The sequence below is a fragment of the Haemaphysalis longicornis genome, unplaced genomic scaffold (genome assembly GCF_048455015.1).
Source record: "Haemaphysalis longicornis isolate Haplotype H1 unplaced genomic scaffold, Haemaphysalis longicornis Haplotype H1 scaffold_174, whole genome shotgun sequence".
In the NCBI taxonomy this organism is placed as follows: domain Eukaryota; kingdom Metazoa; phylum Arthropoda; class Arachnida; order Ixodida; family Ixodidae; genus Haemaphysalis; species Haemaphysalis longicornis.
The window spans coordinates 186879-258967 of NW_027526279.1; the positions used below are offsets into that span (position 1 = coordinate 186879).

The 72089-nt window shown below is 48.1% G+C and overlaps 1 protein-coding gene across 1 annotated transcript; it reads right to left on the reverse strand.

Annotated features, from left to right (window-relative positions):
- Positions 1 to 16232: 16232 nt before the first annotated feature.
- Positions 16233 to 51730, reverse strand: LOC144166516 (cytochrome P450 2C3-like). The gene is made up of 7 exons (XM_077696024.1): positions 51623 to 51730; positions 43978 to 44282; positions 42689 to 42804; positions 37158 to 37276; positions 23805 to 23944; positions 21249 to 21439; positions 16233 to 16466 (listed from the first exon to the last, which is right to left on the reverse strand). The coding sequence occupies exons 1-7, from the start codon at positions 51653 to 51655 to the stop codon at positions 16279 to 16281; spliced, it is 1092 nt and encodes a 363-aa protein (XP_077552150.1). The 5' UTR covers positions 51656 to 51730; the 3' UTR covers positions 16233 to 16278.
- Between the last annotated feature and the right edge of the window lie 20359 nt (positions 51731 to 72089).

Here is a 72089-nt window from a genome sequence, read left to right on the forward strand (position 1 = left end):
CGTGAAAAAGCCGTCCAATAGCAGGATGTCTAGCTGATGACGAATATATGAGAATCGATTATGTAGACATGTGAAGATGGCGGCGTCCGAAAAACACGAAGGAAGGGTGAGAAAAAAGCGACAAACTTTGCAACAAAAGTGTGAACTTTCCGCTGCGCGTAAAAGAATAATACTTGGCACAGATGACGTTGACGACCCAATTTAACGATTGCGCTACTTCATTTAGTGTGCTCAAAACGCCTTTCAGGGCCCCTTTATTTGCAAATTACAAACACACGTGTTTTATTTCATGCACTGCTTGCACTGCGCACAGCTTCGCTGGTCATCCTTCTTCACAGAGGAAGGGCACTGATTTTAACATCAAAGCTTTCTACCTCCCAACGCTCCGGAGGGGGCGGCGGGGGGAGGGAGGGGGCGGAGGGTTTCATTCAAAGACTAGAGATGGTGCAGTGAATTTACCTAGTGTTCCCCGCGAGGAGGTGCCTGCTCGCCGGCGGGCGTGTCGGCGGTACGGCTCCGTCGTCTGCTTTAGCGACGGTTGTTTTGGGACTGTTTTGGCGCAGCTTCGCATCTATTGCGCGCTTCCTTCGCATGGCTTGATTAACTTGTTCGATAGCACCTCCTGGGTAACCCGGACCCGATGGAAATAAATAGTCGTACGGCAAAGATAGGTTAAGGATTGGTTTGCAGGGTGGGAAAACAAAATGTAGAGACCACATACCGGCATCTGGCCGCTAGAGAAACGCTACCTTTTGCGCGCTGCTTGCCACGAATGGGGCTGTGTTTTCTAAACTGGTGAACACCAATTCGGTTGTGTTTTAAGAAGTATTTTAAAAGGCGAAAGAAGCAACTGGATCTGATAAAAAGCCATTATAAAAGTTCTCTCAGCTTTCTCGCAAGTCTCAAACTTACTAAAGTAACTAGTTTAAATTGGTAAAAATGGGAATCACTAAGCTCACATGCCAATTGTTTTGGTGTCTACGCTTGTGTCACGCGGTGCTGTAGCCCCTAACTAGCACATCACGATGGCTAGGTTTCGCTGTCTCACCCTTCGAAAGGCGGTCCTCTCACTTTTCTGCCGACGCACGGCCGGGCTACAGAGGCGGCGTGGTCCGCCGCTTTAGCCCGACCGTGGCCAACGCTCCTGCGGTCGGTACGCCGTCCCTGCGAATTCCAGGAAACCGCTTGCAGAATCTCTGCTTTCACTCTTTGTAGAGCCAGGTGTGTGAATTCAAGTGACGTCGCATGGGCACTTGATGGGGTGTCGTTTAAAGCTTTGCCTTCCAACCACCTTCACAGCGTGGATTGAAGCCAATTTTTTTCGTGGTATTTTTTTATGGGACGGCGAAACTAAAAGCTTAAACAGCTCTGCTTTTAAAATACACAAATGGAAAATGCAGATAACGCTAATGAAGGAGCACACTCGACGATTGGACATAAATGTTTTTGGATTTTCTACATCGTAGGGGGTGCATACGTGATCTGGCCTCGCATCTTTAGAGCGGACTTGTTCACGTCTAGCCTCGGTGTGCACGCATCTCAGCACGCAGTGCCAGTATAGGGGGAGGGGGGGGGGCTTGTACACTGTGTGGCTTACGTCCGCATCGACGACGTGGTTCGTGGAAAAGTCTTATGGCTACGGAGGGGGTATTCTGGGTGGCTTACGTTCTTTCAAGGGGCACGGTGCTACACTGGCACAGGTAAAGAGAGACTGGCGCCAGTGCTGCACTGGGGACCCGAAAAGGGAGAGATGTGCATGGCTGGCACCTGTGCACGTGTCCTGCACTTGTGTGGCTAGGACGTCACGCGACTCGAAGGGGCCAGCGGAGCTGCAGCAAGGGAAGCGGCAGATAGATGAGAGCTGCGGTGATTGTGGCGGCGCCTGCGTCCGCATTGTGAGGTGGTGCTGGTGCAGTAAGAAGCCGCTGTAGTACGACGCTGTTGTACGACGCCTCGAGTTGGGCTTGGCGGTTAAACAAATGCTTAAGTTTCATAGGGCCTAAATGTGTGCCCTATAATTTGCTCCTTAAGTGGTGTGGTTCCACTGCAAAATAACGGCGCGGTTTTAGCACTGTGCGGCCGCCGTCACCGCCATTTTCGATGGACAAAACTAGCAGCAAAAGACCGCGTGTCACTCTGCCTCAAGTTAATAGTTAGGAGCCGGTGACATGACCTTCTCATGCGGATATACGAGTAATTGTGGTTACGTTAAATTGAAAAAAGCAACAATGGTTATAACAATCACCGATAGTTGTGCGACATTTTGATATGGAAGAGAATGTATGGCCCGCCGCCGGTGCTTGAGCTGGTAGGGATATTTGGCCGACACGGTCTCCTGATTATTTCTACAGGCTTACTTCTTTGTGGCTAGTATTTTTGAGTCTTCAGATAGCCAAGTTGCGCGTAACAGCGTGGTACAGTTTTTGCGCCTCGCTGTTTCGACCGCACCTCCTTTCGCCCTCCTTTCCATTTGTATTAACTTGGTTCCTTGTGCTTTTCTTCGCCTAATAAATGCTGCATTAAATTCAGACACTCATTGATGCGTGCATAATACAGATCTCCTAGGATGTGTTGCGACATTGCGTTTCTATAAAATAGGGTGAGTTAGGTTAAGTTTTTGTTTAAAAACAGTGCCTAACAGCTGCTGTGTCGTCTGTTTTTTCCTCAGTCCCGTCTTCCACGCTGCTTTTAAGGGCTAAAGATGTACCAAAAAGCCCTTCAGTACACCCATTGGCACGTTAGGTTAGTTTTGGACCTGCCCTTGTCGGTTGGGTTCCATTAGGTTTGGTTGAGTTAGATGTTGGCTTAAAATACATACGAATAAAGCATGCACGCTAAAGAACGCCGCAAATCGTCAGATTGTAAAATACCGACTGCCGGCAAAATATGCCGGTAAGATCGTCTCATGGTCGTGGACAGTCTACTTTTACGGCTTCCGGCACAACAGACGGTTCATTTCTGTGTGAGCTCTGGCCAATTAATATCAATTAAAATGTATGCAGCTGCACAACTCGCCCCCGAAACACCTGCAAATACTACAGATTTATCTTACAGTAGTATACAGATGGTATGCTAACAGGCTGATCACTGAAAATTTAGTATTTATTGTGGCATATATTTAATATACCAGGGTTGTGATAACATTGAGACCCTTTATAATTGCACAGAGAAAATTTAGCGTATGCCCAAAAAGCCCAGAAGGAAGTGTAATTTTAAGTGTTGCAAGATTTTGTAGGGTAACGTATACCATCATCGGTCAGGTAAGTTTCTCATAGGGGACCTCGTGAAGGTTCCCCGTAGCTAAAGCGGACGCCATGCCCACTATTTTCACAGACCACGGAAGCCCCAAAATGGAATAGGCTCGGGTTCAGGCTGCACCTTGGCTGTAATTTATGTCTTGCGCTGATGCGAACCTGCTTCTTCAGCCTTCGAAGGCGGTTACGATAGTGGTTCTCTCGATGAGATTACTACGTACCTACAAGCAATAGCTGGCCAGAGCTAGAAGGCAGAGTCTCAGTGCAGGTCGTCCCCTCGCATCAGGTTCTTTAAATTAATTAAAATGAAGAAACGTCTGGTTAGGTCTGAGTAGGTTAGGTTAAGTTATATTTAAGGTAAGGTTGAGTCCAGTATAGGCTTACTTGCGTTATGCTATGTTACGTGAAACCAGACTTTTTAGTTATGTGATGCGACAGAACGACGTGCAAACAGACTCTATCGAGATATAATGTCGGCTGTAGTTCGGTTTATACTTACAGTCGAAATTTTTATTTTCAGAAAACATAATAACGGGCGAAACGAATGAACAGAGAGAAAAGGTACAGAAAATACTTTCTGAACCACTAATAATAAACCGTATTATTGTGAAGTGAAGGCATCCTTCAGTAACTCTTTTGGGACTGCTGGCATTTGTTTTTATATGCTTTGACATAATTAAAACTTGATGGAGTTGCGGAAGTTTTTGAGTTTCGTCACTTTCCTTTTTTGCATTTTTTACATGTAACGTTGTTCGCAAGGGAAACGTAGTCTCGGTGCAAATATGCCCCTAATGCAGCTGACGGTAACTGTGTTTTTATGAATGCGTGGTGCCTTTGGTGAGATCGTAGTGTACCCGATATCCGTGACTGGCATGGCATCCTGTTACGGGAGGTACATAAAACTAAAGCTAAAAACAAAAAAAAAAAATACTCCGGGCACTCAAGTATGCACACGTGCATTCAAGGAGGAAGCCTGGAAATACTTGTAAACGTCTTCTTTACTGGTACATCTTACTTGCGTCGGTTTCTTCGCTTTCGTTCGTTTTTGTCGTTTGGCGCTAATTGCTTCGACCTAGTTCTTTTCAGCTGCATCATGCTTGCATCTCTTCCCTTTCGTTTCCTCGCCTTACAGCGCGAGGCCGGCACCCTTACGCAACCTTTATGCAGGGTGTCGAACCGCAACCGAACCGAACGGAAAACCGGAACTTAACCAGCATTGTTGCCGGAACTGAACCCGAACCCGAACCGTTATTTTTTGAGCACGCTGAACCCGAACCGGACTGAACCAAAAAAAGAAATAACGGTTACCGGTTCATGCCGAAACGGTTCGACCCACCGTTGTTGATATTGCACAGTCAATGCAATTCAGGACTTTTTTTCTTTCACGTTCCATCAACTTCGCACCCGCTCGCGCACTTTCCCCTCCAGACAATTGAGCACTATAACGCTCTATGTAACAACAGGGGAAATGAATGAGCACCAATGTAGCAATGGTTTGTTGCTGCTAGAAGCGCGAGCGTGGTGCAAGCTGACCAAACGAAATGTCATTCTCGGCAGCTTGCAGGGGATATAAAACGACTTTGCCCTTCTCTAGATGCGACTTCTTTGCAGCAATCAGGCTGCAGGAGAGCTCCACTGCGCAACAGCGAAATCTCACACCGGATGTGTGCAAACGTTTTGCATTTCATAATTTGTTTACAAGGTCCTACACCTGCAAATTGTTAATACTTGACAAGTGTTACCGTAGGAGCTGCTCAGTGGCTAAGCCGTTTGCTGCTGACCATAAGTGACCTCGATATCCCTTCCCCACGACCGTTTCTCTGAAGTAGATGGAAATCGAGAACGTCCATGTATCGAGATTTTGATCCATGTTTAATATTGTGACGGGGCAATCCCTGTTCGCGCCAAACATGCGGTGGGCGCTGCGCCGCTGATGGAAGACGACGAAAACGACAACGCTTGGCTCCGGGACTCACGCTGCTGCCTTATCCAGTGCTTTCCAGTTTATTATGATTTATAAATAGCTCCAATTTACGTGTCTTTGCCACGTAACATCCTTGGTGGAGGTTGCGGAGTTCGAGTCAACACCTCATCCCGTACCCTAACCCGGGCGTGCTCCACCATCTCCACCCACGACGGAGCTTCGTAGTGGACACTCCGTTCCCCGTGTCACCATGCCGAGCGATGGAGCGACCGCGTCGACGACACCCCTCGTCATTGTGTCTCATCCCCGGGATCCTGGCCTGTTTACCGGAACAGACGACGTTGATGTCGACGACTGGCTCAGCCTCTTTGAGCGTGTCAGCGCTCACATCAGGTGGGACCCTACCATCATGCTCGCGAATGCAGTCTTCTACCTGAAAGAGGAAAGTTCCGCACGCAAGTGGTTTGAGACGCACGAGACCGAAATGACCAGTTGGGAGGTGTTCAAAACGAACCTGCGAGCGGTACTCGGAAAGCCTCTTGGCCGTCAGCTTGCTGCCCGAAAGGAGCTCGCATCGCGCGCCCAGACGTCGACCGAATCTTACGTCGCCTATATCCAGGACGTCTTGGCCCTTTGCTCGAAGGCTGGCAGTACCATGGCGGAGTCCGATAAAATAGGCCACATACTGAAGGGCATTGCGGATGACGCATTCCACCTTCTTATGTGCAAAGGCTGTGCTACAGTGGAGTCCATCATTACGGAATGTCGCTGATTCGAAGAGGCCAAAGCACGCCGTATCGCCCACAACTTCACAAGGCTTCCGCACACAGCAGTCACATCTTCATGTGAAGATGGAAGTCCACTAGCCCGTATTTCAGGCCTACAAGGACCCGCTCCGCTGTCGGCAGATACAACAAAAATCGTGCGCCGAGAACTAGAGGCTATGGCCCCTACTACTGCGGTGCTATACGGGCCGGATCGGAACGAGCTCCACACCGTTTCCACCATCCAAGACATTGTACGCGACGAAATAGCCCACCTCGGCCTTCACTCTGTGTGCGCGATTGGGTCTACGTTCTAACGCAACGGTTATACCACACAACGGCTACGCCAACTACAGCCCTCGACCACCCTTTGGCTACTCCAATCACCGGCAAAACTGCTTCTCTTCCCGCACTGACTTCAACCCGCCCAACTCTACCAGTCCCAACACCAGATTGAACCGATCGCCGCCGCCGCAACGCCGCCAGTCCCGATCACCCCAGCCTCGCCACACCTCCCCCATTGCCGACTACTCTCGACCCCCTCCTGAAAACTAAGTCATGCAGCTCAAGGAGGTGACGCTGCATCAATGAACCGGCCTGTAAATCCTCTACTGACTTTGCCGAACATACACAAGGTACTTGAAGTCCTTGTCGATGGAGTTGTAGTGCGAGTTTTTATTGACACCGGTGCCCAGATTTCCGTTATGAGTTCGAGCCTTCGTCGCCGTCTCCACAAAGTTATTACGCCGCCAACGTCCCGTGTAGTTCGAGCCGCCGACGGCAGCACGCCTCCGGTAGTCGGAATGTGCACAGCTCGCATACGCATCGCTGACCAAGAAACAGCCGTTCTGTTTACCGTACTTTAACACTGTCCTCACGATGTCATTCTGGGCCTTGATTTTCTCTCCGAGCATGCCGCTCTCATCGATTGTTCTACTTGACTCCTCCGCGTCCGATTTCCTCTCCCTCTTTCTTCCGACGCACCCCAGCTTCGCTGTTGCAACACCGAACACGTTCGTTTGCCCCCAAACGCTGTTTGCTACATCTCCTTATCCCCGTCCTCCCCTGTTGCAAACGGCGACTACGTCGTTTCACCTATTCTGGATGTGCTTTGACACGCAATGTTACTATGCCGCATACTATAGTAACTATTGTTCACAACAAGACCTGTCCCCCGTTCCTCAACTTCGGTTCCTTCCCTCAAGTTTTACCGAAAGGAATGACACTTTCATCACTGTGCCCTTTGGAAGGCTTATACCGCCACTACCCCGTTGGAGCCCGGGACACCTTGTTTGGGTCCCACCGTGCAGTTATCACTCCCAGCGAATGAAGTCGCAGCGATGATCGCACCCGATCTTTCGAAAATGGACGCCGACGGTCTTCGCTATCTCTTGACGTCCTATAAAGACATCTTTGATCTAGGCAGCCGTCCCCTGAGTACGACACAAGCTGTGACGCAACGCATTATCGCTGGGGATGCAGCACCGGTGCGAAGACGGCCATATCGCGTATCTCATTCTGAACGCCTCGTGATCCAATAAAAGGTAGAGAAAATGCTCAGAAAGGACATAATTGAACCGTCTTCTAGTCCGTGGGCATCCCCTGTCGTTTTAGTCAAGAAGAAAGACGGCACCTGGCGTTTTTGCGTGAATTATCGGCATTTGAACAAGATCACGAGAAAAGGTGTCTATCCCCTACCGCGCATTGACGACGCTCTCGACTGCCTGCATGGTGCCAGATACTTTTCATCGGTTGACCTCAGATCTGGTTACTGGCAGATAGCCGTTGATGAGCAAGACCGCGAAAAGACTGCATTCGTGGCCCCTGATGGCCTTTACCAATTCCGGGTTGTGCCATTTGGTCTGTGCAATGTCCGGGCCACATTCGAGAGAATGATGGACTCCCTTTTGCGCGGTTTTAAGTGGACCACGTGCCTATGTTATCTGGACGACGTCATCGTCTTCTCACCCACATCTGAGACACACCTGGAGCGCCTGTCAGATATCCTTGAACTATTTCGACGCGCTGGTCTTCAACTAAATTCCAAGAAGTGTAGCTTTGGCCACCGCCAGATAACTTTTCTTGGGTACCTGGTCGACGCCTCTGGAGTTCAGCCCGACCCCGACAAAGTTCGAGCCGCCACCGATTTCCCCGTGCCGCGCTCGACTCACGATGTCCGCAGCTTTGTCGGACCTTGCTCCTATTTTCGCCGTTTTGTAGAAAATTTTGCCCACGTCGCTCGTCCTCTCACGGATGTTTTGAAGAACAGAGCCACTTAAACATGGGGTCCCGATTAAGTCCAAGCATTCAGCACTTTGATTTCCGTTCTAACATCATCGCCAATTTTGTGACACTTCGACGCTTCCGCTCCCACCGAAGTGCGTACCGGCGCAAGCGGCCACGGGATCGGCGCCATATTGGCCTAGTCGCAAGCCGGTCAAAACCACGTGATTGCGTACGCCAGCCATTTGCTGTCCAAGTCCGAGCACAACTATTCAATTACAGAGCGCGAGTGCCTTGCTGTTGTCTGGGCTCTCGCAATATGTCGTCCCTACTTGTACGGCAGACATTTTACAGTATCACAGATCACCATGCGCTGTGCTAGTTTACCAACTTGAGAGATAACACTGGATGGCTCGGTCGCTGAGCTTTTACGTCTGCAGGAATATACGTTTTCCGTCACCTATAAGTCGGGTCGCTTGCATAAAGACGCTGACACCCTTTCACGTCACCCTGTTGAGCCCCCTGAGACCACATCACCTGCTGATGTCGCTTGCGTGTTCGCAATATCTGACATTCTTCACATCGGTGACTAGCAGCGCCGTGACCCGTCGCTCCGTTCCCTCATTCAACACCTGACCTCTTCATCACCCGATCCTTGAAAGCGCAACTTCAACCTACGAAATGGCGTCTTATACCACCATAACTTCCGTTTTGACGGTCCGGACCTCCTCCTCGTTGTGCCCAGCCACCTGCGTTCGACCGTCCTGTACCAGCTACTCGACGGACCCACCGCAGGCCACCTACGAATAACTAGAACTTATGATCGAGTGCGGCGTAGGTTCTTCCGGCCTGGTTTTTACCGATCTGTACGCCGCTACGTTGCCTCGTGTGACGGCTGCCAGCGTCGAAAAAAGCCTTCCACAGTTCCTTCTGGAGAACTTTAACCCATCGACATTCCCCATGAGCCGTTCTTCCGGGTGGGTCTCGATTTACTTGGTCCCTCCCCACTGTCGTCAGCGGGAAACCGGTGGGTCGCCGTTGCGACAGGTTACACGACGCGGTACGCCATCACCCGCGCCCTTACAATAACCTGCGCGACTGACGTCACTGACTTTCTTCTCTACAACATCCTTCTGCACCACGGCGCTCCACGCCAGCTTCTAACTGACCGCGGAAAAAACTTTCTGTCCAAAGTTCTCGACAACATCCTCCGCTCTTGCTCGACAAAACACAAGCTTGCCACGGCCTATCACCCGCAAAGTAATGACCTCACCGAACGCTTGAACCGGACGCTGACCGACATGCTGTCTATGTACGTGTTCTCTGACCACCGAGACTGGGACCTTGCATTACCATTCGTAACTTTCGCGTACAATACTTCCCGCCATGACACGTCCGGTTTCTCCCCATTTTATCTATTGTTTGGCCGTGAACCGGCTTTGCTTTTGGACTCGCTCCTTCCCGCCAGCTCCTCTGAATACGCTCGCGATGCTATCACTCACGCCCACCAAGCGCGTGAACTGGCTAGCGACCACCTCGTTGCTTCGCAAGTCTTACAAAAGACGCGGCACGACGAATGTCACCGCACGGTCCACTTTACTCCGGGCTCCCTCGTCCTGCTCTGGTCCCACACTCGTCGTGTTGGCCTGTCCGAAAAACTGCTCCAACCCTATTCTGGTCCATACAAAGTGTTGCGTCGCGTCACAGATGTGACGTGTGAGGTTGCTCCTACCGTCTCTACAGGGGACTCGTCCTCTACTGTTCCGCCTACCCGCATTGTACATGTCGCCCGCCTCAAGCCATATCAGCCCCCGCCGACCGGATCTCCTTAGACAGCACCCAGACGGTGCCTCTTCCGTCGGGGGTCATGTGACGGGGCAATCCCTGTTCGCGCCAAACATGCGGTGGGCGCTGCGCCGCCGATGGAAGACGCGAAAACGACAGCGCTTGGCCCCGGGACTCAGGCTGCTGCCTTATCCAGTGCTTCCCAGTTTTTTTAAACGCGGAGCGTTTCTTAGTCGCACGATGTCCCTCGACCGTCGGCGGCGGCGTCCACACGTCGCGGCGAGGCGCAGGTGCGCGTCTCTCCCCCGTACCCTCCTCGCTCTCAACAACAGGTGCAGCGTTGTTGTCCGTCCGCAGCCCTCCCCCTACACTACAAAAAAAAATAATAGTTATCGGCGCCTGGTTTCGATCCCACGACCCTGTGGGCTGAACGCGAGGTACATGGTGTTCTTCCCACTGCGCCACAAAAGCGACACAGAATCAAAGGCTACGAACGCGCCTTATATCCTTGACTCATTCAAACTACGCCAAGAAGCTGCTGATACACGGCAGCAGTTGCATCGATCTCGTCTTCACCAGTTGTTGCAACGCACGACCACTGCTTAAAGACCCCTTAACAGTACACTTTAGCGACCACAATGCCGTCGTTCTCAGCGTCCAATACAACGACAACAGCAACAAATAAATAAATAACGACTTACAACAACCTACTCCTTGCCTTCACTTCTTGCGTCACAAAAAAAAAAGAAAAACTGGGCCCATCTCTCCACGAGGGGGGACTCGAGTCGCAAAATCACGAAAGTAATAATTAATATATAAAAGAAATAATAATAGTAATAAGCAATAATACTTAACACATTCACTACCACCCCACCACCACCCCCCAAACACTAACGTTAACGCAATACACCCACCCCCTACGCGACGCATTTACTCGAGTCCCCCCTCGTGGGGAGATGGGCCCAATTTTTTCTGATTTAGAAATTGTTGCAACTTTGCCACGTAACAATATCACCAGCTCATTAAAATCGGTCTGCCGGCCTGCAACATAAGCTGCGCCTCGGAGCAGAGATATTGCACGGGGCATCAAATGCTCTAGTTTTAAAAAGTTATGTTGACACGGAAAACAACAAAAAAGAAAAGGCGAAACACGTTGTTTTAAAATATTACGCAAAAGGTAAGTAAAACCTAGAAGTAAAAAAAGCACCAAAAAGTGGATATTGTATACTTTTTTTTGCCCTTCCTTTCACAACCAAACGTGTCATCAATACGAAGACGTGAATTCCGTGGTCTGTTTTTGGGGACAGTGCAGTGGACACGCTGCGTTTTTAGAGATACAAATAACAACAGATATGTCAGGGAAAACAGTTAAGGTGCGCATTTAATCCCCTGGCAAGAAACTGCAGCCCTCTCCCTTGTCTCGGAAGCAGAAACAGTTAAAAAGCAAATGACACGTGCAGAAAGGCAGGCCGGTACCACACACTGCCCTATTCGCCCAGCGATCATCTTTTCTGCTTGTTCTGCAGTTGTGGATCTTTCAGATCTGCTTTTTTCGAAGGTGCACTTGTACTGACTGCCCAACGTGATACATTACTTCTACTGCTACTCGTTCCGGAGCGGAGTACTGCTGTCTACGAGTTAAAGAGCGTCTACACAAAAAAGTCCCATCTCATGCTCCGAGCGTCAAATTTCCCTTTAATTTTGTAAGAGCATAATCGGTTACAAGATTCCGCAATGTAGCACACAGAACGATGGCCGGGGGTCAGGCGGTACGATGACATACTGATTGTAATGCACACACCCGGTATAGCTATCGCAAAAGGAATTGCAGCGGTCAGAGCATTCATGCAGTGACTAAGCGTTAACTAATGCTGACTTTTAACAAAAGTGTGGCTAGCACATTCGATAAGGTGACAGCAAACAAATTATTCAGGGTGACCAACTAATCTAATTCATTGGTGCTATTTATGTGCCTTTTGTAGGATTTTTGTCTTTTGTTACAAATATAAAAAAATGTGCGCCATGTATATTAAGCGCTGGTATTTGAACGTGCCAGTACGCAGGCCTAAATTTATGGCTTAAAGGTTAGCGCGATGGGCGATTCCATAGCGACGATTGCGATTTTCACAAAAAAGGAAAGGGCAGAAAATATATCCCACCGACATATCTCTTGGCGGTGGCTTTATGAATAGTCGCTAGTACAACATAAAGTCTTGGCGAGAAAGTATGTCGTAAATCGTCGCCACGTCATCTGTTTGTCTGTCTCGGAATTATTTAAATTTTGCTTTGCAATTGCGCCACTGCCCTTGCGGAATAGCAGCATTACGAATTTTTGTTTGTATTTTGATTTCACTGCCGTTTTAAACTACCAAATGTTTTTCTAATTGCAGTGATAATTCAACTTATCGAACCTGTTCGCGAACCGGTTCTAGCTCCCGAACCGGTTCGCGAACCGGTTCGGTACACGATTTTGTCGAACAGGAACTGAAATGGAACGAAATGATTTTGTCTGAACCAGAATCGTAACCGAACCGCTATTTTTTTCGGTTCGACACACCGCTTTTATGTTTTGAATTAGCAGGAGCGTCGATTTTGCGAAGCAGGTTCCGGATGCCATTTAAGTTTCCGATTTCGCGTCATTGCCCTAAGTTGGGTACGCGGCACGAAGTATTTGAAGGAAGGTCGCAGGTGTACGCTATAAGCCAGAGGGAAACCCGGCCAAAAACTTTGAGGGCATCATCATCATCATCGTCACTCGGGAGCTCCGCGTCTCCAGTTTGCGGAGTTGTGGGAGACCTGTTTGCTTATCTCCGACCCCGAAATACAGGTCAAGATCGTAGAACTGGCCGAAGATGCCTTTCGCACCCAAGGGCTGCCGGCGGCCATCTGATGCGGAGGAATTCAAAAAGGCTACAACTCTCTTTTCCTCCTTTCACCCAGTTTTGGGCAAAATAAATTTATTATCATCGTCATTACCATCATCACCAGTTTAATCTAAGAGCGAACAGTTCTAGAAATCTCTGGCAGTGCCAGTTCACGCCAATTGCCTGCAATGTTGCCGTGGATGCCACTCGACATTAAAGGTTAACCATGCAAGACCTCCCTCCGAAATGAACGAGCGAGGAAGTTCAGGCGGTGTACTTCTCCGGCTGAATGACACAGCGGCTACAGTGGCTATGGCTATGTGATGCATCTTGACATCTCGATACCCCTTCCTCCCTAGTGGTTCCATCTTGCAGTGAAGCTCCGTGTGCTTCATGATTTGACCCATGCTCAGCTTGAGGGAGAGGAATAAGGTGGGTTCGATTTCTACGCACAAATTCATCTTTCGTGTCGAACTGGAACTGGAAGAATTTCTAGGTCTTCGGGCGCAAGTCGCTTCTAGGTGGGCATTGTTTGCTGCAAAACCTCCTTAGTTGTATGCACAAACTGTCTTACTGTTGACTGTCCTTCAGGCAATGCAGGCATGGCGCTTTAATCGGCGTGCTCGATGTCACGGAACGTACGAAGGTCTCGACTTCTTCCGTTAGATCTCAGGGATCGGTAGCTGTGAGCCGTGCATGTGACATTGCGTCTGCAGCCAGAAGTTCTTTCCCTGGCACGAATGTTATGTCGTAGGAGTGGGCATCCGCAGACGGTGCAGCCTTGGCGTGAGACCATCCAATGCTTTGGAGGTGAATATTGGAATGAGCGGCTTGTGACCGCTTTCCATACAGAACTGCTTACCGACGAGGTAGTCTGAGAACTTCTTGCAAGCCCAGACAAGCTTTACAGCTTTTTTCTCAATCTGCGCGTAGCGTCTATCTGTGTCAGTCAACAGGCGAAAAGCGTGGGCCATGAATGCACACTTCCCTTTGCCTTGTCGTTGATGAAGAACGGCTCCAAGTCCAAATAAAGAAGCACTTTTTCCTAGGTATGGCCATAGACAGCGAGATAGGCTTGTTGTGAGAAGTTGCGTCCGCTTTCCAAAAGCGGTTTGTCGATAATAATCCCACACAAACTCTTGTTTATTAGACAGGAGCAGAGTGGGAGGCTGTAACACCTCCGTCAGGTTGGGAACAAACCGAGCTAGGTACATTGCCATACCTAGTACTCTCTGCAACTTTGTTCTGTTCGTCGGGGCTTTCATCTCTGTGATTGCCTTGATTTTGTCTTCATCCGGTCGGATGCCTTCCTGCCCAATCTTGTACCCCAAGTATATGAGCTCTCGAACATTGAATACGCATTTGGCGTCGTTGAGTGTGACTCCCACTCGGGCGAGGTGCCTCCATGATGTACAGCAAGGCGCTTACTTGCTATCACTACTTGCTATCTATCGCTACCGCCGCGACACACCGGCGGTCGCCGTACTCTGCGGCGTCGACGAATCTGGTACCCGGAACGTTCAGGTGATGTTCCAACACAGCTTTCGCTCTGGCCGCTCTCCTGTAGGCGTCGTGGGTCGGATCCATGCTCTTGGGTAACGGGCACACTCGGACGGCGTTTCGGACTGCCGCCGGGACTTCGCGCTCTTCCTGCTTGCCGAGGCTCTGAGGGTCGGCCACCGTCTCCATTCCGAGCCGGGCGAGAATAGTCCTCCCCGTTCGCGAACCTTTGAGCCGCTCTATCTGGCCGACCCGCTGGGCTTCCATGATCTCCTCCAGCGTATTATGTATTCCAAGCTGGAAGAGCTTCTCCGTGCACGCACTGTCGAGTACGCCTATGGCTGCCTTGTACGCCTTCCTCATGGCCACGTTCAGGTGGTTGCGCACCTGAAGCAACCAGTTGTGGAAGGACGCCGCGTAGGCGACGTGACTTATTGCGAAGGACTGGATAAGTCTGAGCAGGCTGTCCTCCCTCATCCCGGATCTTCTGTTCGCCATTCGCTTGATCAGCTGCGTTGCGGCCGCTGCCTTGCCTACCAGTCGGGTGGCCGTGTCGTTGTTCCAGCGTTTGCGCTCGATCAGGAACCCCAGCGCCCTGATCTTGGCTACCTTTGGGATCGCCTGCCCGTTGCTTTTGCGCAGGCTGATGTCGCTCTCCTGCTTGGGTCTGGATTTCGGCGGGATTATCAGTAACTCCGACTTGTTCGGGGAACTGATCAGGCCCGTGCCCCTCAACTGGTCTTCTATGGCGTCCACCGCCTGTTGCAGGGAAGACTCAACGTGTCCGCCGCATCCACCCGGCACCCACAGCGTGATGTCGTCCGCGTATATGGTGTGTCGAACCTCGGGTATGGCTTCCAAGCGCCTCGCTACTCTGATCATAACAAGGTGTAATAGCAGCGGCGATATCACCGAGGCCTGGGGCGTGCCCACGCTTCTTATCTTCCGCTCGCCCAGAGAGTGGTCTCCCGCTTGAATCTTGGCCGTGCGTCCAGAGGGGAAGTCACGCACGTAATTGTACGTACGCTCCCCCATCCGCAGGGAGCCGACTTGGGACAGGAGGCAGAGGTCATAGACAACACGACGAAGGACAACCAGGCGATAGTGGGACTGGACCTGCAGAGTGCTTTCGACAAAGTGAAGCACTCGGCCATCCTGGCCGCGGAAGCAAGTCGAGGATGTCAGAAAATATAAAGGGCCATGTGAACTCAAATCACCCTCATCAATTTGTCGCTGCTTTTCGTACGTCGCAGGCTCGCAGTTAAAGGACCAGTGTTCAACGAGCTCCTCATCGCCATTCGGGATGGCCAAGATTTTACTGTATAATCCCACGTCGTCTTTCGTGCTCACCAAAATCGCCTACCTACTGAGGATTCCGGTGGGAAATGTCACAAGATGGATATAGCGCGGACAGTGTCTCATAATGTTTGCCCCTTCCTGCGACGAAGACAAATGGGTGTGCGTCACTCAGCCCGGCTGGAGCTGCCGTGTCCATTCGTACATAGTTCGCGTCGATTTAAAAATACATCTTCCATTCCCCATCTCTCACATTTCTTGTCCCCTTCATCTTGCCGCCACGTAACAATATCAACTGGTCTATGCCAGTTCAGGGCAGGAGCGTCGGGGCTGGTAAACATACTTCTGTGGTTTATAGTCTTTAGAAGTGCAGTCGGGAGGGGTCTGCTTCAGGTGATAACGTTCATCAAGAGGACCCCTCACAGAATACTGGGAAGGGAAGGGGACAGAGAAAATGAGGAAAACACCGTGGCGAAAAAGTGAGTAAAAAATAAATGGCTAAATGTGCTCTATGGGGATTCCGGATGTGAGCAGCGTTAGTAAATGTTCTCAGGGTCTCCCGTAAGAAACTGTATTGCTTTAATTTCCGGTTCCAGTTCAAAGTAATAGAATTAGGAAAGAATGGCCATCAGTTTGTTGCAAAGGAGGGCAGCTCGCTGACGTGGCTTCTAGTCGGCCAATGGTCGAGGCAGGAATTTCAGTTTAAGGCATGCGACATGCCGCGTCAATATTTTCGGGTCATCGAGGTCGAAAGGAATTTCTCCCTCAGGTATCACGCGGAACCGCTGAAGGAATGATGTCACTGCGAGGAAAACCTCCATGGTGGCGAGTATTTCGCCTGGGCAAGAGCGCTTTCCTGCGAGAAACAAAAAAAAAACACATTAAAAACCGATAAGCGACTTTTAACGAATACAGTTTTTAAATCGCAAGCGCCACGAAATACAGGACGGGAAATCGTCACCGCTTCTTCACTTTCTTTCAATTTTTCAGGTAAGAGAGCTGGACGTCATGGTTACGTTATATCATAAAATTAATGCATGCCTGGCTCAAACCTACATTGACAGTGAATTTTGCGTCAGGTAAGTGTGAAAGCAATTCCAAGCAGGCTAGCAGACCAAAATGACAAGGACAAGGAAATAACAAAGGCTGACGATTACTATACTCCCTAATGTAAAATGTTGTGCTCAGCGTGAACTGCAGTCTTTTCAGTCACGGCGGATAGCTGCTGCGTCTCAGGAAGTAATCGTGTGATCAGCAAAAGCACGGCGGCCGCGCTACTCCGCTGTCATCTCACGGCGCATCACCGCCGCCGAGCATGTTGTTGTAAATCGTGTTTGAACCATGTAGGGGAGAGTGGCGGCTGCTGCGTCGCTCAACTTGCACTGATCTGTTTAGGTATGTAGGGGGCCCCCGGCTGAAGTCTGGCAACGATTGTGGCGGCTCGGTCAACCAGATATAGCTGCCCTGCCGGTTGCGACCTGCCCAGAACGTCCTCCCAGGGATACCGCTGGAGATGGGGGGAGAGAGGTTAATAGGAAAGTCCCACATGGTGTGAGTTTGGGTGTCCAGGCAGTCACGGAGGGGAGATTTGGGAGAAAAGAAAGAGGGCGTTAAAAATATTACACGAAGAGGTAGCTCGGCAGCTGCCTCCTACTCTCACCATCATTGTAGAATTCCATCCGCCATTAAAGATTCCCCCAGTTCCCGCGGTCCTCGCCTCGGTTCTTTAACAAAGTGGTGCCGTGACCAGGATGGGAAGATCTACACAATTGAAGAACGGAGTGTGCAGACCGCCATCAACGATGACGTGAGTGACAAGGTTGCGATGGCACTGGACTCCTGCTCTTGACCATTGGCCACAAGCATCTGCGAAGAAAACCCAAGGAATTGAGGACGCACCAAACGTGTACCGGAAACCACGCCCTCAACGACTTTTACCGATTGTTGGCGGACGCCTCGCGGAAACCAGGGAAAGTCAAGGACAACATCTTCGACCTTCCACCGACCGTGATCCTTCTTGACGACCACGTAGACATTAACGACGTCGAGAATAGACCTGGAAGCCCTTTGCCACAGATGAAGCCTCATCCGCAATAACGTAACCACACTGAATAAAGACATCAGAACTGAGATGAGCGCCGATTCACCATCAATCTGTAAGCTCATTTTCCTAAAGACAAGCTGACTCCAAGCACATGATATTTTAAAGAAGCTTGACGGCGATATTGAAGAACTTGTTGATTTGTTCATTTCACCGAAAAATATGAAATCGCATACGAATTCGAAAATTCTATCGTGTTAACGAAATTTAGAATGAACAGATTGTTTCCAGAGTTGCAAGCCCATTCCAACAATCAGATTGTAACGATAGCACCGGAAAAACAGACAGGTATCTCCAACAACGATGATATGGCAGTGGAGAGCAATGACTCTCCCAGCAAGCAGAGTGATTTGGTGACACTTTCAATTATCGTGAAAAGCCACAGCCCACTCAACGAGCCACTTCGTTTAAACGAGGACTGAATGCAATAAAAAAATAAGAGGCAACTGCTACTGTTCCGTGCCCAGGCGACGGATTGAAAACAGCTTTCTTGAGAGTACACGCTCTGAACGGCGAACTGGCTCTAGTAACTCCAATAAGGATGACGAGGAGCCATATCTTCGACAACGTGGTAGATTCACTTCAAGAGTCATCGCATTTGCATGGTTGTCATGGCACGAAAACACGTTCGGTGCTCAATGATCAACCTCATGAAGGCTAACAAGCACCACCGAAGGCGAACAAAGCACCCCTTCCGAACAATCGATATATCATCTCATGCACGGAGCCTTTATATATTGTCACGGAAAGAAGAAGACGAGAGCTATCGGCGCAGCCTCTGAAGAAGAAGACCCAGCTGGGCGGGCTACCTCCCAGCCGACATCGTGTAAATAGTGTAAATACATCACTCGCATCTTCCATGGTTTATTTCCTGTGCCCTACCGCCACGTAACATGTTTTGGTGGAGGTTGCGGAGATCATCCCCATCCTGGCCCCAGCTTCGCTTCGTCTCAGCTGCTGAACATCGCTCATGGGTCTTGGATCGCGTCGGCCTGCCCCAGCCCCGGTGAGCCATGGACGCACCATTCCCCAGCCCCGTGCCCCCAGCCTGTGACTTGCCGAGACCAAACGACGTGACCAGCCACGATCTGAACAGAAGACGACACCGTTCCCCTGCCCTGAACTCCGACGCGCCTCCGAGGCCTTTGACGTGCTTCACTGCGTCGGCGGACATTGCTGTTTTGGGGCCAGTGCTCACCACGACGAATCATCCTCATCCGTGGCGCCGAGGACTCCCGTTTTCCTCTCATCTCGCATCGTCACCGCATCTGCACAAGTACTAAGGCCTCGACCGGGACGGTCGCTTTCGACGAGGGGGATGTGTCACGGGAAGAAGACGACGAGAGCTATCGGCGCAGCCTCTGAAGAAGAAGACCCAGCTGGGCGGGCTACCTCCCAGCCGACATCGTGTAAATAGTGTAAATACATCACTCGCATCTTCCATGGTTTATTTCCTGTGTCCTACCGCCACGTAACAATATGTTGCTACCGCGGAATGTCGGGTTTGGAGGTGATTGTTTTGGTCAATGTAAAATGTGACCATTTGAAGATCCCAAAGTCGAAACGAAGACTGAGGGAACGGCGAATACACGCAGCCCAACGATCAGCAGGTACAAGCACCCTAAACAAGTCTCCACCGAAACGCAAGATCGTTACAGGCATAGAAAGGTGCAGCCGGTACGTGACTTCCTTTACAATACAATCGATCCGCCGCACATGCCACATAAAGCTTGCGCGACCACTGCCAGGACACATAATGGTCCAGATTCCCCGCGTAAACTGGTCTGATTCCTCAAAGCGAATTCGGCACAGACGCTTCAAGCGTAGACGGAAGAAGAAGGCTCCATAGACTACCATGATGTGGCCAACACGGACAGGACATGGACTGTTACCACAATGAACTGATCACGTGACTTCGGATGAAAGTGTTAAAATACGAGTGATTGATGACCGCTGAAAACTGCAGTAGTTCACGTCATGCTCAATATCCTCCTTCATTTACCGCGTGGCCGGGATGATGTAGAAAATATCAGAAACGAAGAAGAAGTGGCCATTAGAAGCTGCCTCCAAATAGTGTTGTCGCCATTATCGTAAAATTCCATCCGCCATTAAAAATTCTTACACGTCCCGAGGTCCTCGCCTCGGCTTTTTGACAGAGGGATTCATCTTGTGGAAGAAAGAACTACTGGCGAGAGAATTGGTCTCCTTAGCGTTGGTGGGCAGGGGGATATATTCGATGTTGGTGTGTTGGTGCTGATAGCGTTGTCGGTCGGTGTTGTCGGTTTTGATAGCGTTGGTGTGTTAGCAGGGGGATAGCGTCGGCGGGAGGTGCATAACTGCCATTTACGGAAGTCACGCTTTAACCAGCCAATTTTGCCCTATTTTAAAAAAAAAATGACTCAAGCCACTTCTGAAAGTCTGGAACCTTGGACTCTCGAAAAGAGTTGTGGTTTCTCTCGACACTTTATCGTACCATTGTCAGTGTGTCATACTGCTGATGTTGGGGTTCCGCTTTGAACCATGCTCAGATATTACAGTAGCGTGTAGTGCCAACCACTATACAAATTTAGCATATCTGGCGTAAAGACGTTTCTTGTTGTACGGGCAGAAATAGCGAGACCGGGCATAAATAGAGCGATACAGGACTATTAGCGCCCATAAAAGTTGACATACCTAGAAGCTAGAAATTTATTACTTTTGCCACTGAAAATGACCCACTGCCGCCTTCGTTTTTTTCAGACACCACTGTACATTTGGCAACAATTAGAGAAATTTCAAACAGTATTGGTCATGCTGTTCATGTCCAGTCTGTGCGTAGGAAAAAACCCTGTTCAAGCCAAGCTATCTGCTGTTGGTACTGACTTTTAAAACAGTAAGTTCAGACAAGGGCTCCCAAAAAAGGGGGGTGGGTCTCATGGGGGGCAGTACCCTAGGTTGTAAAAAAAACTGCCTCAGCCACCCCCTCAGGCCTTGGAACTATTAGATAAAGCTGGCTAAAAACAACTTCTGGAGTGATGCAAAGCGCAAGGCTCAATACCACCGTGTAATTTTGCCACAACATACCTTCCGTTTGCAAAGCCTTATCATTATTTACCGCCGATTCGCCTTGTTCTATTTCTTCCTGTAACTTGCCACTGACACATTACTATCACTAGAGTTTTGTTGTTCCCGTCAGAAGGAGTAAACGATTTTCTATCACTAATTTCACTTACCGCGACGTCTGTATCACGCGTCAAAGCGAATTGCACGTGCAATTATAGTTCCACGGAGACAGAACAATAGCTCTTCCTTAAGCAAAAACAGCTTTAATTTTCAGATAATGTAAAATTTTTAAAACGGATACACATCGGTTATTTGAAATAAATGGTGTTTGATTCAATAATAAATTTGAAAAGTCAGGGCTGACCTCTGTAAAAAAGCTTTTCATTTCATCTTAATCATGATCATCATCATAATAATCATCCTTGATTGTCGTGAGCCACCCCCCCCCCCCGCCTTCTTCGAAGCACTTCCAAAGCCTCTGAGTTGAGGTTTTACCTGATGAGAAGGCCATCAAATAGTCGGGCTTTCGGGCCATCAGGGAGCCATCTTCATTGAGAAATCTAGAGGGGTCAAACTTCAGCGGGTTCTTCCAAAGGTTCGGATCGAAATGAACCGCCCAGAAGTTCGCCATAATTACTGTTCCTTTCGGTATGTAGAGCCCATCTACAACAACATCTTGAGAGGCCCTGAAACAAATGCGCATTTAACACCATAAACCCGGAAGAAATATTTGGTTAGGAGCAGAATTACTTAAAAACGATAGTATTTATAACTTTTCTTGGGCTACCCAAACTCGAAAATTTTAGCCAGTGTACCTGTTCGTCGCTACATTCAACCACCCGTCCAAACTTTTATCTGTCGTTTTATCTATGCATTGCTCCGGTAGGAAGAAAAAGAATTCGTTTATTTAGGCAAAAAATTTACAAGCTACCAAGCTTGTTTGCAATGATTATACTTGTGAACATTGGTCAGCAAAAAAAGAAGTTTATTGGAGGGAAGACATAAATACGTGGGTTATATTTACCGCGTACTTGCAGTGCAAATGCATGGCTGCTTGATTTTTGCGATTTAAATACCAATATGCCTAAAAATAGTTTAACCCGAAAATTCAGAAATGCGCTTGGGGCGCCCTCTTGGGTTGCTATTCTAAGCAGTCCAGCAGTAAGGAAAGGTTCTGTGCATGGCGTAAGCAGTGGAACGCCGGAAAATATAACTGCTTTGTTTATTGTGGGAGGATTAAAAGCGAGGGGCGTGACGGGTTGGAGGGGAAGAGAAGAGAAGCATATGCGTGGCGCGGGTGGCATAACACTATTGTCTTTTAACGACGTTTGCAGTGAAGTTAGCAATTAAGGGGTCGGATTTTTGGGGGGGGGGGGCGCAGATGGAAGGGAATACGGCCGAGTAACCTTTTCTCAAAGGATGACATACAAATCGGGCTAGAAAAATAAGAAGGCGAGGAAACTTAAGAGGGTGGAGTGTACAGAGGTTTCAAAAAAACTCACCAGGAATTGAAGGGTTTTCTCTTAGAAAAATAGAGGGGCCGCCAGAAAGAGGATAGTTGATGGCTACAGGTTGCTAAGGTTGAGCTTCGCGTAGCTTGTTGTTAGTTCAGTGCGTGAGCTAGTGTGATGTGCGTGCTCCAAGAGGATGTGCAGAAGTGTTTTGTCGTTCCCACATTGCCGAAGTCGGCGCAGTCTTTCACCGAAGCAAGTTGTCAGAAGCCAACGTTTGGGCGCACGATGCTGAAGCGCGAATGAGGGGAACTTTCTTGCGCATAGGCCCTTGCACAAAAGAAGGCGAAGGCTTCGACGGGCAGGCATGCGAAGGTCTGAGCAAACAGGTGACGAAGTATACAGAGGCAGGACCATTCCAAGGTTTCAAAGCAGCTGCCATAGCTCATACACTCACATTATCTAGCACAGAAGAAACCTGAGCGAAAATTGAGGTAAGAGGCAAGTACAGGTATGCACAAATGCAACGCCATCACGAAAGTACATACATGAAATTCAAATAGCGCGATTTCCTTCTGTTCAAGTCAAATCGACGCGTGGCCTAATTACAGCAACAAAGGTGGGAAATGTGGCTTTCCAAATGTACGAATAGTGTGCCATGAATAGACCTCCACCGACAGTATTCTCCACTTTCGTGTGTTCTAGTTCATCTTTTTCTGTTCGCATTTCCTTTCTCCGTGCCTGTACATAACCGAGAGCAGCACCATTCTTTTATTATGAATACGAGCTCGATTTGTTCTTATGGTAGAAAGCAATCGTTTTAAACAGACGCGAGATAAAAGCTGCCCCGAAAACAGGAGTCTTTTCGTGCTCCTCTAAACCCAGCAGAAACAAAAGGGTTTACTGATGGCGCAAGTTTAATGCGAACGCGAAGATAAAAGGCTGCTGCTAATCGCTAATCTTTAACCGCTGATGAAAATAGCTGATCTTTATACCTTTTTGGAATACCAACGAATTGGCTAGTGCCAAAGTTTGATATGCCTGAACCCAGTTCGTTTTCTCTGGATAATGAGGATTTTTACGAATCAGGGCAATCTTGTTGCGAGTACATGATTGTCCACAAAGTCGCAGGTCATATCCTGGTAGCTAGAGGATACCTTTTTTGAACGGCGTAAATTGAGCGATGGTGTTCTGACCCTCCCTAATCTATGAGTGGCACAAAAGATGAGGGCATTCTCGCCACTGGACACTTTCAAGTGCTACTTCACAAGATCGTCTAGTTTAAATAAAGAGTTTTCAAAGAATCTGAATTCATCCCGCCTAAGTTTGCGGAGTCGGAGCAGGATATACTTAAGGTAGGCTAAAGAGCGATTGTTGAGATGTCAATCGTTTGATTCCTGTGACATTGTGGTGAAAAGCAATGGAAAGTTACGGCATGCTCTGATAACTTGTATTTACAATGATTGAGCTAACACGCTCAGCGACATAAAAAGAGCTTTGGAAGATTTGTTATAAAATTCGATTTTGATGTTGATGGCTCATGAGAAGGGATGGGTTTTAAATGCTGAACAGTAAGCATGGCAACCCAAACACTACTCACTCTCTTGGAGGGCTCAAAGGAACAGCCGTTTTCCAGCGGTCCATTTCCCAGACACAGGCCATTGTGAAGGGCATACGCAAGCGATCCTCCCATGTAGGCTTCCGTTGCCTGCCCACCACCTGATCTATCTCCTGTTGGACCTGTAATAACATCGTAACATCATAAGCAAACCAGTAATTGCAATTGTGGGCTGAATTAAAAATACAATTTTTGTGCGCAAGTTCAGTGAATACCTTCGCAATAAAGCAACTTTAATAAATTCGAATAATCATCGTCATCATTATTAGTTAGGTCTACTGCAGGACAAACGCCTGTCCTATTGATCCCTAACCGCTCCTGTGCTGCGCTGCTCGAGTCTAAAATTTACCAACCAATTTCGTTATTTCTTCCCTCCATCAGGTTTGTGGCATCTCCCTTGTTCTATACCTATCTCTTGGTATCTACTCTGTTGCCCTAATTGCCCAACGGTTGTCGGTTCATCTCACTACATGGCCAGCGCAAATCTATTTCATTTTCCTTATTTAAACTGTGGTATCTTCTACATTAGTTTGTTCTCTGATCCAGATACTCCGTTTCCCGTTTGTGAGTGTTATTCCTAACATTTTTCGTCCCATAGCCCGTTCAGCTGACCTAAGTTTGCTTCCTAGTCGTTTAGAAAGGCGCCAAGTTTCAGCACCGTATGTAATAATCACCGTCAGTATGCACTGGTTGTAAATTTTTCTTGTGAGTGACAGAGGTAGGTTGCCTTTTATTTTTTGGGAGTGCTTGCCGATTGCTCCTCAACCGATAGCTTTCTCGTGGGTGGGGTCAGCACTAACCATCTGTCCGGGTTAGTTATATCCTTCTACTTCTCCTAGCGTTTCATTTCCTAAGCTGGACAGGGCGTTTTGGTCATGCTTATTCCTGGTAATTTCGATTTATTCCTATTTATTTTTAGCTCTACCGGCATGCTTTCTGATTGTAGTTCCCCAAGCATAGTTTATGTGTGTTCTGCAGTCTCACTAAGCAAGACTATGTCGTGTGCATACCTCTAATGGCTCAAGTATACCGCATTTATCCTTAATCTTATGCTTCTCCAGTCTAGCATTTCATTCCATTTATTTAATTTATTGCATCCCTAAATTCCCGAAGGCATTACATAAGCCTTCTATATACCACCTCCGAACATGCTGTGAATAGGTTTGTAGAGATAGTACCTGCTTGTCTTACTCCCTTTCACACCGGAAATTTATCGTTTTGCTTGTGGAGGGTTATCCTGCCGCTGCATGTGTCTTTTAAAAGTCTTATGTAGGGTTCTTCTATTCGCTTGTCTTTTAGCACTTCTAAAACGGCTGCGGTAAGTACAAAATCAAAGGCTTTCTTGTTATCTACAAGATGCATGTAAAGCAGTTGAGTGTACTGTGTGGATATTTCTATCGCTTGATTTACAACCATGGTTGAGTACCCTTTCCTAAATCCCGCCTGCTCTCTGGGCCGTTGGGAATCCAGCCTGGCACCTATGCGGGTATCTATAACTTTGCTAATGAGCTTTTAAACAACTGAGCGTAGGCTGATGGGTAAGTAATTCTTAGGTAATTGGTATCTTCCTTCTTATGAATCAGAATAATCTTGGCGTTTTGACAGGCTATGGGCACTTTTTGAGTCTTCAAAAAGGCCGAAAACCCAACAGCAAGCTTTCCAAGTGCAATATCTCTTCCCTCCTTCAAAACATCCACCGTTGGGCCATCGTCACCATAAGCCTTTTTAAATTTCATGCCGTTCACAGCCTTTCCTACTCTCTCTTTAGTTACTAGTGAGACATCGCAAGTTGAGCTTGTACTCTCAGTATCCCCTGGTCTAACGTCGCTGACATACAGCCGTGTGTCGAATCTTTCTGCTACCTTAATTATCTCGTCCAGGTTATGCGCGCTCCGTGGTTATGCGCAATGTTACCCTGCTAGACTCTGAGTGCGCACATCCTGTCTTTGCCTATGGTTAGCTTACCCTTAGTTGCTTTCGAGCTTCCTCTTACTTTGATCGTTTCCTCGATCACTGCCATGTTCGATGCACAGGTGTCGTGTGTTTTACTTCTGTAAATCAGTTTCGAGAGCTCGGTTAATTTAATCTGATCCTCCATACTTGACGCTTTCATGTTCTCGCATTTGCCAATTAGTTCCTCCGTTTTCTAAGTTTTCCAGTTTGTTCCTTACATGCTGCGTCTCCCACAGCTGCTGCCGGTTTACTGAGTGTCGATGTTAGGTTGTCATTTACCTTGTCTACAGTGACCTCGTTCGGCTCGTTTAGAAGCAGGAATTTGTTTTGAAGAGTTATTCTGAACTCCTGCGATCTGGCTTCGACTGGATATAGTCGATGTTTCTTAGTTTTCACGAGTTTCCTTCTTTCTCTTTTGAGATGCAGCCTTCGCTTGCGTCCCATGATCCTGTGACTGCTGCTCCGAATCTTACTTAGCACTCTACGTGTTGCACAATACCTATGTTGCCACTTAAAATGAAGCCAATTTTGTTTTAACAGTGACGCCGCTGAGGAAATCGTAATTTTTTGTTTCGGCAGATAAAACACCCAGAAATTCCCAAGCGCACGGACGTGAGCGCGAGCCTCGCGGCGACGGCCGGCAGTAAAAAGTAAGCAGGACAATGCCGAGCGTTCGTGTGTGCGTGCCTTGCGGCGGCAGCGCAGCATCTTCTGCGGATGTTTGTCAAGCCATGCATACACTCTTACGGAGACCGACCAAGATCGGTGCGACCACCCGGCAGCTAAGAAACCAAGGTAATGCCGAGCGCTAATGTGTGCGTGCTTCGCGGCGACCACCCACCGTACCTGGCGCTACTTTGTCAAGCCGAGCATACCCACTTAGGGAGATTGACCAATATTGGCAAAAAAATTTCAGCTTTCTGTTAACGGTGGCAACACTCGCTAGGAGCAAGAAAGACTCCGACGTTCGCCGTAATCGTGGCTGCACTCGCTCGGATCCACAAGTGCACGTCATAGCGTGCGCCCCTCCAAGACGATGTCCAATGATCACCACTTCCAAAAAATAAAAATCCCACACTCAAGGCAACAATGATAAGGTCGTTGCGGCAGCGAAGAAAAAAATCGGCTGCAATCGTGGACATAAGTCTTCGTGATGGTCGTGAAGGTTACGTAGAGATTTGCTACCTTCAAGTCCTATCCGCTTGTGTCAGCTTCCTTAAATTTTTTTGTTGTATCTGCCGGACTTTTGTATGTCCATTTCCTACTATTTCGTTTGTAAAAGGATCTGTTCATCAACCTCAAGTTTTTTCTCTCTGCAAATCCCCCCAATGTAGGTCCTCGACTGTTGCTATGTTGTATTCCGAAGTTTCCCACTGACCTTTCTCCCATTTGCTTCTTACCGATCTTTGCGTTTAGATCACCCATCACAATCGGGAGCTGTGTTCTTGCCTTCTTCACTGCTGATTCGAAGTCCTCGTAGATGCTGTCAAAGGCTCTGTCATCGTAGCTGGTTGTTGGCGCATAGGCCTGCACTATCTTTACCCTGTATCACTTGTTTAGCTTAATCACAATAGCCGCCACTCACTCGCTAATGCTGAAACTCTTCTCCTAGTTCCCAGCTATTTCTAGATGAAATGAAAATCCCACCCGTGTTCTTACTTCTCTTGGGGTCCTTCTCTAGCACAGCATATGAGCGCTAGTGAGCTCCATGAATTCTTCGCCTGTCGTTCTAACTTCGCTTAACCCTACGATATCCCACCTAATCTCTGAAAGCGCTTGTGGTAGTACAGCTTACAGACAAGGTGCATGGACTGAATCAAGTTATTTCGCATTTTTTGTGCACATACGTGACTACTGCGAACATGAAACACTGATCCCCGTGCTTTCCCCGCAAAGTACATCATATTGTCACGAAGCCAAGGACGACGCAGTTGTCTTGCAGGAGAAAGAAGTTTATTGGAGCGAACTTGTGCTCCCCTAACAACTCAAAAGAATACAGAGGCGGCGAAGCAGCGGTCAACAAAGTGACTTGCGTCAGCGAGCGTCGCAGAATCGAATGCTCCGGCGTCCGCACTGCAGGCTTTTTATCTTTCGGCGCGCGTGGTTCTCGAAACGTCGATTCACATCGAGAACATAGTAGATCCAAGAAGATTATTCTGGGCTGTTCACGTTAGATCGGAATGCTCTCCCTATCACGACAGATAACACATGCGGCACAGAAAGAAAGAATGGAACACGCGCTTCCCTTGGCGCAGAGATCACACAGACCGGCGCAGCCGGGCGGTAAAAGCAAAACACAAATAAACAAACCCAATGTATGGTTCGCGGCATTACCCCCCCTCTAAGAGTGCATCGACCCGATGCTAACATAAGCGACAGTCCGAACAAATGAAAATAAAATTCGTCATCGTCCGTAGAAAGGTTTTAAGCGAACCACGTGGACGACTTCAGGCCGCGTGTGTCGTCGTGATGTGCCGGAGTCACCATCGGGGATCACTTCGTAGGTAAGTTGGCCAACACGTCGTAGAATCTTGTAGGGTCCAAAATACCGTCGCAGGAGCTTCTCACTGAGTCCGCGTCGTCGGATGGGAGTCCAAACCCACACACGATCCCCTGGTTGGTACTCGGCGTCTCGGCGTCGGAGGTTGTAGCGGCCCGCATCCACCAGCTGCTGGTCCGTTATACGAACTCGAGCGAGCTGGCGGGCCTCCTCCGCACGTTGAAGATATCCGTGGACGTCGGCGTTGAGGTCGTCGTCTTCTACGTGCGGAAGCATGGCGTCGAGCATCGTAGTTGGCCTTCTACCGTAGACAAGCTCGAACGGCGTCAGCTGCGTCGTCTCCTGGATAGCCGTGTTGTACGCAAACGTGACATACGGGAGCACTTCGTCCCAAGTCTTATGTTCAACGTCAACGTACATTGACAGCATATCTGCGATTGTCTTGTTCAGACGTTCTGTTAGTCCGTTCGTTTGGGGGTGGTACGCCGTCGTTCTTCGGTGATCCGTGTTGCTGTAGCGTAATACTCCTTGCATCAGCTCCGCAGTAAATGCCGTTCCGCGGTCGGTGATTAGGACTTCCGGGGCTCCATGTCGCAGCACAACTTGGCTTATAAAGAACTTCGCCACTTCTTGTGCAGTCCCCCTCGGAAGAGCGGCGGTCTCTGCGTAGCGCGTCATGTAGTCTGTCGCTACGACAATCCACTTGTTCTGTGATCGTGACGTAGGGAACGGGCCTGAAAGGTCCATTCCAATCTGTTGAAATGGTCTCGATGGGACGGCGATCGGTTGCAGAAGTCCGGCGGGTCTTGTCGGCGGCGTTTTTCGTCGTTGGCAGTCACGGCAGCTCCGGACGTAGTGGGTGACGTCAGAGGTAAGGCCGGGCCAGTAGTACCTCGCCTTGATTTTTCCAATAGTGCGCGCTGTGCCGAGATGTCCGGAAGACGGGTCGTCGTGGCACGCTTCCAAAATTTCGTCACGAAGGTCCGCGGGGATGACGAGAAGGTAATTCGCTCTTGTTGCGGTGCTGAAATTCTTCTTCACGAGGACGGAGTATCTCAGGCTGAATGCTGATAAGCTGCGTTTGAAGGTCCTAGGAACGGCAACGTTGCATCCCTCGAGGTACTCGATTATGACGCGTAAGTCGGGGTCGGCACGCTGCTGGGCGGCTAGGTCGCTCTCCGTCACGATCCCGAAGAACGCGCTGTCTTCGTCAGCGTCTTGTGATGGTGGGTCGACGGGGGCGCGGGACAGGCAGTCGGCGTCGGAGTGTTTTCTGCCGGATTTATAAACGACTGTAACGTCGAACTCCTGCAGGCGCAAGCTCCACCGCCCAAGACGGCCAGAGGGGTCCTTCAAATTGGCGAGCCAACACAGCGCATGGTGGTCTGTTACAACCTTGAATGGCCTTCCATACACGTATGGGCGAAATTTTGAAATCGCCCATATAATAGCCAGGCACTCTTTTTCAGAGGCAGAATAGTTTTTCTCCTCCTTCGACAGACCACGGCTGGCATAGGCGATTACCCTTTCGCAGCCGCTTTTCTTTTGGACAAGGACGGCACCCAAGCTTATATCACTGGCGTCCGTGTGCATTTCCGTTTCGGCATTTTCGTCGAAATGAGCGAGCACGGGTGGTCTTTGCAGGCGTTTTTGCAGCTCGCAGAATGCTTTTTCTTGGTCGTTTTCCCAGCTAAAAGGGGTGCTATCTTTCGTCAAGCGCGTGAGTGGCTCTGCAATGCGTGCGAAGTTTGCGACGAAGCGCCGGTAGTATGCGCACAGCCCGAGAAATCTTCGCACGCCCTTCTTGTCTTTCGGCCTTGGGAAGTTCGCAATGGCTGAAGTTTTTGCCGGGTCAGGTAGGACTCCCGCGGCGTTGACGACGTGGCCCAAGAACTTGAGTTCCCCGTATGCGAAACGGTACTTTTCAGGCTTCAGTGTCAACCCCGACGTACGAATGGCCTCGAGTACAGACTCCAACCTTGCAAGGTGTTCGTCGAAAGTCCGGGCGAATACCACTACGTCGTCGAGGTATACGAGGCAGGTGTGCCACTTAAGGCCAGCTAGCACAGTGTCCATGACTCTTTGAAACGTCGCTGGTGCTGTGCACAGCCCAAACGGCATCACCTTGAACTCGTATAGGCCGTCTGGGGTTATAAATGCAGTCTTCTCTCGGTCTCTCTCGTCCACTTCAATTTGCCAGTAGCCGGTCTTCAGGTCCATCGATGAGAAGTACTTCGCGTGGCAGAGGTGGTCGAGGGCATCGTCGATTCGGGGGAGGGGGTACACGTCCTTTTTCGTGATTTTGTTCAGTCGCCGGTAGTCAACACAAAACCTTAATGTGCCGTCTTTTTTCTTAACGAGTACGACGGGCGCAGCCCAGGGGCTTTTCGAGGGCTGTATAATGTCGTCGCTGAGCATGTCGTCGACTTGAGTCCGGATGGCTTCCCGTTCGTGTGAAGAGACGCGGTACGGTGACTGTCGGGTGGGTCGGGCTCCATCTTCGGTTATTATTCGGTGCTTCGCTAGAGGGGTCTGACGTAGTTTTGCGCTCGACGAAAAACATTCGCTATAGCGACGCAGCAAAGCCGATAACTTGTTCCGTTGTTCTTGCGGTAGCGCCGGATTCACGTCGAAAGGCTGCGGGAGCTTGAAGGTTTCAACGGGTGTGCGCTCAAAGTCGGCGACCGCGATCACGTCACTTGCTTCTTGCGCTTCTTCGAGGAATGCAATTGCCGCGCCCTTGTTTAAATGCTGGTACTCCTCGGTGAAATTCGTAACCAAAATGTGGGATTGGTGTTCCTTGAAGCGCGCAATGCCTCTTGCGACCGACACACCACGGTTGAGAAGCACCCTTTGATCGGTGTCTACGATAGCGTCGACGTCAGGAGCAGCATCTTCACAGTAGACTGCGACCATCAAGCTTGCGCGGGGTGGCAGGGTGACGTGATCATCGGCGATCCTTACAGCTGCACGGATTTCGGGCTTCGATTCCGGCTTCATGGAGTGGTCGGAGGAAAAAGTTATCGACTTCGTCTGCAGATCGATTATTGCGCCGTTGTCCGTCAAAAAGTCCATTCCGAGAATTACGTCGCGGGAGCAGTTGGGCAAAACGACGAACACCGCAGGGTACGTCGTGCCGTCTATGGTGACGCGCGATGTGCACGTTCCACTTGGTGTCACGAGGTGGCCTCCTGCTGTGCGTATGTGCGGACCGTCCCATCTGGTCATAACTTTCTTCAGTTTAGACGCAAATGGTCCGCTCAACACGGAGTAGTCGGCTCCCGTGTCTACGAGGGCGACTACATCAAAGCCGTCGATGGACACCTTGACGTCGGATGCCGCCTTCCTCGAGTTCCGGGTGCGTCGGGGCGTCGCATCTCGGCTTGTGCGTGTTGACGGTCGGGCACTGTGCGTCGTCGTTGTCATCGTCTTCTCAGCGGACGTCTCGGTCCGGTAGGGTGCGCGTCGCGGCGTATAGCTGTCGTCGTGTACGGGAGTCTCGTCAGGTCTGGGTCGGGTCGTCGGGATGAGGGCATGTTGTGAGTCACTGTCTTCCGCGAGTCGTTGCGTCGTTGGAGGGTTTTCATTTTTCCGCGATCGTGCAACTTTACCTCCAGAAGTTGCATCTTTTAGTTTCCCCCGCGTGGGCTGGGGGACCTTCCACGTGAGAACTCAGCATTGCTACGGCGGTTCGGCGACTGGTATGGGTAGGGTGACGGCGAACGGTTGAAACGGGCTGGTCGACGGCTGGTGTTGGACAGGTACTCTTCGATCTCCGATGGGCGCTGGCCAGTTCGGGGGCGGGGTGCGTCGACGGAGAACCCTCGCAAACCGAGCCTCCTGTAGGGGCAGCGACGGTAGACGTGGTCGGCCTCTCCGCAGTGGTAGCACAGCGGACGATTGTCGGACGTTCGCCACACGTCGGTCTTCCTTGGGGCAGGGGGTTGCGCCGCAGGTGGTCGGGCCGGCGAGAGGGGACGACGGTACGGAGCCTCGTGACGATAGGGTGCAGGTGGGCGAGGGCGATGTACAGCAGCCGCGTACGTCATGGCTTGCGGCTCGCGAGGTGCTACTGGCGTCGTTGAAGTTCCCAGCGCTTGCTGCACTTCTTCTCTAATGACGTCGGTAAGAGAAGCGACTTGTGGTTGCGGCGGCGTCGGGAGCAGTTTCCGCAGCTCCTCCCTCACTATTTCGCGGATAGTGTCGCGTAGTGAGTCGGAGTTGATAGCGCTGGCACCAAGCGTCTCCGAAACTAGCGCATTGATTGGGCGGTCGTACTGCCTCGTTCGGATTTCGAGCGTCTTCTCCATCGCGGCGGCCTCAGACGCGAATTCGGACACGGTCTTGGGGGGGTTGCGAACAAGGCACGCGAAGAGCTCTTGCTTCACACCTCGCATCAGAAACCGTAGTTTCTTTTCTTCCGTCATTCCTGGGTCCGCACGGCGGAAAAGTCGCTTCATTTCCTCGACGAAGATTACGACTCCTTCGTTTGGGTGTTGCGTTCGAGTTTCCAGTAAAATCGCAGCTCGTTCTTTTCTCACCACGGTCGTGAAGGTCTTAAGGAACTCGCTTTTGAATTGCGTCCAGTCGGTCAAGGCGCTCTCGTGGTTTTCAAACCAAGTTCGGGCTGCATCCTCCAAGTAAAAGAAAACATGCCGGAAGGTTTCTTCATCGTCCCACCTGTTGAAGATCCGCACGCGCTCCAGCTTCTCCAACCATTCCTCTGGATCTTCAGCGGGGGCTCCCCGGAACGATGGCGGTTCCCGGGGCTGCTGCAGCATGATTGGCGACGTTGTTTCTTGTACCATGGTGTTGGTTGCAGCGTTCCTTTTCTTGGGCCCTTCTGGCATCAAACCGAACTCGGGCGGTAAATCTTGCAGGCGGGGGCTGGCTCTTGTTGGACTGGCTTGGCGGCTTTTCGAGGTTGTAGTGGGCATGAAGGGTGCGTACCCCGCACCTCCACCAGATGTCACGAAGCCAAGGACGACGCAGTTGTCTTGCAGGAGAAACAAGTTTATTGGAGCGAACTTGTGCTCCCCTAACAACTCAAAAGAATACAGAGGCGGCGAAGCAGCGGTCAACAAAGTGACTTGCGTCAGCGAGCGTCGCAGAATCGAATGCTCCGGCGTCCGCACTGCAGGCTTTTTATCTTTCGGCGCGCGTGGTTCTCGAAACGTCGATTCACATCGAGAACATAGTAGATCCAAGAAGATTATTCTGGGCTGTTCACGTTAGATCGGAATGCTCTCCCTATCACGACAGATAACACATGCGGCACAGAAAGAAAGAATGGAACACGCGCTTCCCTTGGCGCAGAGATAACACAGACCGGCGCAGCCGGGCGGTAAAAGCAAAACACAAATAAACAAACCCAATGTATGGTTCGCGGCAATATCTAAAAGGCATTCATGAAGTGGGATGTCTGTCTTTGCATCAGCTAATTTTTAGAAGGTATTGAACGAAACAGCGAGAAGTCGCGACTTGCAGAGATGCGGTCGTGTTAAGTTTGCCTGTTGCCGTCGACGTGCTACTGTAGAGCAGCGCTCTCTTTAGCTCCCTGCACTTGCATGCTCATAGGGCACACTAACCAAAGGGAATCCACATTTATCATGCCATTGCCACGCCTCCAGGCCGTACCACATGGAGACGATCACATGGAGGCAAACCACATGGAGCCCAACCACATGAGGCCTAGCGCCGTCGCCTGTCGCCGGCACTGGGATTTATGTGGTTGGGAGGGCGAGTTAACACTGGAGAAGGACGAAGTGACGCACCAGCGGCTGCGTTGAAGCGTAGCGCTAGACGTGTCAGGATCCCTGCATCCTGTTACGGCTATTTTCGACTGGCTAACTACAATGATGAGGGCCCTATCTCCACCACGAGAACCTATTTGTCCGTCTTATTCTTTGCAAAGGATATTTGCAGGGCAATTACAAATGCCGAGAAATGTATTTAAGTCATAAGCACCAAAGCTGAACACATCAGACAGCCTATGGTACAAGAGCTAACTTTTGTTAACATCCCTGATACATGATTTGGCGGTGTTAGCAATGGATCTGTTTCTAACAATTTCCAATTCAAGCTAAATACCACTTTCTCCCTTAATTGAAAGTGCTGATTTGCTGGTGACGGTTTGGTAGAACGTCACTTGCGGGTTGAAAAAAAAAGGTAGGAAGCAACGGTTGAGCCTTGAGGAAAAATTATCAAGCTGTCATCTCAAATTAACTTCCTTTGGAGGCTGACTCACAGACCTTCCAAATATTCATCGGGCTTCTAACAGTTTTGGTAATTCTGCACAAAACCAGTTCTGCCTGGTGCTAAGGAAACCGCGGCAGGCCATCAACCAATTCTGTCTGCTGAAAAAAACTTTTGTAGTATTTGAAAGATTCCGCCAGTGGAGGGAGCAGGAATGCCTTTAATGATCACAACGCTTGCTTCTTACCACCAGCCTTGCTGACGGGATCAATCTTGGAAATGGTATAAGTGTTGTAACCATATGTTATTTATATAACCTATAAAAGCTTAGGAATTCATCTTGCTAGTGAACATCTGACAGCACTAAGGGAAAAGAGATGAAACACACGTTAGAACTTCAACTCGGTTAATACCGAGAAAATTCCGAAAACTTCTGTATGTGCAAGATAAATAAAAGTTCCAGTTGAAATTCGACAGCCTGTTTCGTCTCTTCATTTATTCCTGTTCGATGTTCGTACCAAACTGACTTCCTTGGTAGCGAACATCGATGCCAACTTGACCAACTTGCCGTTTTAGCTGTCATGAAAGCTATCACAAATTCCCCTTCCCCCATAGGAAAGCAACCGAAGTAGCTATAAAAGTAATGGAACGTGCCACCATAACTAAAGATGTGTTGGGTGTTGGCTTCTTTAAAGAAATAGCTTGGTTAAATTTTGCTAAATCAGCTGAGTGCCGCTAGAGAAAATATAGCTATTGGGTTTGGGGAATAAAATCGCGCTAAAGTATGCTTAAACATGTCCCCAAATGTCGAAAGCGACGGGTAAACCCGAAGTGGTCTTGCGCTTTCCTATGCTCACTCACTGCAACATTATAGAATGGGCATCTCTGCATAGTCAGCGAGCGCCCATGTATACATGCATTGAGGCGACGCACGTAGCGTGCGTTAACACCAGGCGATGCCGACACGTTTGATTGCTAAGAATGTGGTGCTTGTCGGTATGCCTTTATTCAAACTGACGGCCGTCCTTTTCAGCGTATACAGAATTCAGGCCCAGGTAGCGTTCGCAAAAGGGGTCTACAAACGCCGCGTGCATCAGCATGAGGCCTCTGCACCCGAACTATTAGCGTGACACCTCCGGCAGCAACACATCGTGTAGGCTCAATTCTTATTGTCTGGGTCGTGTTGCGTACTGCGTGAATCATAATTAAAATACGAAGGAAGGGGAGTGCTTGAGAAATAAAACACAACCTAAAGGAGCCGATTTTCCGTGACGCATTTTGTTTCGCGTGCATGGGAAATAAAACAGAAGGGCTACCAACATGGCATCTACAACAACAGCGCCTTTCTGCTCGCTTCCGAGTTGGCTTTCAGCTTCTGTGGAGGCAGTATCAAGTCACAGAAGAACGGAGAGCCGATCCCGGTAGTGGACCGAATAGAACACTGGAACCGATACGTGTGCGCACAACCGGTATGCGCCCAACCGCAGCCGCGCCGGTTGCGTATCGGGTATCGTATCCGAACCGGTTGCAACTTCTGAAATAAAATTCTTATCCCAGGAGCATGTACAGTGATTCAGCAACAAGTAACCGCGGTGATTCTGACATGGGCTTGCCGTAGGTTTACCGTAAACGTGGATTACCGCCAACGTCGGCAGAGGACTCGTTGACGAACCTAGCCAAACAAAAAAAAAAGCATTGCTGTTTAGCTCAGCTAACCTTGGAAATGCAAAGCAAAAGCTTGGCTTAGTCTGGTTGTGTCTTGATTTCGCTTGATTGGCCTTTGGTGTAGCTGTTTTGCCGACCACGGTTCGAAGCCGTTCGGTCCCGTGCAAAGCTCACAGGAGGCCCGGCCTCGCTTTCATTCACGGCGAACGCACCGTTCCTGTTCGCCGGGCGCCAGGCGAGTCACATAGCCCGACGCAACCCAGGGGCGCATGCGTGGGTGGTGCGGGGTTGGTGGGCTGACTATAAGCTTAACGGCCGCGTCCGCCGCGCTGGCCGCCGCTAGCTGAGCAGAACGACTGAAAACGGGGCCTTGAGCGCAGCGCCGAAAGCGCGCCTGGCGAGTCACGTGATGGGCTTCAAGGGGTGCATCGGGGGGGGGGGGGGGGTGGGTGGGTCTGCGCTTACAAGGAGAACTTGCTCATCTGCGGTGAAACCGCGGGACGGGAGTAGTGAATAATTGCTTTATAAACAACGCTTTCACGTTCTCATGTCATAACAATATGCCCAGGGATCCTCAGTAACTTTTAGTTTCGAAGGCGGCGTTTTGAATCTGCGAACCCTGAATCGCACCAACACAAAACATTATTTTTCCCTCTTAGTGCTGATATTTCGTTCTAAAGTTAAGGAACACAACGGGAATGGCTCTCAATAAAATCCTTTGCCAACCTTACAAGCTTTTGCGCAGTCCTGTAACGCGGCTGTATACACGTTGCGAAAATAATTTGTAGTGCTTTAGCCGTTATTTTTCAGGGACAGCCATCCTTGTTAGTACTTTAATTAGTTGAACAGCGGTTGTCTACTCGCCTGTGCTTTATTAATTTGGCGGCGATATCTGGACATCAGCGGATATATTTTATCAGGCTTGTGCGCTTGTCGTCCCTCGAATATTTTGTTTTGCCAGACGTGTCGTTTCCCTGGAATTCACATAAAGACTCTAAATAATAACCCTATCCGGTACCCACCTTGGATTGAAGCGTGTCGGGTTCCTGGGCGAACTTGACCAGGTGCCACAAAATGGTGGACGCTGTGCTGAGTGTGCCGGCCGCAAAAAAGCCCGTGACTATGCCCACCAAGTTGTTCACTGAAGGAGTTAAGGAAAGTGACGAAAGAGTTTTTCTAGTCAAAACGATTATTCGTATAATATCGCTGTTACAGGGAACACACACCTTGGTGTAGTTCCGAGTGGCCCGGAGGGAATACAGTTTGCGCACCTATATATTTTCTTGTTTGGGGCAGCAAAGAGTTAACCACGCCATGATCCAGAGCCAGTGTCTGCCTGCATAAGTGTTCTTTTTTCATATTATTCGGTTGCTCGCTGTTGTCATTATTTTATGCGGAACAACGTATCATGCTGCTATGCAGTTCTTGAAGAGGAAAGTCCACAAAGCAGGGAGAGAGTGAGAGAAATGGGGGCTCTCTGTTGTGAACCACAAAACACCTGCTTTATACTTGCTTTCGAGTAAACGTGCCTGAGTTGTCACAGGAGCACAATGTGATGTCTGTAGAGCACGCTGCGAAGACAGTTTGATTTGGAAAGAAATAAGATTAAAAGTGAAGCTTTAAGTTGGTGACTGGGCACACAACCAAGCTCTGGATTTTAGTGTCGAGCAAATGATGTAAAATATAGGAGTGCACTTGTACATCAAAAAGACTTTTTGGGTGTTCGCTTGGCTTGCAGATAAAAATCGTCCGTTATGTTAATGGTGGGGGGAAATTTTTGGTACATGCAATTTACTCTCCTTTTAAGTGGTGTATTATAGTTTTTTTAGGTTGATATGACTACAATGTGATGACAGTATGCAACGAACTTTGTACAAATAGATTACAGGAGCCCACATAGTGCAAGATAGCGGCCCCATGTGGGCAGGTAAAAAGGCGACGCTAGCGTTTCTCGCGCCATTGGCAGCTTCCAAGTAGAAGGGCTCTACATGACATATTGCACTGCTCTGTTTTGAACAACCATAGGGATGAGTAATTATGCTAGCAAAATAAACTAGGAGCGCAGAATTGATAGGGCCACTAATTCAAGGAAGTAGAATAAACATGCATGAAAAAGTCTCAATCCGCATGAACATGACGTGGCCGCAGGTAAAATGTTGCGATTAGCCGTTGCTTGCGGAGCCCCGCGCACACAGAGCACCAAAATACGCTCAATACTCCTTCCTTCCTTTGAGCATAGGAGCATTATACAAATGAAGTTCCCACGCTCCAACGAAAAATCACTTGTCACAGAATAGCATAGCACGGCACTGCAGTTCTAAACTGCAGCTAAATTTGGGAGTAAGTAGGTGGGGGTGTGCATGCGAGCATGCACATCCCCAGTACAACATAACCTGGCGCCGCTTAACATTAGCTGCCGCCACTTAATCTGGTTTATGCGTTACTTGGAAGATTAGAAGTGTAAATCATGGTTACCGGGTGATGCACTAAACTCAGAAAATTTGAATTGGTGCAGAGTTGGTTTCTATGTGCACAGGCACGTAATGCTCCACCTCGTACACATACTACGCACATCCTTCGTCACGCGCACGTCCTCCGCACATCCTCCAGCAAATTCTCGCGTTGAGGTCTCCAAGCAGATAAGACCTTTATCAGAAACACGGTTCATAACTCGTGTAATGACTATTGCTGCAATAAGTGTACTCGAATTTCTCGTTCAGGCCCCAGGTAATGCCTCTAATAAACGTTTCTAAGTCGAAGGCTACAGCGCATGCACTCACTAGCTCTTCCTTTTAACAGACTGCGTCGTCCAGCTGTGCAGGGTTTGGGCATGCGTGTACGACTGTCATATAGAAGGCTTCGTGTTTTACCCCATCCGCGCCCAAATTCAACAAATTTTTGCTACAAAACAGTATACATGTACCATCGTGTCCGCGGTAGAGGTTTATGTTCGTGTCCACGTCAGCAGGAAACGCCATGTTACATGGAAGAAATTACGGGAACCGCCAAGAATTGAGCCATGGACCCGAATAGAGAAACGGAGGGACAGTGCGGCGTCTTCCCGACTACGCTCCGAACACACGAGGAGACGGGGAGGCAGTCGGTGTATTTAACGAGCTCAGTGGTGGGTCTACCACCTGCGCTTATTCAAAGCCCTTGTGTGAAGTGCAAATCACATAATGTATACTGGCGTTAACGTGGTGCGGATTAGCGGCGAACCGAACAGCGTCTGGTGAAATTATCAGGGCCCTGGCGGCGACGCATGAAACATGAGTGAGGGGGACTCAGTGAGGAGGTGACGTTATAGCCGCGCGTGCCGCCCTCCGCGACAGCGGACCAGTTTTGCGAAGGTATTTTGTTTGTTTTGACTGATGTTGCCCGACTGCGTCGGGGAACTTGGACTTGCGAATAGCTGCGCGTGCCGCCCTCCTCGTCACCCTTCGCCATACGCTCCTCTCCATTTTATTTCTGCCGTCGCTGCTGCGTTCGCTCACTCGGATACGCGGAAGCTGCCCCCGCGAAACCCAGGTAACGGCTGCCAGAGTCTCTGGTTTCACTCTTTGTAGAGCCACGCGTGCCAAATAAAGTGATGTCGCATGGCTTATCGATGTCGGTATAGGCCTTATGCAAAAGTGCTGCCCTCTGTCGCAGCCGAATCGAACCCTCGGTTCGACGCCATGTTTAAGGATAGCGCCGGTCGGGAATACGTGTGCTACAAGGTGCTGCGCGTGCGTGTTATCGCTTCTTGGTGACTCGCTGCACGTGTCGTGCTGTGTTGTCGCACGTAATGACTGATGAATGGTGTGTGGACTTGTCTGCGTTGCCCCGGTCCCCGTCCGGCTTCGCGGAGACATATTACGCGTCCAAAACGCAATCGCAACGGCACCAGGAGCGCAGTTACAAGTTCGCCACCGAATCGTACGTTTGCCTGCCGACGATGAAGACGAAACGGTGCGCCGGGTAAGTACTCATGGTTTGTTGTTATTTGTATGTGCTTTTGACTTTGCGCAGAAGTTCTTTAATGGTGCCTAGAATGAATTACATTCTAAAGCCTACCGAGCCATCAATGGTGCCGCACGCAAATCGAAGTTTTGAAAAATCAGTCGCTCGGGCAGCCGCAACACGCATGTTCCGTTTCACTTCTTGTACGTTTCTTATTTTATGCAATAAATATTTGGCTCACGGCTCTTGTTTGTTCAAGTAGCGCTGGGGTATCGTGTTTTGCAACAAGCAGTGCGGTAAATCGTCCTTATGAAAGCGAAAAAACATTGACGAATGCTCGCTCTTCCGCGATTCAACTTTGCGCTTGTTTTTGTAACAGCAATCCTGGGTCGCTCGCAAAAAAAAATCCCGTTTTTAAGAAATCAAATAGCACTGCAATGCTGCAGCCCGGTGCAGAGTAAATGTTCGATTCATGGAAGCGTTTTGAATGAAAAATAAATACTAAGGAATTCTTGCCACGATAATGAATGTGCAGATTACAAACGATCGAACACAGTTGGTGATTAATTCTTATAGGACTAACGCTATGGGCTGCGGGTTGCGCTTTCTGTCGCGTGAAAGCACACCTGAACGCATCATGCGTGAAAGCACACCTGAACGCATCATGCGCAAGCGCATTGTTTGTGCGAGGGTCATTAAAAAGGCTGTCATATTTTCGTCACCTTTGCTTGTGGCGCTCGTTTCATTTATTTTGTCTGTGTGAAGACTCTGTTAATTTATTTTACCCACGCTTGTTAACGTGTATACTACTTATGGAGTGTTTAAGGACTCTCTTGTTATGCAGAGCAGGTACTGTAGTCTCTAACATGGTCAAAGACCATGGTGCTCTAGTTGCACACTACGTAAATCATCTTGGATTATTTTTATAATCGCCATAAATGCTTCAACTACCAGCCGTCCTGTTTATTCCCAAGGGTCTGCATTAAAGGCCACGTCACACCGTATTCAAATTTAGGTCTAAATGACGGCTTTCTCCCCTTCTCTTATTTGTAAGCACTAGTCTAGTTCTTGAACAGGTAATGTTTCTGTGCCTGTATTGAATTTCACGGGTCTGTTGTTTGGTTTCAGTGTCGCTGGTCCTGCTGTTGCTGTGCGTTGTGCCTGCTACCGGAGCCTACGAAATGTCTACGAAACAGCTACCCCCTCCTCCCCTTCATTCTACCTCCTCAATTATGCACTGAAAATGCTCAATAATCATTTATTGCGCTAATTGCAGAACTAAGGCATACAATAAATGTACCTAAACTGCGTCTTTTTCCATGTACCTTTTTTCGTTAGAAGGGCGTCTTTTTTTGCGCAGCGTTTTTTTTGCGTGTGCTTTTGGCCAGAAAATCGTCATTCATGGCAAGAAAAATCGCGGATCAAGCGATGGTTCGTGTTCGGCACGGAGTTTGTTCACGCAACCACTCGAACTCATTTTGCCCTGCATTTGGAGTGAACGCAGAATGCTTACATCGCGTGAAAACTTCTCTTCGTTGTGAGAATGTAAAAAACTGAATCTTTCCAACAGTACATAAAGTACGTCCGTACATGAACTGTAGCAGCGACGTTCGCCTTGATCTCGCAAAGCATGTAAACACAGCGGTTGCACCCTCTATGTTCAAGCCAGTTGACACTCCTGCCTTCCGAGGGATCAAATAATTTCAAACACCGGACCAGCAAGCACGCGCTATTTTATCAGTATTATACGCACGAGCGCTGGCTGTTCCATTCAGCATTCGCTGTAATTCTTTTAATAGCTTCGATCTCGTTCGCGCCGATCACCGAAGTATAGTAGTCCGCAATCGCCGCTGCGTTAGCGCGAGGTCGCGTTCGCGCCGATCACCGAAGTAGTATAGTCCGCAATCGCCGCTGCGTTAGCGCGAGGTAATTCTGGCATATTGAGACAAGCAGGCAGTTCTTTGGTAACCCTTTTCATATCACACGCACATAATTTGTTGTTGTCATTGTTACATGAACGAATTTTACACGGATACGATTCGCTGCGCGCGCGACACGCATGCGCGGCACGCACACACGCGCGCGCGACACGCAATAAACATTAATACTTTGACTTCTGTAGCATTCTTAGCTTTTCCCCTTGAGCATCCTTGTTCCCACTTTGTGTGCAACATGGCACACAACAGTATGTAGGCATCCTGGACGACAGGAAACGATAGATCGCCGAGAACTCGCTGCAGTTCGATGCTCCGCTTTCCAGTTGAGCCCTTGAACATGGCGGTGGCACTCGCGGTGGCCGCGAGAGGGCAGCAGATTTTGCATAAGGCCTATTGTTTACAGCTTCGCAGTGCTACCACCTTCAGAGCGCGAATTGGGAATAGTTTATTTGGCGCGCAGGAGATTCTCTGACAAATTCGTCTTAAATTTCTACACTGTTCGACCAGTTTTCTACTCTCTTATCACTCGTTCATTTCGAGGGCCTTGTGTTGACCTCGACGATTGATTTTAGACCTAGTTACTTACCTAACGCTTTCGCCTTCGGAAGCCGCCGCTGTTTGCCGAGGAATGTTTCGGGCATGAAAAGGAGGGGGTTCCATAAACAAGCACTTACTGTTGAAATACGGGTTTGGAGATGTCTGCGTGTCCTCCATTTTTCCAAGGTAAATATCGATGAAGTCTCTGTCGAAACCCTTTTCAGAAGTTGCCGTGTGCTCTTCTATCTGCTTTCTGATTGCGCGAGACAAAAAAATAGGGAAAAGTGAAGCTTCTTTATTTATTTGTTTGAGTATACTGCAGACCTTCTCGGTCGAAGCAGGAGTGGTACAATGGGTATACAAACAACGATGTCACGTGCAGAAGGGCACAGGCACAATCCAAGAAAAGAAAAAAAAACTATTCAATTACCAGTAGTCAAGACAACAGTGTCAGAATCAAAAGTTCTGAATAATGCGAAAAAGTACAATCCAATCCAAGGGAAAAAAACTGCTTACTGTAAATCCCCCATAGTACATTTGCATCTATTGTTCGAAACTTGTAGTGTTATTCTTTTCAATAAAGAATTCTACTGTGTCACAGTTCACAGCTATTGATGGAACGACCCCAAAAGTCTTCTTTCCCATTGCGCTTAAGGTGTTTCCTATCCACTTTCAGACACAATCATGCCTGTCTTCAAGGGTTTGATTAAAAAGAGTTCAGAACGGTCGTGTTATAGAGACTAATAGGGAGACCAACGCAAGGATCTATTAGAAAATATCAGCTTTCTGGTTGCTTTAAACATCGGGTTAATGAAAGAAAAAAAAATGTGCAGGGGGCAGCGATCGCTCTGCTTTCTGATGACAGCTTCGTTTGTAATGCACAGTGCAAAGTACTAGCGTGCGTGATGGACGCGAAATTTACAAACGTTCCTAACAATAACAGGTAGTACCTTATTCATGTCGTCTGAGTGACTCTGGCACTGTGGTGAAATTTTTCGAAACGAGTATCGGATCATGTTGCATAAACCGAAAGGAAAAAGGCAAGAACATGACCCAAACAACCCAGCGTCCGAATCAAAACTAAACATGGCAGCTTCCATGTCAAAATAACTGCTTTAAATGATGATTGTGAATGATGTGAATTCCTCTACCTCACCCCTTATTGCAGACGACGGTAACCATCGCTATTTTATTCTGCTAGTCACGAGCTGTCGCTTGCCCTCGTGGCTGCCCCGGCTCTCCCCGTATGGAGCACATTTCATTAAAGACTCATCCTGCACCGTCGTGTTGCTCCGCTCTGGTCTTCGCAGTTGGAGTATCCAGAGGTCCCGCAGTGAAGTTACCAAATAGACAAGTTTTGCTAGAGCCAACTTAGTGCGTCTAACATACCGCGACTCAAAAGCTAAGAATGCAAGATCAGGCTTACTTCGTAAACGTGGTGATGTCGTCAATCCTGGTTACCAATTTGTTGAGGCGGCTACCAGGAAGCTTTTTCAAGATCATGGTAAAAAATGTTGGATTGAATTGGTAGAGGCCAGCGGTATGCAGAGCTGTCACGAGGCTTTTGATTAGTTTGTCCACGTGGGCTCGAATGGGATGATCCCACGGGAACCGTTGTCCATACAGAAGCGTCGAGATATTGTTGGAAGCGCAGGGTAGCATTACATTGTAGACGTGCACTGGTTTGCCTTCGGCTTCGGCGATCTTATCCGCAGCAGTCTGGAACTCCTCCTGGGAATAGATATGTATTGCTGTGAATGATGTGTCGACGAGTAAATTGATATAAGCCGTACACGAAAAACCCATGTTCCTCTAACAATACCTCTAGAGTCGCTCGTGTTAAACGTTGTTCTCGTGTAACGTTGCCAGGTTAAGACACCAATGGCGGCCTGCCCGGCACCAGGAATTCTCAGCACCCTCTGCTGCGTCACTGGCCTGACCACCGCCGTAGGCAGTTGCTTCGCAGCCACTGAAGACTGAGAGCCGTGGATTAATTGGTGCCTTCATGGGAGGTTGTGGCCGTTGCTACACCAGGGTGGCCATTCCTGTTAAATATCATTCCCGCGAAGCAGGTTACGAAAGCGAGGCGTTATGTAGAGCCTACAATGATAAAATTTACTCGTTTCAAGGAACATCTTTTACTTCATGTACCCAGATAGGACCTCTGATTTATGTGGCGCGGTGACCTCCCACGTTATGAGGAGTTGCTAACACTCAGGTTTCGAGTACCTATGTTCTTCTGCTAGTACCATTCCGCGTTTTGTTCCATGTCCCATCCTCCGTGATAGTAGCTGACAAGAGGACCGTATTAGGTTCTGAAGTGGTTCGAATGCATAGAAAATTCACAGCGACAGCCGCCAGGGTACAAGAAAAATGTGACAGAAAACTTGCCCGCATACGTGCTCACTTCGCTGCAACTATCGTTGAAAGAGGATAGCTTTTATGGTATCTCTTATGTAAATGCCTCTCATCTCTCCCGACCCGCCTGTGGCGCTCCTTCCTCTCCCGTCTCTCTCTTTCCACGATAAGCACGGTGGTGGTTTGCATAGGTCAACTGGATTTTGCCGCATTTGCACTGCTCACCGCCATCTATGGGAATGTTTTGGTATTCTTGGACCTGGAACCCCGGTTATTTTTTGTTATCGCAGAAATCGACCAGACATACATTTTTAAACCAACGAACAGTGAAAATTCCACTTTTGTATTGATATTTTGTCCTTAATATGCCTGGTGTTTTCTTTTTTCTGAAGTTTGTTGACAAGTCCTAAGTGTATTTCGAGATTTATTTGTAAACAGACGTCGCTGACTGTCGGAACGAACGTTAACCGTCAGACCGGCCACCGAGGTTGTGTCTGTGTGTGTTGTGGACGCGTTCGCTTCGGAATGGAATGCGACGTTGTTCTTGTGCGGGGGACTGTGCTTATTATTCTCGGGATTTTCTTTCTCCAGCGGCGTACGACTAAATTTTGCATCGGGTATGTACAGTGTGCGTGGCTAAATGCCGTCACGGCTTTCAGGCAGGCTGTTGTAGCATTCAGGCAGCCAGGCAGCAGTAGCATTCTGCCCCGCTATTCCAAGTGGTTGTAACGTGCTCTTTAACTTGTGGCAAAGGAGCCGCCAAGGTGCTGACATATACGGCGAAGGTTGTATGATATGGCGCTTGGTTTTTTAAAGCAAATCTTTCTAGCTCTACCAGCCGACGGTTCTTTCGTGGCGTGCAGTACAACAAACTCCTAATGGTGGAAATTGTCCGGCACCATGATTCGAACAACGGTCCTTCTGCGCGCGAGGCGGATGCTGTACCTCTAGGCCACCGCTGCGGTTAGGAGTGCAGTAGTGGCGTACAGGTAGAGCATCCGCCTCGCATGCAGAAGGATCGTGGTTCCAATACCGGTGCCGGTCAATTCGAACCGGTGATGATGAATAAACTTTATTCGAGACCAGGTGATGATGTTAGGGCACCCGCCTGGTGGGAGGCTTCCTTATTCCGGGGTGCCTTGGGCTATGCTAGCCATCCGTCCGTGCCCTCTCCACCAATTGTCGCTGGTGTGGAAGGTCGGAGCTGGTCAGCAGCTCCACCGAATTAGAAAAAGATCCGCGTATTGATGGAATTGCAGAATAAGGCTTCGGGTGCGGCGTGACCCTGGATTGGCCACTCTGGTGTAGTAATGGCCACAGCCTCTCATGAATACGCCAATTAATCCACTGCCCTCAGTCTCCAGTGGCTGCGAAGCAACTGACTACGGCGGTGGTCAGACCTGTGACGCAGGAGAGAGTGCTAAGAATCCCTGGTGCTGGACAGGCCGCCATTGGAGTCTGAACCTGGCAACTTTTAACACGAGAACTAAGCGACTCTGGAGGTATTGCTAGAGAAATTAGAGGCCATAAAATTCATTCATTCATTCATTCATTTTTATTTCCTTAAGGACCCCACTGGGGGGTATTACATAAGGGGTGGATATAGAGAAAAATACACATTTGAACGCATTAGTTCTATGAACACAGGTGACTACTGACATTTGCTATGAAATTTAATGGGCAGGTGGTTGAAACAATGGAGCAGGGAAGGTCGTTCCAATCTTTGGCTGCACGGGGAAAAAAAGAAGCGGAAAAGGTGACAGTTCTGGTACGATAACGGGACACTTAAGTGGATGGCCGGTGCGGTGTGAAATGTATGTCGGGGGAAGGATGTAGGGGGCTACATTTAGTGGAGAATGAAAAATTTTGTGAAAGAGGGAAAGGGTGGCGATATGGCGGCGGACAGAAAGTGGTGATAAGCCAGATTGTGCTTTCAAGGATGAAACGCTAATGTTGTACGAGTACAGGGAATGAATATGTAATAGGGCTTAGGGAGGTTCGGAGGACAGGTGAAGCCCTTACGGTGCTGAAAAATGGACACGTCCTATGTTACTGTGGTCTGGCGGACAGAAGAGAACTGGGAGTGGGATTTCTAGTCAATAATAGCATAGCGGGCAACATAGACGAATACTATAACATTAACGAAAGGGTAGGAGGTCTTGTAATTAGGCTTAATAAGAGGTACAAACTCAAGATGGTACAGGACTACGCGCCTGCATCCAGCCACGACGACCAGCTGATTGAACGCTTCTATGAAGATGTGGTATCGGCAATGGCGAAAGTAAAAACACAGTATACCGTAATCATGGAAGACTTCAATCCTAAAGTAGGTAATAATCAGGCTGGAGGCAAGGCAGTTGGTAACCTTGGTCTGGGCTTTAGAAATAGCATGGGGGACCTACCAGTCGAGTTCGCAGAACGGAATAATCTACGCATCATGAACACCTTCTTCTGCAAACGGGAGAGCCAGAAGTGGGCGAGAGGAGCCCGAATGGGGAGCATAAAAATGAAATAGACTTCATATTATGCGATAACCCTGCCGTCGTGCATGATGTGGAAGTGCTCGGAAGGGTAAGGTGTAGTGACCACCGTATGGTAGACCTCGAATTGGGCTAGATTTGAGGAGGGTCTGCAACAAGCTAGTACGTAAGAAGCCGATCAATGAGCTAACAGTAAGACGTAAAGTTGAAGAATTCTGGATGGCGCTAAAGAACCGATATTCAGGTCCTACCGAGGAAGCAGAGTTTACGACATAGTAAGGCAGTGAAAATCCCACACGCATTATCACGGAGTGGGCAGTAGAAATCGGGGGCACGATGGCTAAACACGATACTGGTAAACGTTCCCTGGACACAAAAGATCTAATTAGGAAACGCCAAAGCATGAAAATCTCCACCGCGGATGATAGAAAAAGAACTAACAGAGCTTTCGACGTTAATCAATGAGCCTAAGACGGCTGACATACGAAAGTATAATATGGAGAGGATCGAATATGCTGTAAAGAACGAAGGCAGCCCGAACGCAGTGAAAAGGCGTTTAGGCATGGGGAAAAATCAAATGTGTGCACGTAAAGACAAGCAAGGGAATGTCACCACAAATATGGATAAAAAAGTCATAATAACCGAGAAGTTCCAATAGGATATGTAAAGTTGGCAGGACATCCTGAATAATGCCGAACGAGAGAGTAGTTCAGAGGAGCTAGACATCCCACCAGTAACGACAGAAGTAGTAAGAAAGGCTTTGAAAGAAATGAAAGGGGGCAAAGAACCTGGTGACGATCAGGTCCACAGCTACCATCATCCTCCTAACGAGAGCAGCAAAATACCTATAAGGAAGGGCGTCAGACAAGGAGACACAATCTCTCGAATGTTATTCGCAACATGTTTATAAGAAGTATTCAGAACATTAAATTGGTAAAAAATGGGAGTAAGGGTTAACGAAGAACACTTCAGTAACCTCAGATTTGCGGATGGCGTTGCCTTGCTAAGTAACTCGGAGGACAAAAATAAAAAGCATGCTTACCGCACTGACAAACAGAGAAGAAACGTGGGCCTGAAAATTAATATGCAGAAAACTAAAGTAATGATCAATAACCTTGGGACAGCACAGCGGTTTGAGATAGGTCTTGATGCAGTAGAAGTGGTAAGCGAATATTTCTACTTTGGCCAAGTAGTGAACCCAGATCCCAACCATCAAGCAGAGATAATTAGAAGGATATGAATGGGGTGGAGTGCATTCGGCAGGAAGTCTCAGATAATGAATGGCAGCCTACCATTTTCCCTGAAGAAGAAAGTGTATGACAGCTGCATCTTACCAGTACTCATCCATAGGGCAGAAACTTGGAGGCTTACTAAGAGGGTTAAACTTAAATTGAGGACGACTCAGCGAGCAATGGAACTGAAGAAGATATGTGTAACATTAGGGACAAGGAGAGAGCTGAGTGGATCAGGGAACAAACGTGTTTAAAGGACATATTAGTAGAAATTAAGAAGAAGAAATGGACAAGTGCAGGGCATGTAATGCGAAGGCAAGATAACCGTTGTAACCGAGTGGATCGCTAGAGAAGGCAAGCGTGGCAGAGGGCGGCAGAAAGTTTGATGGACAGATGACATAAAGTAGTTTGCGGGGATAAATTGGTCGCAGTTAGCACAGGACCGGGGTAATTGGAGAATAATGAGAGAGGCCTTGCCCTGCAGTGGGCGCAGATAGGCTGGTTGTGGTGGTGATGATGATGATGATGACCCTTGTATTCGCAAACGTAAGTTTAGTATCAATTTTGCCTTTTGACACTGGTCGGTGTCTTAATCATATTTATGGACAAAACGTATGCTGAAAGGGCGTATTTTCGGGAACTTGATGCTCTTCGGCGGAATAAACTTTTTGAAAGGTTGCTAGCTGTGGCACTGTACCGGAATACCACGTTCATTTTTCTTGCTTTCAGAGACGGCACCTGAGATTGCCAGCTTGTCTTGAACAGACACGAACAAATCATCGACGAACCTATACCTCTGAAAGCAGTGCAGACGCGCGACTACACCGGAACAGGTGTGCACAGCACCAGGAGGTACACACCAAAAGCTTGGCACCTGACCGGCACAGCACTCGCACCCAGAGACGCACGTTAGTTTGCGGTGCGGGCGAAATTGGTTAAATTAGTGCATTTGTTCAGCCAATTTTCCAGAAAAAGTGCGAAGTACCATGAGTCATTGCGAAGCTAATATGCTACATTAAATTTAACCGTCGCAACGCCTTTGTTGCATAGAGGTCGCAAACACATGTGCCTCAAAGGGGCTTACAATGGATAATTAAAAAACTTTGTTATATCAATGAATTCATGAGAGGGGTTCGCTACATGCAGGCTTATCTGTATCTGAATTGTTCTTTTATATTATAAATGGATGTCTGATTAAGTTTTGTGATTGGAAAAGAAAAAAAACACGCCTTTAAATTGTTTAACTATTGGAATACAAAAGGCGCTCCCGGCGCCCTCGGGTGGCCGTGTTTCAAGTTTAAAGGCAGCAAAATGTTCTAGTAGATGGCGCGAGCTGTGGCACACAGCAAAATTGAATTGACTTGCGGAAACCATCGCCGTGTGTATCATGGGATGAGTGAAAACTGATAAAAAAGCGTGCAAGAGAAGTCAGACATTAACGTGAGACAAGCCGCAACAGTCTACCATATTTTTACGACATTAGCACCGAAGTGAGCAGATAGGCGGCCAATTTATTCTTCTTGGGCTAATTGCTCTTATACTATATTGCAAAAATATATTTATTCATTTCGCACTTTGTTGCTGCTTTAACTGAACCTTGTACCCGCTGACCGGGGTCCCGAAGACCGTGTAAATGTAGTTTCTAGCTGTCCTCGTAACAGAAATACAGAATGTTACCACCGCAAGGCAGGCAACAGAGCTTAAGAAAGGTCAGGTAACCATAATAAACCGAAGGTTTATTGTTCTGACTTTAGGGGTCATATTGTGAACACGGCAAAGTGAAAGAAAAAAATACTTCCATTGGCCGCAATCGAACCTGGGTCCGTCGCCTCATGAAGCCGACGCATATTCGATCGCACCGTTTCGACATGGTCGAGGCGGTTTGGAAAGCTTAGGTAACAACCAAAGAATACGTCACGAGAAATCTTCGCGTTCAACCATCGTCGGCGTTTTACAGAGTCGAAACGGTTTTCAATCTTTTTCATCACGAATAATACACCAAAAGTAAAAAAATTACACCATCTCCCCGAAGGGAACTATGTGGTGATGCAAAGCATGGGGGTTCCGTGTAGGTTCCACACCGGAGCAGAACCGGCGCAGGCGGTGTCTCAGAGCAGACTGAACGCCGCGCAGAGCGCGCACCTGCTTTTATACAGTTGGAGGACAGTATAATTGAGGAGAGACGCGCATGTGCAGTGGGGGTGTGGACGGCGCAACAAAAAGGGAGGGACATAGCCCCAACCATGAGATGGCTCTTGGAGCGACAGTGTCGCCGGTGTCTTCGTGGGCTGGCACGAGACGAGCACGCTTCCCCCTTAAGGGCTCCTGGAGCGACTGTGTTGCCGGTGTCTTCTTGAGCCGGAACAAGATGAGCTAAGTGGTGAGGAGGAGCGGCGAGGAGAGCGGCGTTATCACAGCTGGGTAGGGCTCCTGCAGTGACAGGGTTGCCGGTGTCTTCCTGAGACGTCACGAGACGAGCCGAGCGGCGAGGAGGAGAGCGGCGTTATCTAAATTGGCGTGGAGAGGGGAACCAGGAGCAGAGGTGCGGATGCCGGACGCCGAGGGACGATGGAGGGTCGACTAAGAGATGCTTTCCATCTAAAAGCGCGTCCAGCTTAAAACACCAGAGACACGTGTGCTGAGGCCGCAACGCGAGGAGGTCAAACAAATTTTTTTGTGTTTCTAATATTTTGTACAAAAATAATTCACTTAAATAGTGCCATTAAAAGCATCATCTTTTAGAGAGAAACAACAGGCGTTTTGCGCTGCAAAAGACCAGCTGGACATGGTTTATTGCGGTTTGACTATTACTACTGGTGAAATCGCGTATCGACCTTTATCAAGCTACGCTTCAGAACCTTATCTAATCATTCTATGACTGCTTCAAATTCATTTGTCTCTGTACTTAACCGTTTCCATGCATTTATGGCAGGAAATAAAGAAACAAAAATCATTGTGAGACCACTCTGCTGCTCACAAGAAACTGGAGTGATATACTTACCAGGATACCACCAACAGCGGAAGACTTTCCCATGCCGAGGTCTCGAAGTACACGGAGGCAAACTTTCTTGTTTTCGTTCCAGACATCACCGTTCTGCGTAGCCAGCCCTCAATAAAGACAGAATAAAGAAAGAACCTTTTGGTGTATACAGACCACAACTCACTCACTCACTCGCTCACTCACTCACTCAGTACGCGACCGATTGAAGAAAAAATATCCACATTTCAATTATCACTGAATGAATAATTGTCGAAGCACATAAACTAACGATAATTGAATAGTCTAAGTAATATTTCACTTACTGAAATTTGTGAAAAGTACGCAAATGCTGACTCCATACACCAAATCGAACATTGGTTAAAGGGCCACAAAAGTGCTTTGTACACATTAAGAGATTAGAGTGTGGAGTCGATAGGGCATGTATGGAGCGCTCCTGGTGCATTAACAAGAATTTCATTAGTAGAAAAATCCATCCAAATGTTCCGTTTTCCTCTGTGCATCATATTTGCCATTTTGTATAAAATGTCGTATGATGCGCACCTCTTAGAGTTGGCTTCACTGCGCCGACTGCGGAGCTCGACCATCACAGCGCCGACAAACTAATTCGGGTGGCTGCCGGCGGGTCATCGCCATTCGTTAGCGCGGGGAAAACCGAGCTTCGGCAACACTTGTGCATGGAAGAACGGTGCCTTTTTGTTTGTTTATAGGCTTTGTTAATCCAGCAAGAGTCGATGGAGTCAAAATACCTCTGCAATTTATGAAGACATTACTACAGATGACCGAAGTGCTACACCTGTTCCCCTGTGCGGCCCAACATTTGTGCAGGGCGGGAAAGTTGTGTGTGAGTCGTTGACAATTCTATGGGCGGAAATTAAAGGAAGTAAGGGTGGTGAGGGATGTACAGATCATAGATACGAAAAATATCCCGAAATGATGGGACTAGCCAACAGCAGAACCCTTCATGTTAGTACAAGCCGGGCCTGGGTACTGCGCGGAAGCTGGAGCCTGAGAGGCATGGTTGCCGCCTCTGCGAGAACCAATAGAAACTGGGTCTAGTCTATAGGCGCTTTCAAGAAAGTTTTCTAAAAACGACTGCTTCTACGCCTGTCGCCTCTGCTCGCGGCAACGGACTCTCCCACCCCACTTCCGCACGCCATCCATCTGCTTCCGGGAAACAAATCACAAGACCTGGTGTATTGTGTATTGTGTGCTTTGTGTATTCGTACTTTCGGGGCAGCGCGCAAGACGCTTGACGCTGTTGACCGTTGGGTATTTTGGTATTTATGCTCGCCTTTCCACGTGCTGGTGCAGTATTTTAGGGACAGATCTCCAGGAAGCTACTCTGCTGGTTTGAGTGGTCATGCTTCTGCACGCCAGTGGGCTACGGTGTCATCGTTTATATACGCGTCATGAATTGAACAGTTACGTTTGAGCTTTGCCTTCGTTGTCGGAAGGGAAGGACGTCTCCCGCAAGCCACTCGCCAGTCACGCTACCTCGACAAAGCAAGGGCTGCACTTAACGCCTCGTCGTGTAACAACTGGTGCAGCGGCGCGGATTCAACTTTATTGATTTCCAGGAAGATTTGAGCTTTGCAGAAACCGCCGCGGTGGCTCAGTAACTATGGCGTTGTGCTGCTTACCCCATGGACGTGGGTCCCATTCCGGGCCGCGGTGTCTGCTTTCCTGCTGCTGTGAAAAGCTAAAACGCCCGTGTGTTGGTGAGTTTAGCGCAAGTTAAAGATGCCCAGTTTGTCAACATTAATCCGGAGCCCTCCACTACGGCCGCCGCATTACCTGTGTAGTGACGGCGCGTTAAACCTCCACAATGAATGAAGTGCAGAATTCTCCGCGGTAAATGATGAGGGCACAAGTATTCGTCACAAATGTTGCTAGGCTTCAGAGGATAGCTTGTACGACGTGCGTTTTTGTCGCGTGGATTATTCGCACCTGACAATTTTGATTCAGTGGGAAAGCAGCACTTGAAACAACCAATATTTTAAGTGCAATGCACTTCTTAAGCGACCCTGAACCTGCGTCCACCGGTGATGTCCGCATCACATACCCACGTAGGGGATTGGCCAGGAATCTCCTCGTCTTCCTTGGCAACGGGGGGAGATGGGCGCGCGCTGCCTGGCCGCTGACATGGCACATACCCACGTGGAGGATTGGCCAGGAATCGGGCGTGAGAAGGGCTAATGCACCCGCTTAAATGCATCTTTCTTTCTTTGTAGTTGTGTGTGTGTGTGATCTCTCTTTCGCGAACATTACCGAACCACGCAAATTCAACTCGTGCATTCGCACTTTCACATTCTTCCCCTCAGGGAAATGCGGGGAATTTTTAAATGGGTATAAAAAAACACAGTTGGAGCTGGCAAAAGACTTGGCTTTACATGGTTCGCACCGCTAAGGCAGCCACAACGGAAAGAGGCTAATTTCACCGTTGGTGCTGGCAATGATGAGCTGTCGGAATGCATCGAACTTATCAAAAGGGATACTTCACAACGTGAGGCTGCAGAGGCCGAGCGACGACGAGAAAAGCAAGAGAAAAGTACAACTGGAATGAGAAAAGAAAAAAAAGGCCAGAACATGACCTTGACTGAAAATAACTTTTCCTCCGCCAGAAGGAAAGAAATCTAGAACAGGAAATCGTGCTGAAACTGCTCGAGCTCGAATCATAGCACACTGAATTTTACAGTTGCTGCAGCGTTCGCCCCGGGACGACTAAGAGGATTCTGCTACTAATCACTGACCTTAAGCCAATCAAAAAGTAAGCGGAAGACATTGGTATTCTTTGGTCAATATGTAGCGTACAAGCGAGAAGGCTCAGGTTTTTTCACCGACATATGGCCGCAGCGCGTGCTTACGCTTTCGCCAGGTCAACCGTCGGACGTGATGACAGTTTGCCAAGAAAGGAAGCGGAATATAACCACGAAGTGAAGTCGTCTCCTACGCATGTATAGGCTGTCAACTTAGGTCTTTCACCAGACATTCGGTGGGTCTGAGAAAACTGAGGGTGAATAATACTCGGAGTTATACGTTAGCAGCCAGAATGCTCTGGGTGAGCGCCAAAAGGTGATTGTGTGCTTTGGGCTTGAGCAGTGGTACAGCATGTTACGGGAATATGTGAGGCACGGTGTGCAGGAACAGGCGCACGTAAATACGGCAGAAAAAGCAGCTGAACTCCGTCGCGCTCCGCGCTATTGTGTCACAAGACGCTCACACAGATTACAGGTACAGTGCTTACAGACCAAGGCCGAAAGGTGCAGTTTGCCAGCAGAAAGTCAACATCCGCCAAAATGAAGCCTTGGAAAGGGGAACTGATCATGAAACGCCACAAGACGTGGACGCGGAGGCCAAGAGCCGAAAGAAGGCATTTGAGGCGCAGAAACCGTCTACGTGTTTTAACTGTGACAAGGCAAAGTGTTTTGCTGGGAGTGGAAAAAATCTTGTTTCTCACTTGGTAGACGACCGTGAGGAGAGCATGGAGCCCTACGCACGCGACCTCATGGTAAAAGGCAAACCGAGACGAGCACTACCCGTTACTGCGTCAAAGGTAGACACGGTTTACTACGCGTACGTCATTCCACACCAAACAGTTAACAGGGGAGTGCTTGAGTGAGGCAGGCTGCATAGACGCGAAGTGTGCGGCTGCCAATACCGAAAATTAGCATCTAAGTTCTGTTTTATGTACTGCTAACTCACGCAGGTCAGTCACTACTACTTGTCGCAGAACCCCCCTATCTTTTATCCAACAGAATCGATGTGCTGCTGTTTGGAGGGAACCTCCTTTCCGTAGAAGGAACAGTTCAGACGCGGTGTTTGACGCCTTGCGAGCTCGTTGCTGAGGAGTGCCCCGCGGAATGCGCGGCGCTTGGAAGAGAAAAGAGATGGAAGAATGAAATTACATGGTCCAATTAGCTCAGGTTACTGAGTGAGAAAACATCGAGTCCACTAAGGCGAAATTTGTTTATTCAGAGCTCTTGGATGAGCGTTCTTTCTCGTTCAATATACGTAGTGACTATGCCTTCCATGGAAACCTTTAACAGTCTGTGAAAAGGGGTCGATTCTATAAAGGCGTCTGATGGGGGCAGAATGCACACGGTTGCTGTGGTGCGTTGAGAACAAATTAAGTGCTTTATTGGCATTTCGAAGAACCACAACGTTTAATTATATGTAGCGTTTTGTTACTTAATGATGCAACGACCCAGATGATAGTGGCGCTACATATTTCACATGCGTCAACCACCTTTCTATCGACTTCAGGTCGAGGGAGAAATGGGGCGGTACCGGAAAAGACAAAGATGATGATGGTCGGATGTTGATGGCGCAATGCCAACTGGGCCAAAGAGCGCCAAAACAGTGGTTATTATGAAAGATGAAGGTCAAAACACTAAAATCACTCAACAAGAGTGAAAGTAGAATCATTAAAATACAATGACGATGACTGGTGTAGAAGGCCAGGTTGTGATTATGCGTGGTATGAAATTAGGTCTAAAAATTTTGCTTCTGCTAAATATTTGAAGACAGACTGGACAGGAAACATGGGATCGTCACAGAGTAAAAGGACTCGTTGTAATGGGATGTGTAGTCTGTACAGTTGTGGGAAGGTTTTCCGTCGTGTTGTGTGAAGTGCTTTGCATTGAATGAGCATGTGAACTACAGATAGGGCCTCTCTGCACCTGCTACACACAGTTCTTGAATACCCTGTGAGCAGATACGAGTGCGTTTCATGTGTGTGCCCTATCCTTAGCTTAACAAAGGCAATTTCTGTTTCTGTTGTGTGTGTCAGTGGTGTATGGTCCCAAGTGTGGTTTTATTACGTGTAATTTGTTGTCTGTCTGTCCACTCCAGTGTGTTTGTCAGGTTTTTCGAAGTTGTTTTCTGATGTGTGACTTCATGTCGATGTATGTTACTGCTGTTATGTCAACTGTCGTACTAAGTGCAGCAGCAGGGGCCATTTGATCTGCGGTCTCCTTCACTGTGATCACAGAGTGACCTGGCACACAGCACACGGTGACTTCGAGACCTAACGCATATAAAGATATAATGGTGGTAATCGGATGATTGACTACATGAGTTTTAGAAGTTTTTTGCGCTGACAACGTCCGCACAACACTCAAGGAGTCAGTATCGATTACGCACTGTGGAATTTTAGTTTGAAGGATATGGTTCACAACAAGAAGTATACTGTGGGCCTCGGCCGTGAAGATACTAGTATTCAAATTCATGGTTTTACTAATATTCAAGCTGGGTGTGTGCGCAGCAGAAGAGGACACAGTGGTGCAGTTTTTGAGGCGTCAGTATAAAATTCTGCACAGTTGTATTTGTGTTGAATTGGCAACAAGTGCTGCAGAATCTCACTTCTTGGCTCTCAGTTTCTGTCGATATGTGTAAAAGATAAGTCACATTGTATAGGGCGAAAATGCCATGGGGCTATAGAATTCGTAAGAGTCGTTTTCATGGTATCTAAAAAGGAGACTGAGAGTTCTGATGCTTCCTCTCCAGCGCTGTATGAGAACGGAGAAGAAATAGTTTGGCAGTTTAATAGAGGCTTGGATATGGATGTATCACAAAAGACTGGCTTAAAAGGATGGTTAGGCATTGATGAGATTTTAAAAGCATAAAGAAGGTACATGTATTTTCGCTGACGTTCTAAGCTCTACTTTGTCACATTCTACATAGAGGTTTTCAACTAAGCTAGTACGGAAAGCCCCACATGGAAGCCGTAGCCCGAGGTGCAGCACAGAGTCCAGTATTTTCAGAGATGTTTTAGTCACGGACCCATAGGCAACACTGCCATAGTCCAGTCGGGATCCTATCAGAGCATTATACAGACGTTCAAAGAGTTCTACATGAGCACCTTAGGATAGGTGTGACATCACTGTAAAAATATTTATTGTTTTTAGGCATTTGTGTTTGCGCTGTTTCAAGGGAGGGATAAACGTGAGTTTACTGTCGAGTATTACTCCTAAAAACTTCTGTTCTCATGTGACAGGAATTACTAGACCATTAATACAGATATCAGGATCCGCGTGTATCCCGCGCTTTCCGGAGAACAACACAAGTGCATTTTCCAGGGTTCGGTTTAAAACCGTTTGTGTCCGCCCAGCGAGCAAGTTTGTTCACTCTAAGCTGGACTTGGCGTTCACAAATGGAGAAGTTAGAAGACGTAAAAGATATTTTAACGTTATCTATATATATAGAACAAGAAATGGTTGGGGGCAATGCCTTCCGGAGCGAGTTCTTCTTAACAATGAATAGTGTACAGCTCGAGACACCGCCTTGAGGAACGCCATTTTCCTGCACATATACATTGAAAAGTGCACTGCCAACCCTCACTCGAAATGTTCTTGCCGACATGTAGCTAGCGAGGGTGTTCAGCATGTTGCCTGAAACGCCAAATGACTTGAGGTCACTCAAGATGCCCAACCGCCAGGCCGTGTCATAGGCCTTTCCATATCGAAGAAGGCTGTTATGCAAAACTAAATATGGATAAAGGCGTCTTTTGCATACAATTCCAACGCAACCAGTTGATCGTTGGTGGATCTCCCCGCCCTGAAGCCAGCCTGGCAGCGGTCGAGAAGACCATTGCACTCTGAGAAGTACATGAGTCACCTATTGATCATCTCGAGCAGCTTACACAGGCAGCTTGTCAGGGCGATGGGACAATAACTTGCGGGAGAAAAAGGGTCCTTCCCCTCTTTCAGAAAGGCCACTACGATGGCCTCCCTCCAAGACCCCGGAAGTCGCCCCGAAAGAAATATTTTATTGTTGAGGAGAAGGAGGGTTTCAAGTGTCTCTGCGTGTAAGTGTTGTATCATAGTGTATGTAATGTTGTCTGCGCCTGGAGCTAAGGGTTTACAAGTACTGAGTGCGATCTTTAGCTCATGAAGTGAGATAGGGGTGTTATAAGATGAAGTCGACCTATTACTATCTCGCAAGGACTTCCTTTCACAGGATGTTTTGTGTTTTATGAAAGTGTTGGTGTAGTGCGCTGAACTGGACACATGTTGGACGTGTGCGGGCGCGTTAGTCTGGTCTTCAAGTGTGTCTTCTGTAGTGCTGACAAGGGGCATGCTGTGTGTCTGTCGTCCATTAAGTTTGCGTATTCGTGTCCATACCTTGCAAGTGTATTTTGTATGAATTGATCGAAGATAGGAACGTGCGCCAACTCTCCCTTTTCGCCTCACGACGGACTCGCTTCCCAAACGCCTTTGCCCGTTTAAAAGACATGAGGTTATCTGGCGTGGGGTACCAGCGGAGGACACCCCAAGCCTTGTTCTGGACCTCTCGCGACCGCCTACAGTCCTCGTTCCCCAGGGCCTCCTTGGGTGGCGGGCCGCACTGGAGGCCTGGGGAGTGGACTTTTCGGCGGCGTCGAGGATGTGGGCCGTGATAAGTTGGGTGGCTTACTCCACGTGTAGGTGTTTTATATATGTGTGGTGTAGTTTAGATGTGTCTGTGAACGTACTCCATTTTGCTTGTGATTCATTAAACCTGTTGTCCGAAGATGGACTGCTTGGGCCTTTACCTACATATGTTATTGAAGTGGGGAAGTGATCACTACCATATAGGCCCGTGCCCACGCCGCACTCAGACATGGAAAGAGAACTGCGGAACCAATAGCCAAATCAAGATGTGAGTATGTATTGTGTTCTAAGTTATGGTATGTAGGCTGTTTTTTGTTGAAAAGGCATGCTCCAGAGGATGTAAAAAACATCTCTATCAGGCGACCTCGCGAGTCCTTTCGGGAGGAGCGCCAAAGAGAGTTTGCGCGTTAGGTCACCAGTCAGAATGTATGGTTCGGGCAGTTGGTCAACCAGTTCCTCGAAATCAGAGCTCAGAAGTGCAAAATCAGGGGGGATGTAAATGGAGCATACCGCTATCAGCCTATTAAATATTGTCGTAGGGATTCCTACAGGCTCAAGGACAGGGTTTAAAGAGAGATGGTGGCATGCTAAAGATTTCCGGGCGACAATGGCCACACCACCCGAAGAGTGTGTGCAGCCAAACCTGTCCTTTCTGACTGCCATGTACCTATTTAAGAAATTTGTTTTTTTGGAATTGAGGTGCGTTTCTTGGAGACACATGATACTTGGCTGATTGCCATGCAGCATCGCATACACATCGTCAAGATTTTTAAGGAGGCCTCTGCAGTTCCACTGAATGATGTTTTCTGTTCCAATTATTTACATTTTAGAATAACTGGAGTGTGTGTGTGTGTGTGTGTGTGTGTGTGTGTGTGTGTGTGTGTGTGTGTGTGTGTGTGTGTGTGTGTGTGTGTGTGTGTGTCGTCTTTCGGGGCTTGTACTTCAGGAAGGGGCTTTTTCGGCCCCTCTGTTGGCTTCGACATCGGGGTCCGCTCCTTGCGCTGCGTTGCAGGCAGGAACGGCCCGACATCCATCTCCTCGTCAGATGTCAGAGGGCTGCCCGACGAACCAGGCCCCCTAAACTTGGCACCGCTTATGGTCAAAAGATCCAAAGAGTCAAAAGGTCCAAAGAGTCAAAAGATCCAATAATCACGTGACAGCCGAGTCAAAAGATCCAACGGGTCAAAAGGTCCAATATGGGTCAAAAGGTCCAAAGAGTCAAAAGATCCAATGAGTCAAAAGGTCCAAAGCGAGTCAAAAGATCCAACGAGTCAGGAAATCCAAGGGGTCAAAAGGTCCAATAATTCCGAAACCGCGTCAGAAGGTCCGACGAATTATGAGAACCTTCGGAGCCATGGCTAGGGTGTGCAATTTATAGACTGCGTCATTTTATTGCATTTTTAGTGTTATTTTCGCTCCCATACTTGTACTTTCACTTCTAAATGTAGAAGATATGCACTTGGCGCGCCGAATGAAGCCGTGGCTAATTTGAACGTTATGAACAACTCCATTCATCAAGCTTGTTTTTATTTCTGTTTATTTTCTCAGGTTGTTCTCGTTTCTCGCTCCTCTGTCATTTGATACTGTTACATTAGAATATTTTGGTAGTTATTGCTTATGTAGAATGTGAGCTTCAGCGATGTCGAGGAGCCACGACCACATGTCGCTCATGTTCGGCTACGCTGCGCTGACTTGTATGATTGCTGCTGAAAATATTCCGGACAAATGTTCTTGCATCTCGTTTATCAAAGTCAATATCCATCAAATAAATGACCCTTATATGGCTCATGATTACACCCACAAAAAAATCAAGAGTTCGAATAGCCGTGCTACATTGCTACCCTTTGTGAAGCTGGTTACTAGGTTTCCAGGCGACCTGAGTTGAAGTACGTCATGATAACCTGAAGCCGCTAGTTGCAGTCCGCGTGTCTCTTTTTTTACAGTCTCGATAGTGTAGTGCCAACCCCTGCTTGTGTGGCTTCGCTTCCATTTTCCATTTTGTGCAGCTAGAGAGCTACAGGCGGTGGGGAGCTGATGCTGACATTGGTCTCGGATAAGAACAAAGCCACGGCCAAAGTATGGCCGGTATGCTTTGAGGAAGAACGCCGAAAATCACAAATGACCTCTTCTTTCTGCAAATTAAATCTATGTATGCTACAGAAAGCATTAACAATGCCTTTGGGCATTTCAAACCACAAACACACTAAACACACCGATTTCCTGGAAATGGGGGTGACGCCTGAACAGAAACGTCCGGTGAGGTAGAGAAGGTGCCCTTGGTAACGCATCCGTAATAAGGCATTATGCGCGTTGTGTTACCAGCAAACAGAAGAGCACATGTATGCAAAATGCCAAAAAATTACAAGTTGTTTGTGATTGAGTTAGAAAGCGACTGGTTCCTATCCCCTAGCGAAGGCGATCAATTACGCAGCTTTATCACATGTACTCGAAAGTGGAAAAAAATTGTTAGCGTCACTGATTTTTAAACAGCGATATGGTGATAATAAGTCGCTAAAAAGAAAGCGATATGCGCAACAATAATATTATCTCAAAGCTACAGTTATTACGGCAACAAGTCCGCAGATAAATAGTGCTTAATTTGGGAAGGCCGCATGACCTTTTCACTACGTTAAAATAACGCAGAATTACGAGCAAGAACACGAGTACTAAATAAGTACGATTTTGTGTCTACAACTGCTCCGACGCACACATCTTGCTGCCTACAACGCGCGCTTGAATATGTTTTTGTACCGAAAGCTCCGTGTACCGAAAGGCCCCGAAACCGAAACGCCCTGTACTGAAAAGACCGGAGCCGGTAAATGGCATTGTCAATGTTCGCTTAACCACTGAAATAATTTCCCATGCCCGTGACGCAAACGTATTTTTGTATGAGAGCAACATGCATATACTTGAAAGAAAAACTAGCATATATGGCTCGGAAATTGGTGCTTAGAACGAATGAACACGCTCCTTGTAGGGAAAACGAAGAGGCAACGGAGTTATAATCTTGGCCCATAGCAAACAAAAGTACGCCAAGGTGAGGCTCATAAAGAGACTAGATCACTTGATTGGCCTTAGCCCCGTCAAAAGATAGAAGTCAGAATGTCTAATATTGGACCTCTTGACTCGTTGGACCTTTTGACTCGCCTTAGCCGCGTCAAAAGGTCCAATACGAGTCAAAAGATCCAACGAGTCAAAAGATCCAACGGGTCGAAAGGTCCACAGTGAGTCAAAAGATCCAACGAGTCAAAAGATCCAACGCGTCAAAAGATCCAATATTGGACCTTTTGACTCTTTGGATCTTTTGACTCTTTGGATCTCTTGACTCGGAATCACTTGGCACCCCTTCGGGGGCCCTTCGTTTGACCCGCCACCGCTGAGGGCGTCGGGAGCGCCAGAGGCGGCACTGGCGGTGCGGTGGCGGTGTGAGCCGATGCGGGGCCCTCGGTATCCATCCCTTCGGCACCCTCCAACACACTGAGAAGATGGCGAGGCAGGGGCGGTAGCGGCACCGGTCCCAACGGAAGTGGTTGGCACCACTACTGCTGCTGCCTCAGCGAGCGGTGTGGCGACGGGTTTGGCTGCCTGAGACAACCCAGGGGAGCGTGGAGAGGCGGCGGGACCAAGTCCGATTTTACTGGGACCCTGCCGAAACCAAACGCCGCTCCGCCCCCCGGCGAGCTGCGTCGGCTTACCTCCCCAGGGGGAAATAGGCGAACCTTTCGCGCCTCTGGTAAGGACATTTTCTCTGTCACGTTTATGTTGATAACTTTCTTTTCGGGTTGAAATTTCTCACATTTTCTGGAGTAAGCCGCGTGTGGGCGTCCGCAGTTAGCATAAGTGAGGGTAGCATAGTTGCAATTGCCAGTGGGGTGGTCCTGTGTGGCGCAATCGGCACAGGTAGTTTTGCCGCGGCCGGAGTTTGTACCATGCCCGAACCGCTGGCACTTAAAGCAACGCCATGGGTTCGGGATGTAGGGACAGATGGAGCACCGGATAAACCCCGGATTGATATGTTGTGGAAGTGCCGAGTGGTCAAAGGTCAGTATGATGTGGTGGGTGGAGATTTCCTTATGGTCTCTACGGATATTGATGCGCCGCACGGCCGTGTCGCCCTCATCTTGCAATCCCTCAAGGAGATCTGCATGTGTTTCATTCAGCAGAACTGGCTCAGAGATCACACCCTGGGAGCTGTTGAGGCTCCGGTGGGGTGCGAACCTGATGTCGAGATCACCCATTCGTGTCTGAGGTAGGAGCTTTATCTCCTGCTGCTTGTTGTTTACACGACAAGAACCTCACCAGTCCTTTGTTTTTAGGCTTGTAAGATTTCCCAATTATGCCTTAAAGATATTTTGCAATCCAGAAAACTGATGTCGCTGCAAGAGAATGGGCTGTATGACGAGATTCCATAACAAGAAATCGATAGTAGTTTTCCGGTTCAGGAGAGTTTAAGGATGGCAGGGGGGGAAAAGATACTTCGGTGTGGCCCCTTTTCAGGGACTGATCACATTGGGGGGGGGGGGCGAAAATACCATATGCTATAGTACAAAATCAGAGGACGGGGGCACTTCCTTCGCTCGGGTTACCCTGATACCGAGAGAGGTCCCAGAGCTCCCTGCCTGGTAAATAGACAGGGAGCCCATCCACCGGAGCTTGAGCTGGGCTCTGACGGCAACCGTTTGTAGTTTCTTACCCTTCACCTTAAACAGATCGCCACCGTGGGTCACAGCTTATGTTGGGGGGCTCGGGGTCCGCGGCATCGCCAGTAGCGTCACCAAGATTGCTCAAGGTGCCCCGCGCGGGGAGAAAAGAGAAAGAGATAATGCCTAATGCCACTGTGCGCGCCTTTAGTTGCGGGAGTTCTTCCACAAGGCTGACATGGGACTTTTTCTGTAAAAGGCTATTGTAGATGGGCAATTAGGTACAGCTTCAATGACCAGGATGTCAAATCTGAACTAAGTCGTGAGACATTAGCAGCGTCGATTTTTTCAGAGTTCTTGGCACCGCTTCGATTGATCATTTAGGTGCTTGAGGAACATTCTGAGATTTAAAGTACTGTGCTGCGGGATAGGAATGAACGTCGCTACACAACCTGTGTCAGCTTTGATACCCTAACAGGTCAACATAACGCACACTGTCACAGCGTTAACAACCACCAGTGGTGGATGTTGGAAACTGTTTCATGAAAAGCGCTTATTGGTAATCGCTGGTCTGGCAGAACATGCGAAGGTGAAAAAACTGCAAAGTATAATATGTCTGCCATCCATATACACAATTGTTCCTTTGACGGTCAAAAGTTACATCCCTTAAGTTGTACACAGGTTACATGGGAAGCGCTTTAGATATACTTGAGGCTTGAAACGACGGTTGTATGGTCCAAATTTTAGAGGAAGTAAGGGTGGTGTGGGATATTGTAAAGTTCATGGATACCAAAATATCCAAAAGTGATGGGACTAGCGCGTAACGAGCGCCTCTGAGCATACGCGCTAAGGCATCAGGGCGAGACGATACCGCTTGTGCAAGACATTGTTGGTGTATACACAGACGCCTCGTGGCGAAGCCTACGAATTACATCGACCCTGCCAACATCCCCGCGACAAAATCGGGCAACGGAAACATTATTCGAGAAAACTAAACATGGGCTGGAAAAAATTGCTTCTCAGTAAAAAGCACAGCTGGATGGGTAAACATTAACTCCAACACTACTATAAAGCACTCAAACGGAAGCACAGGGCCGGTACTGTACTTACAAGTGCAGTTTCGAATGCACGGCGTGCAATTCTCAGCCAATTTAAAACTAATCTAGAACCGCCCGTTGTGTCCAATGTATAACTCCGGTACGTTTATGTAACACTTGTATTGCATAGACCACGCCAACAAATCAAGATGTGCGAGATTTATTTCCTATGCACTCCTCCTTGGCATTAAGTTCTTCTGTATGCTTGCGACAGCCATCTTAAACGGCCGTGGAAGCATTCCACACACGTGTACTCTTATGCCGTCTCACAATCAACAGAAAGTACCAGTCCACCGAACGTCCCCCAGTTGCTTCCTGAATTTCATGTGGTGTGAAAATATCCCTCCACATGGGGGGTTCTGGCCTAAAATAAGCGCCAGGCATTCAAAGACAATTACCTCATACGTGATGGGGAAGGTGGGGGAGACTTGCGAAATGAAAGGCCAAGCCCTATATTAAGGGCCCTACCTTCAAAGAAAAAAAATCACCTCAGTGCAACTTTGTTTCAGATGCCGGAGATTGTGTCTGGTAGTATTCTTTCTCTTCAAATAACAAAAAGACCAGGAATCACACAGAAGAAATTTTTGGCAGAAGGAAATAACAAGCTTCGAGCTGTGAATGCGGTGGGAGTGCAGTACTACGGACACTAGCCCCTTCCTTCTGAGACGGCGATTATGGATAGCGATTCTTTGACGCCATCTTCCCCTGTTTCCTCAGTGTCATTTCAGTTTCTGTAATAGGCCAAAGCGCCATCCCCACACGCATGTTACATTGTGGCTTCGTTCCTAATTTTTTTGAGTTCGAGATGCAATGTATGTAACGTTCTTCACGTCAACGTAAAGAAGACGTATTTACTGTTGAGATCATTAGTCCATCTGACCTAAAACAATCATTGCGATTTACTTCTGTAAACATTTGCACAAGCTCTGATATCATTTAAGGCTTATGGTGTCGAATGCAATGTTTTATACCAATCCAATGCTAAAATTTGGTATTTAAGTAAGGGCTTTTGCTGCACAGGGATCAAATGTTTGAAAAATCTGTCAGCTCTGCGAGATACGGCACATTTTGTGAGAAATGTTACCGATTTCACATGGCGGCAATTTCTGCACACTGTAGGACTGGCTTGGTCATTCCGCAGCTAAGAGCTCTGTAGCCCTTTAGTTTCCACTTGGCGTGCCGACTGTAAGAACAGAAACGCAGCTGGAATGATATTAGGTGGTGTATGCTCCGGCTCGCACACATCTAATTTGGCTTGGGAAGGGTGAAAAGCGACCGCAGTAGCCTGATCGGATTGTTCCTTAGTTATAATCGACTGGCATCAAAATATCAGCAAGAAGTATATTTACCTTCATACGTGTCCGATGAATTAGTAAAGAACTTTGAGCGTTGAAGGAACTCTTTCCTCCCGTAGAAGGTTTTGACACTTTTGTAGTCGTTCAGAATTATGACGCTAGCAGCGTTTTCTCTTAATCTGAAAGAGAAACAACGTCAAATACCAAGATGAATAACTTCAAGGCATAAAAAACTTGCTCCTTGTAATGACACTGCTGCTTTCTGTCAAGGTAACCAAAAGGCATTTTTGGGAATATCGCTGCGATCAGCCTATTTTGATTCTGGCAGCGTTGTCACCTCCTATATCCTCCAAGTGCTCTCATTTTGCGCTCTCAAGATCCTAGCTGTTATCAGAATTTCCTGAATTCACTCTTCCGTGCCGTTTTTCTGCCGTCCCCTGCTTCAGGCCCCGTTTTTTAGTACCCATCTGTTACCTGGATGGTCCATCTGGAATTACTCGGCTCCATTGCATGCCCGGTCAAATTCCACTATTTCGGCGTAAATTGAGCTCTGAAATCTCCCACCCCCGTTTGTTCTCAAAATTATATCGCTTGTATTATTCCTATCAGCCTTTTCATTTTCTAACACGTTGGATTAAGGTGAATGTTATCGAGGTGCCAACGTACAGGCCAGAGTTAATTGTGTGATTGAACGTTTCAACCCGCCGGCGAATGCAGGCGATGAGCCGTGCTGCAGTGGACGGCTCCAGATTAATTTTGACCTCCTGGGCATCTTTAACGTGCGCCGAAATCTCGACCACATGGGCGTTTCTGCTTTTCGCCTCCATTTCGCCTCCCCTTTGACAACACTGATAGTACATAATAAATGTGTGCCCTTCATGTCAGCATCCTGGGTAGTTGGATGATCTTATGCTTAGTTATCTACGTCATATATATTTCTGATCCTTTGTCCTAGCACTGCTGAAACAAAGTCGGCTTCCCTGTAATGTATTGTAGTGTTATTGACATGACCGCACATTGCTATGCCCAATACACACACCCAACAATCTCCATCAAGTATTTCAATACCCATGAATTGATATGTGTTTCTTGATATTTACATAATAGTAAAATAAACAATTACCTTCTGTATTATTTCATCCCGTCAGGCTCTATATCAGGTACGTAAATTTTATATTTTTTTCATGACGGTGTTACAATACTTCCCATTTATTTATAATGATGTTTAACTGTAACAATGCAGCATTCCCGGCACAGTTGCTGACGATATATTTGCAGGGGTCCGGCATAAATATGAACAAGATAATGTTCTCCAATTTGAAGTGTATCAATGTCATTAATTTACTGACATCCTTCGCGCTCCCAACTAAGCTGCGAAAATGCCATACGAGGAAGAGCTGCAAATATTATTGCAGAGGCGCCTCCTTAAACTGGCTCCACTATCCGGAGAAAATTTCTCACCCTTCGTATAACGGATATCGTTTCCACACATTCATTGCAACCATGCTGCACTTACAGTATTTAGGCCTCTATTGCCTTGCCATAGTTATTCTATACTTGGGGGGTACCATTTAAATCGAACGTTTTTTGTTGTCTATGAATGCGTTTATAGTTGTGCCAGGATTTCCCCGTTACATGCTTTAGAAAAGAAAACCGACCTCCACTGGCTCGAGTCTTAAAATATATCCAGCACTAAATTTTGCGTAACTAGAACATTGGCTACCTTTCTTTGAAGGGAACTATGCCTTGTTGTACCGGTTGCATATAATGAAAGAGAGGGTGATTGCACGGTAACTCTCATCTTCACTGGAATTACGCTCCTGCACGCTATATTTAGGTGTTCTTTTTTTCAGATGTTCCTCCAGAGGCCTAAAGCGTTGTGGAAACATTTGAGAAGATTTTCTACGGCAGCCTTTTGTAACCTTCGGCATATTCACCATTGTTCTGCGGTGGTGCGGAGCTTCCATTCTACTGTACTTTGTTTACGGTAGTTGCTGCATAGAGTGCTGCAATGGCTGTTTCGCTTCTGATCGTATGTAATACCGACTCCATTAGGGCGAGATATCAATTTTCTAGAAAGGTTTTATGTGCGTTTAGATATGTGTTCTTAACTCCTGTTCTTACTAGTCATGTCAATAGTAATTTCCACGCATGTAATTTCCATCAGTTTTCATCAATAGTAATTTCCATCAAAAATAATTTCCACGCATGTGATTCGCCAATACAATGGAACCAACCACCATTTATGCATGATGCACCGATTTAACCTCAGCAAAGAATATCTCTTTGAAGCAATAGGGGGCGTGGTTAAGTGCATTTCACTTGTCTCTGGTTTCACTTTTTGTATGGCCATGCGTGTCAATTGAAGTGACGTCGCATGGGTAATCACAGTGCGTGCCGTTTACAGCTTCACAGCCGTTCCGCCATACCGGTGGGTTAATTCAGATAGCTTTGAAGGTCGCAGAAGAGCCTGTGTGATTTTCAATTCTACCTTCACGTTACAATAAACATTTTCCCGGTTTGAATTGTCGCAAATTTTCTGGCAATGCAATGCAATGACTTCGATTCTTCGTTTAAGACTTCACCACCGTGGACTTTCCTTTCGATTGCTAGACGCCCTGTATGTTTTTCAGAAGCTAGAAACCAGAAATATTTTCACTCAATTTTCACACTTAGCACTATCTTCTGTAACATTGATTTGACCACCACCCTGTTGAGGTGCAGTTCTCCATTTTCGAACTGATGACGCAAAGTTCGTGGCACAGTTCACTTGGGGGGCTGCGGGCCAATAATGCAGCCGTTGGAATAGATGCGGTCAATAGGGAACTGTGTTTGTTTCTCATGGACCCAAAATAGTGCGGCTGCACCTACGTTTTGTGAAGTGAGGGTTGTCCGTCGATATCATTTAAAACGATAGTCTTTTTGGGGAATCCAAGCCGAAAATTCCTCTTGGTTTGCAGACTGATTCAACAACTTTCCAGACGGACAAGGTGAGGAAGGGAGCGCTACTGTGAGTTTCTGCAATGCGTTAACTTTTGTTTTACCAGCATGTTTTAGTGCCTGAACTTTACCCCAGATTTGTAGAATTGTCAAGAAATAAGGATAGACCGATTACAGCACTGCAAACACTAGGACGCGATGCCACAATCGCACACGCCTCACCTAGACATTTATTCCACACTGAAGCCAGAACAGACGCGAAAAGCAAAACTTTTTTTTTGTGCTTATTCCACGTTTCTCTCTCTCTCTCTCTCTCTTAAGCCAGAAGCATTAATTTCTTCCTTTTCATGGCGCGAAGACAATCATATTATCTTCATTTAAACGAAACATTTAGCTTTACTTAAGGAATAATTTTCGAAAGCTATTATTAGGGGCGTATTAGCACCGTCGCCTACTCATTCTGTCTAAATCTAATAGCAGTATACTAGACGCTATATATGTCATAAGAGAATGACAACACAATAGCCAAAATCCTCCAATGTACATTACACTTTACACATTTTTGCTGAAAAATATCACTGTTTACAGCTTTAACATCCGGAGATGTAATTATGCCTCAACGATATCCGCGTGTTTTCTTCTAACTAGACAAATTGGTGCAAAAACGAACACCCCAGCTGTAATCTCTGGAACGACCCCCACCTAAGCTCCCCACCCGCGCTATCAAACTTACGCCTCTTCACCAAACAAAGCAAATGAGAACCTTAACATGCCCCTGTTCCGTGTGGCTCTGTCTCCGCACGGTAAACATCTATCTTAATAGAAAACCTGCATGGGAAACCTGATGGGACGAACGAGAAGGGTGTCGAACAGCCTGAAGGTTGGAACGAACGAGAACGGAGGGCTAGCTATTGGAAAAGGGCTGCAACAATGGGACCCCCCACGCAGGTAATTTGCAGCGTCGCAGACAGAAGCTGAGCAAATATTTTTTTGACCGAGCATAAAAGCATACGTATCCTTGGTATACGCGATGACTCAGGGTTAGTCTGGCAATACGTTTTTTAAATGCGTACAAATTGCAATTAATCGGGCCTGAGTATGCGGACGCTAATCTTTTTCTGATTATGGTGCACTGACCCCTTAAACCCAAGATAATCGAGGTCTGTGAATGATACTTGCGACGCATGCAGAGGCCCCACTTATGATTATTGGGAGAGATATTAAAACCAACATGTGCCCTTCAGGAAGCAGGCGGCACCGCAAATACAAAAACACATTTTAGGATTTAAATCCCGCTTTATGAATTTTGGTGTCCTGGATGAGATTCAGTGAACTAAATCATTGGTTTATCTTTCCTTTTTCTAATACGCTAAGATTAAAATGTGTGCGGTGCCTTTAAAAATAGTAGTATTGTGCTAAAACTGGTTTTTAGGGCCACTAAAATAAGAAACCTTTACCTGTACACAGGGCCGTACTCCTTTGCCCATTTTATTGCCGTGTTGCAGTAGAAGTCCTGCTCATAGATTTGCCCGTGGCCGAAAAAAGAGGCACCTGGTGGCATGGGAGGAAGCTTGGCCCCTTGTGGCAGTTGGCGCCACAGCCGCCACCGCGCTATCCACCACGCCACCAGGAGCGCCGCGCCACTCGTGAGTGCAATGCAAAGCGAGTACATGTCGATGCCCTCTCGGTTGCGTCCTGCAAGATCATAATGGGTAACGTCGAGCTTTATTGGCAAGTGCGTGTTAAAGCAGAATGTACAATTACTTTGTTAATTGGGCAAAATCGAGAGACATCTGATTAAAAAAAAACATACCACAATTTGGGGAAGTCATTCCAGCTTCTCGTTGCTAAAAAGTCCGCTAAGAGGCGAAACGAAACATCCTCATTTCACACTGTTGCATCTATAACCTTACAGGGCATGAGTTAAATCAACCTGTTGCTGCGAAACCAGTTCCACGGAAGTTTGGTGTTTAGACTGGAGTCAACAGAAGAAATGTATTTTATATTCATAATAAATTATGTTGACCTCACGAGAGTTCTTTGAAGTCATCCAGACAAAACCCTGACGCTGTCCGAATAGATGCTTTCTGCCGCATACTGAGCACGATTTGAAAAATAGACTTGTAGGGCCATTCCTTCACGCCTGATGACAGTGAATACCAGCTTGGACTTAGCTCAACATGGTCAGACTCATTCCGAACATTTATGAAAATGCTTTATTCTGATATTCAAAGACAACCAGCAGAGCAAACTGATGTCCCAGGCGGCACAGAAAGTGTGTCCCAAGACCGGCCCGTCTATGGCCGCTTTTTGGCATGTCCGGCCAGCATCCAGGTTCTGGCAGCCACTGATCATACAATGAACGGCGAACATTCGGTAACCAGCGCTTTGGTATTTCTCCGGCCGCCCGTGTTCAGACGCACACCGGCAGCTTCCCGGCTGCCAGATATTCAGTTGCCTTTTGGCTGCCGATGTTGAGAAAGAAATCGGCCGGAGTACGGCTTTAGGGCATCCGTTTTTCCTTCGGGAAGCGGTGTTCAGCCGAAGCACGGCAAGCGACCAGCCACAGGATATCCGTATTCTTGTGGTAGTTGGTGCTCGAAAGGAGACCGGCCGTAGCGCGGCTGCCGCGCATCCGCTCTTTCAACGGTGAACCGCGCGTCCGGCGGCAGAATATTCGTTTTCTTCGGCCAGCTGGTGTTATAAAGGAGACCGGCCGACTTATGGCCACAGAATGTACGTTTTCATTTGGTTAGCGGTCCTCGGCCGAATTATGGAAAGCGAACGGCCACAGAATTTTCCGACATGGTGTTCAAGAGGAGACCGGCCTTCGTAAGGTATCAGGTTATACGTCATTATGCGAACAACGGTGCGCATCTGGCCGCCGAGAATTCATGCACAGACGTGCTTGGAAGAAGATCCGCCGATGTAGGACTGGTTTTTCCCAGGGTGAAGAAAGAGCCGTTAGGGAGTCGAATGGCGCAGACACGTTTTTCATCCGCTCGGTGTTTCTACGTTTTAAATGAACGAACTACGTTTGTCAAACAGTAATGAATTTTCTAGGTGAACGGGCAAGGTGTAAGGACTCACTCGACATTACCAGGGAAACGTTTAGGCCATCCAAA

Excerpts from the sequence above, each read along its gene's own strand:
- LOC144166516 (XM_077696024.1), bottom strand. The coding sequence starts at position 51,655 with ATGGGAAAGTCTTCCGCTGTTGGTGGTATCCTG. Across the intron at positions 44,283-51,622 it reads CCGCTGTTGGTGGTATCCTG|GAGGAGTTCCAGACTGCTGC; the intron begins GTAAGTATATCA and ends ATCTATTCCCAG. Across the intron at positions 21,440-23,804 it reads CCTTTGAGCCCTCCAAGAGA|GGCCTCTCAAGATGTTGTTG; the intron begins GTGAGTAGTGTT and ends CATTTGTTTCAG.